This window comes from Mesoplodon mirus (genome assembly GCF_964341445.2).
Source record: "Mesoplodon mirus genome assembly, chromosome: 18".
NCBI classification, from domain to species: Eukaryota; Metazoa; Chordata; class Mammalia; order Artiodactyla; family Ziphiidae; genus Mesoplodon; species Mesoplodon mirus.
Genome location: NC_138994.1, coordinates 41013643 through 41085731, shown reverse-complemented (window position 1 = coordinate 41085731; position 72089 = coordinate 41013643). Strand labels below are relative to the sequence as shown.

The following is a 72089-nucleotide window of genomic DNA, read 5'->3' as shown; positions in this document are numbered from 1 at the left end:
ATCTCCGCGTCTTACTCTTCCGCCATCTTCCTCCGGGTCTTATCACAATTTTTAAAAAATGTAATGCACAAAGAGAAAATCTGAAGAGACCAGTTTCATATTGGACTTTTGGCTGTTCAAAACCAGTCACTCCACTCCTCAGACCCAGCCATAAACTCCTTCCTTGGTTTCATTTTTCTTGTTTTTTGTCTTTGGCTGCATATCTTCATTATATACTGTTTTTAATTCTAATGGGAGTTAGCATTATATTTGGCAAAATTATGTTTAACCTCTTTTACTTCAACTACAAATTCAAGAATGAAATGGTGTTTTTGAGCCTTTCCTATTTCAGATAAGCACTTTTTAATAAATTTAGCCCTTTAAAAAATATTCTACACCTCTTTATTGCCCAGTTCCTCTTACTTGCTATATTGAGTTGGTAAAGTTCTAGAATTTTAGGCCCATATTATTATAATTAAATATTGTTTTTCTCTTAAATATCTTCTCCTTTAAGAATAATTTTTGATTAAAATTTTTATTTTGTTTGGAAACCAGATTAAGCAACATATTCAAACTTTAATTCACCTTAACTTGATATAAAAGTTGTTCACCACTCATTCTTTTCCATCAAGATTTTATACAATCTCAAGACTTCTTCCTGTTTCTTCTCTCAGATGGCTGCAGTATATTATAAATATTCTTCTTAAGAAAGATACATATTATTGATGTCTCTTGCACAGAATGTCTTGTTATTCCCTTCATGTGAAAAAAAAAAAAGAATAAAATTCTTGAATCACAATAAGGAAGGAAAAAGCAGAAGATAAGATCAGAGAAATAATGCTGGAAAGGGGATGGGTCCTGATTTCCTAAGGGCCTCTAGAGCCTTTGGAAAGATTTGGGCTTTTACTGTGAATACCCAGGGGAGTGATGGTAGGGTTCTGAGCTGAGAAATGGAAGGTTCTAACTTCCATTATTAAATGACCATTCTGGCTACTGTGATTAAAATGGGCCAGAGACTATTATAATGATCCAGGCAAGGGAAGAAGATGCTGGCACCAGGGTGGTACCAGTAAAGTTCCAGATCTACTTTGATGGTAGAGGCAACAGAGTTTCCTAATGGATTTGATGTCACAGATGAGAGAGGAGATGAGATTCGGGGCCTGAGTCTGAGATTTGGGTCCTGAACAACTGAAAGATGGACCTTCCATCAACCGAGATGAGGAAGATGACAAGTAGGGATGATTTTAGGGAAGGGGGGCATTAGGAGTTGGGTTTAGACATGATAAGTTTGAGATGTCTATTAGGTATTTAAGTGGAGACACTGAGTAGGCGGTTAGATATATAAGCCTTTCTCCCTGGAGTTTGGGAGAAAGACCTGTATTGGAGATACACACTGGGAGTCATCAACATCTAGATAGTATTTAAGACCATAAGCCTAGGTAGACTCCAACAGTGTTTTTATAATAATACAAATTATAAAATGTTGAACTCTTATTTTCTTCTAATGTATATTTGAATAAGAACAGATTTCTTTTTTTACAAGACACTGGCTGTATAAGGGAGGAGTGGCCTAGTTCAGAGTTCGTTGACCTCTTTCTCTGATCCACCGCTGGAGGGCCAGGTACCCACACAGCTCCGAGCCCAATCTAGCAGGCACTCAACTCTCATAGTTCTAATTACCAAGATGGGAATTTGTCTCTCACACCCCCTGCCGGGGACTCTGATATTTCCACGTAACCAAGAGCTTAGCATCCACAATCCAGCATGCACTGCTGGGGGCCCTTCCTTTCACTTCACTTGGAAGATTGTCGCCTACCATGGCCAAGTCCTCCCAGCCTCCTTCTGCCCTGCTTGCTTCTGGAAGTTATTTCTTCAAGAATTGCCAAAGACTAAGCCTACAGAGTAAACGGATTCCTCCCCAGGCTCGGAGTGTGGGGTGAAATATGAAATACATCCCTATCTCGGCTTCAATGGGAATATTATTCATGAAGAGGTTAAGTCTGAGCAAGCCAGGTGGGAGAACCCAGATGCTTTTCCTCCCTCAGGCCCTGTCTACCTTGCTCTATCTTCTGGCCTCGGGTTGTTCATCAGGCTGATTTTCAATCCCGCTCTCTCTTCAAAACTACTTGGGAGGGAAGCTGAAAGAAATTCATGAACAGCTGCTAGTCAAGATGCTGAAAGAAATTCATAAAGAGCTGCTGGGAGGGAAGGGAAGGGAAGCTGAAAGAAATTCATAAAGAGCTGCTAGTCAAGATGCCATCTTAAGGGCTTCCCTGGTGGCTCAGTGGTTGAGAGTCCGCCTGCCGATGCAGGGGACGCGGGTTCGTGCCCCGGTCCGGGAAGATCCCACATGCCGCAGAGCGGCTGGACCCATGAGCCATGGCCGCTGAGCCTGCGCGTCAGAGCCTGTGCTCCACAACGGGAGAGGCCACAACAGTGAGAGGCCCGCGTACTGCAAAAAAAAAAAAAAAAAAGCCATCTTAAGCCATTTCAACTACAGAATAAGGTCACTTGACAAATAGATCATGTTAACATTCAGAAACGTAAATTTCTAAACTCTCATCACCGAGGCCAATGTGCTAAAGTCAACAGAGAAAGGCCAAACAGTGGATACTAAGTTTCCTCTCTCAGATCCCTGAACATTATATAAACTATCTCATTATCTCTCCAACTACAAAAAAAACACCCAACGTTTTTTCCAGTCTCTTGCCATAGTCCTGGCATGGAGTAGGTACTGAATATTTGTTGAACGAAAACATGTTAGAGTTTGCAGGGATTCTATAGAACATGTAGTCACATTCTGTTATCAAGGGGGGAGCTGGAACCCAGAGATGTTAGGCAAATGGTCCAAGAATTCAAAGGAAGTTAACGAGAAACGATCATTCTACCATTAGCTTTTTAAGTGGTAGGTCCTGTCTAAGGGTTTCACAAGTGTAACAGGAGTGACTCTCAGTGTATAAGCGCTGATATGCAAAAAATACCCATTTCGCTGTTTTAAGTCCAATAAAATCTAAGTTGGAGCCCTGAGACTACTAGGCTGGTGGAAAATTCAGTCATGTGGGGATCCCTCTTCCAAGAATTGCAACAGCACCAGGAAGGTCTATGAAATATTGCAATGGTAGGAAGGGCTTCTGGTTCATCATAACCCTGCTGAAACACTCACTCACTGTCTGAGTCTGTAGTGATTTATTAAGACTTGGAGGGCTTTCTGCTCTGTGCCACCCGTGAGTGAAGCTTAGGAATCGGTGCCTGGGCTGGATGAAGCCTCCCTAAGCATCCTGAGAAAATTGCCCTTTGCCCCCCACTGTGTCTTGACACTTTAGGAGGAAGCCTGTGACTTTGTGCTCTTACCCAATCCTGGTTTCTGACACTCTCCTTTTATTGTAGAAACAAACCGATAATCTCTCCCCCTCCCACTCCCTCTATCTCCTGAGATCCCTCAAAGGAGATTCTTTGAATGGATTGCATCATTGCATCATTGCGTTCAGGATTTAGTAAAACAGAAGCAGGGAAGGGAAAAGGCTGCCAGGCAACTCTGCTCTCATTGAAATCCTTTTCCAAAGCAGAGAAGCATGAAAGATCTGTTCCCTTTGGTGGAATGGATGTGGGGGGGGGAAACACCTGTATTTCTCAAAAAATATACTGCCAGACTCAGACTATTTCATTAAACCTCACAACAGACTAGTGACGATGACTGTCATCTCTGATTTTCAGATGCAAAAATGGAAAACTAAGAAGCCTTGAATAACTTCCCCGAGTTAAGGCAACTGGTAGGTGGCCAAGAAAAGAATCTGCCCAACCTCAAGCCTATGCGCTTTCTTCTGTGCTGGCTTTGGAGAAGTGAAGAGAATGCGGTGAAGAGGTGTGGGACCTTCAGGACCCGGTGGCAGGAGCCCGTGGGCCCGTCGTGAGATTGAACGGACAAGTTTTCTCACCTGGAGTCAAGCGTCTACAATGGAATTGCCCCGGTGCAGAGAAAAAGGATGGTAGAAAGAAGTTTGTCTGAGGAGCAGAAACAACAAATCTGAATTATCAAGTGGGGACACTTAGAAAAGAAGGTGCCTTGGACCTGGTGCTCTGGGTCTTGGGCTTTCCATCCTGAGCCATTCAATGTGCTCCAAAAGGCGAGACATATTTGGCAGCATTATTTTGAGCTGGGATTTTTTTAATGGATTCCAAATGAGAACCCTGTCCTCTTCGTGGGACAATCTCTTGTTTTAATGCCAAAGCTTGACTGTTTGATGGAGGAAATGTTGTCAAAGTATGGTTCCCATTGCTCAGTCATCAGAAAACACATGGGAGGTATATATAGACTTCCTGGACACACACAAACACACACATACACACACACACGAGTAACTTTCTTAAATAATTTGATGATGACATTTGGAATTGATCTCATACATATTAAACCCTCTGCAAAGTCCTTGTCTATGAAGAGAGGCTTTAAATATTAAGCTTCCTTGCCTACAAAGATCAAATACACCCTCTTGTGGATAAATGGCATATTTTATTTCCAGATGATTTCTGTAACAGAGCTCATGAGATGAGAGTTTGAAGAATAATGAGTATTTGAGAAGAAACAATGAAACTTATCATGCACTTTTAAAATATCAATGAGGGCTTCCCTAGTGGCACAGTGGTTAAGAATCTGTCTGCCAATGCAGGGGACATGGGTTTGAGCCCTGGTCCGGGAAGATCCCACATGCCACGGAGCAACTAAGCCCGTGCGCCACTGAGCCTGTGCTCTAGAGCCGGCGAGCCACAGCTACTGAGCCCATGCGCCACAACTACTGAAGTCCGTGCACCCAGAGACCCTGCTCTGCAACAGGAGAAGTCACTGCAATGAGAAGCCAGTGCACCGCAATGAAGAGTAGCCCCCGCTCGCTGCAGCTAGAGAAAGCCCACACACAGCAACGAAGACCCAGCGCAGCCTAAATAAATAAATAAATTTATTTATTTTAAAAAATATTTTTAAAAAAAGAAACTTGGAAGCATTTTAAACTAGACAATAGTATGATCTGATTTGTATATTTTTTTAAGATGCCTTTAGATGCTGAGTAGGAAGGGGATTCTGAGGGAAGAAGAGCAGAAGCTGAGAGAACAGTTAGGGGGCCCTTGTTGGGGCCAGGAAAGAGATGACCGTAGGTAAGAGAAACAGTAGAGCGGAATTTTAGAAAGTTACATTTGGGAGCTGTGATTGACAGGACTTCCTGATGGACTTAAATTCTCTGGTATGTATCATAGCTCAAAATTGAGATGTCTATCTTAATGAAAATGAATGTAACGCATCTGCAGTAAATATGTTTATAGGAAGAGAGAGATGAGCCACTGAAACCTCAGCAGGAGTGAGAACAGGGGTCAGTGACTGGGGAACTGCACTCAGAGTTAAGGAGACCCTGTCGTCAGAACTCTCCTGGTGGACGTGTTGGAAGGAAGGACACTGCCCGCCAGCCTCGCGTTTCCAAAGCAGAGGTTGAGGAAAGCTGGTCGACAGGAAGAAAGTCCCCATGGTTGGCAGCCTCTTTTTCTAGCCCAGGGGGACCCCAGGGTCTGAACTGGCCAAGGAAATTTAAAACATAAATCCTCCCTTCCCTCTGCTCTGCTCCTGAGAAATTTCAAAAAGAACCACACTAATTCTCGCAGAATCTATGCAAAAATTTCAGTAATGACATACACCTACTATAGGGGGTGAATGGTTCAAAAGGAGACCAATATCAGGAATCAAAGCAAATTACTTCATTCAAAACAGACTCCGTCCGCCTGCTGATGCAGGGGACACGGGTTCGTGCCCCGGTCTGGGAAGATCCCACGTACCGCGGAGCAGCTGGGCCCGTGAGCCATGGCCGCTGAGCCTGCGCGTCCGGAGCCTGTGCTCCGCAATGGGAGAGGCCACAACAGTGAGAGGCCTGCGTACCGCAAAAAAAAAAAAAAAAAAAAAAAAACAGACTCCGTGCAATTAGCAGAAGAAAACTTTTCCAAGAACTTTACATTCTCAAGGACATTTAATTTTTTTAAACATATTTATTGGAGTATAAGTGCTTTACAGTGGTGTGTTAGTTTCTGCTTTATAACAAAGTGAATCAGCTATATGTGTACATATACCCCCATATCTCTTCCCTCTTGTGTCTCCCTCCCTCCCACCCTCCCTGTCCCACCCCTCTAGGTGGTCACAAAGCACCTGTGTTATGCGGCTGCTTCCCACTAGCTACCTATTTTACATTTGGTAGTGTATATATGTCCATGCTACTTCGTCCCAGCTTGCCCTTCCCCCTCCCCGTGTCCTCAAGTCCATCCTCTACGTCTGCGTCTTTATTCCTGGATGTGACTCCATTAAAACAAACAAACAAAAAAAAAAAACAGGTCATCGTAAAATAAAACAAGCATCCACTCGTGCCCTTCATTACATAAAGTGTTATATATACATATAAACTTTGAACATTACACACACACATAAAAGATGAGTTTTCTATCTTTTCTACCGTCTGGAATCATTCAGATTAATATAAGCATTATCGGTTCCGCTATATTGATCACGGCTGCAAGATCGTTTGAACGTCGTTTCTTTTCAATGGTAACTCTGTAATCACCATTTCTGTCTATTCTGTGATGGTTCCAGTTTTCTAACGCTTCTTGGGTCCATTTCAGAACTTTATATTTTAACAGGAAACTTTCTGTGTTCTCAAGATTTTATAAATAAATTGCCATTGCTGTACATAATCATTTCTAATATTTTTAATCTCTTCCACATTTGTATCTCTTTTCTTGTTACTAACATGGTATGATGTGGCCTTCTTTCTTTTCTTTGAATCAGAATCAGCAGGGAAACATCTATTCTATCAGTCTTTTCTGATACCAACTTTTGGTTTCATTTATCTTTTCAACTCTTTCTCTGTTTTCTAGTGAATCCACATAGGCTTTTATCTTAATACCCACCTCCCGCTTTCATTTGGTTTACTTTGTTTTTCTTTTTCTCATGTCTGAGTTATATACTTTGTTCATATGGTTTTGGTCTTTTCTCAAGATTAACGATAACATCGTATACAGCTATACAATTTTCTAGAAACGTAAGTTGGATCTGGCAGGTTTTGGGACTGAAATATTTTCTTTGTTATTACATTTGAGAAAATTTGTTTGTTTGTTTTTTTAGTTATGATTTCTTATTTAGTTAAGGGGTTACTTATAAGTGTTCCTGACTTTATTAAAAAAATCATTTTGGGTCCACTTTTCATTGTTGATTCTTAGTTTTATTGGATTATGATGAAAGAATGTGATCTGATAACTTTCTACTTTTGGTAAATTACTAAACTTTCTTTTGGTCAAGTATATCATTATAAGTTTTCCACAGATATAAAAAAATCACATTTTCTCCTCAAAGACAGTCATGTTCTCCTTCTATCAATCTGTGTGTGTGTGTGTGTGTGTGTGTGTGTGTATGCATGCACAGGTATGTGTGTGTGTACCAAATAGCCAAATTTTGATTGTACGTTAATTTATAGATTGTGTTATTCAAATACCATGGATACCTGCTTATAGCTTGCTATTTGATTTGCCAAATTTTGAAATTTCCCACTATAATTACATTTTTTATAAATCTCTCCTTGTATCTTCAATTCTTCGGACATTATAATGTTTAGTAAGTGGTGCTAACATGATCTGATCTCCACCTAGACAAAAACAAAGCCAGACTCATCGCAAATGTAGTCATTCACTGCACATAAATTAAACATTTAAATGTAAAAATTAAAAACCACTAGAAGAAAAGTCAGGAGAATATATAGCTCTAGAGAATATAGCTTTCCAAAGAAGGCTAAGAAGTCCAGAACCCATAAAGACTTTTTTGGCTACATAAAATGTCTAAACTTTTACATTAAAAACAAAACAAAACAACAACAAAAAACACTATACACAAAGGGAAAAGGCAGATGAAGACTAATGTAATGGCAAAGGTTCCCAGGAAACTCCCCTTGGGCCCTGGGCCCATCCTGCAGAGCTCACACCACAGTATGGCTTTCCCTCTTTGGTTACTGAATTGTCTCAAATTAGTTGAAGCCTATAGGCCTTCAACTATAGAACAGCCTTGTGCATCTTGATTAGCAAGAGTTTAAATTTATGTATCCACACCGTGTTTGAAATTAAAGCAGGGGTTGACCTATACCAGAGTAATTTCAAGGAACTGGTGGGTTACCTGTGCCTGGGTGGTCCAGCCTCTGAACACCCAGTGGTCTCAACATAATCACATACCACTTACCCCACAGAGGTGAGGGTCCTGGAGCCCATTGTCAAGAACAGGCATAGACAATCCCATACACACTGAGTTCCCACTTATGACTTTTGTACCAGCTGAGAACTGCTGGAAGAACCCCTGAGGGAAAAAAACCCATTGCTTGGGATATGCAAAAATCCGAGTCTTCTCCTCTGTTGGCATGGTGAGAAGTCGGAAACTTTACTCCTGTTGAGTTAGGGATCTTCTGCTTTCTGCCCCAGTGGGATGGGAAGAAATAAGACATCATTGAAACCTGCTACTTTTGCGCTCATACTTCTGAGTCTAGTTTCTCTGTGTAAGGGTCACAGGAAAAATAGGATCTGCTTTTAGACATTGGAACTAGACAGTGCATCTCCAATCAAACTAACAAGCTAGTAAAACATGTTGACAACTCAAGTGACAGACCAAGTGTTAATATCCCCAAGATCAAAAGAGCACCTATAAATCGAAAAGGAGGAGATAATCAAGTATATAGAAAGATGTGCAAAGACTATGACAAGCAAGCCACAGGGGAGGAAATACAAATGGCCAGGAAGTATATAAAAGATGCTCAACTATTATATATAGAATGGGTAAACAACAAGTTCCTGCTGTACAGCACAGAAAACTATATTTGATATCTAGTAATAAACCATAATGAAAAAGAATATATATATGTGTATATATGTATGTATGTATAACTGAATCACTTTTCTGTACAGCAGAAATTAACACAGCATTATAAATCAACAATACTTCAATAAAATAAATTTTTAAAAAAATAAAAGATGCTCAAGGTCGCTCATTATCAAGGAAATATAAACAAAGCAATGATCTGATACCATTTTCCCCCTCAAAATTGACAAAAACTAAATAAGCCATAGTATCCAGGGCTGGAGAAAATGTGAATAAATGGTGCTCTCATACACTGGTATGAGTGTAAGTGACTAGAATAGCTTTGCAAAATATTCTGGCAATACCTATGGAAAGTTAGGATACATAGACATTTGTCTCCACAAGATCACCTCAGGAAATGTAATTTATAAAAATAAAAGCACCAGTGAGATGAGAGGTACAATGTCATTTGTTGTAGCAGCATCTTCTATGAACATTCTGGAAACAACCTGTGTCATTAATTAGGGGAATGCTTAAATCAAACTTGATTCCATTGTATTGAGGAATATTATTCAGATATTGGAAAGAGGGAACCAGATCTGTATCCCACACAGTTTTCCAAGAATAGTTATTTAATAATACTAATTAAGGAAAAAAAGAAACTACTCAAATACAAAAGAGAAAGAAAAAACAAATCTATAACATTAAAAAAAAGAATATAAATATTGTTATATATTGCATATAACAATATACAAGAAGAAGAAATTTATGAGAATACTATATACACATATGTGTACACATACGTACAATAGTATATATACATACATACTCTTGGAAAAGCTGATTTCTACAAAAGCATAAATTACACAGATTCACTCTTTTCAGTGGAGGAAAACCTGAATAGACCATTATATATGCAAGTATCTTTTAAGAAGTTATTTGATACTATCCCCAAAGTGTGCTGGGTCAGATGGAATAGAGGCAGAATTTTCACAAACTTTGAAAAACAGACTATATCTCTGCTATGTAAATTGTCGTGAAGCAGAGGGGAGAAATCTCATTTGGGGAAGCTAGCATGACTGATACAAAAATCTGGCAAAAACACAAAATATGAAAACTAGGTAACCTGCCTGGAGGCCGATAAGGCAAAATTATAAAAGCCTCACGGCTACAAAATTTGGTTAAGTAACATAAAATCAAAATATGCATAAATCATAATTTCATGTATGAAGGTAATCCTGTAAATATTTTAATTCATAAATAACTTCATAAAGTTAATGTAATGCCAGTTTAAAAAATCCAAGAATGTGAGGGGGGGTTGTTTGTTTGTTTATTTGGTGGTGGTTGATGTGTGGTTGGTTTTTTCATAGGGAAGGGGGAGAGAGGGAGGGATTGTCACTAAAATTCTGAAGTTCATCAGAAGAATAAACATATAGAAGAGATACACATGAAAAAAAAATTAAAGAATAGTTGTGAAGGAGAATTACTTCACCAGAAAGCAAACTATATTTAAAATGATTGAGACCAATGTGGTATTGGTACAAAAATAGACAGACAGATAAAGAAGAAAATCCAGAATAGCACAAGATAAACAAATTAAATGACACATGTAAGTTTTCTGTTCAGAATAGAAAAAAATAAATTTTCAAAAATGCGATTTAAAAACTTGGTTAACGATTCTGAAAAAGATTTTGTTCAACCCAGACCTCGAAGTTAATTCACAGGTTAATCAAAGAGATATAAAGAAAAACAAGGTATTATACTTTCTTTGCCAGTCAGATGAGGAAGGATACAGATATTGTGGTCAAAAGGATTCTCCCTCTGTTGGTGGGATTAGAAATGGGCAAAACTTTCTGCTGTGCCCCTTCATCATACGTTTCAACGTTTAAAAACTGACACAGTAATCCCTCTTTGACGAACTTAGTAAGGAATAGATAAGTGTGTTCAACCTGTAACATCATGTAAAAACTAGAGAAAATAGATTTTCCCGCTGAAATAAAAACTTATGAAATGAACCCAAGGAGACTGAGAAAACCAGAAGAGACCCTGTACCAGAGAACAAATTGGACTGGCCACCGTGGAGTTACTACTGTAAGAAAGGAACTGGTTTCCGATCATTTACAGCTCAGTTCAATATATCCTTAAGGAACGGATAATGCCTGTGAATATTTGAACCATTCCAGACTAAAGAAAAGAGAGAAAGTCCGTCCATGAATCGTGTGGGTGTTACCAAACTCAGGTTCCTGTGCTAAACGCACAGTGAGGCCAAACAAACCAAGACATCTGAGTTTGGAGCAGAGGAAGGTTTATTGTAGGGGCCGCAAGGAGCACAGGTGGCTTCTCTTCAAAAACGCCAAACTCCCCAAAGGGTTTCAGCAAAGCATTTAATTAATTTATTATTTTATTTATTTATTTATTACTGTGCTGCACGGCTTGTGGGATCTTAGTTCCCCAACCAAGGACTGAACCCGGGCCCCCGGCCATGAAAGCCCAGAACCCTAACCACTGGACTGCCAGGGAATTCCTATCAGCAAAGCATTTTTAAAGGCCAGGTGAGGGCGGGGCATCCCAATGTATGTGATCAGCTCGTACACAGTTCTCTGACTGGTTGATGGTGATCAATCCTTAGGCACCAGAAGGTCTGGGGGCTACCTGCTCATGATCATCAAGTAGTCAATTTCTTCCATTTGGTGGAGGTTGTAGCATCTGAAAAACCCAGGAAATATGCATCAGATACTATTATCTGGGTACTTCAGAAAGGCCCTAAAGCAAAGGATATGAAGAGGGGTCTGTCCTGGGAAAGTCCAGAGGGTCCTGCTCGGTTACAGGGAGATGGGCAAGAGAATTCCCACAATGGCAGCCAACTTGGATCTCTCTCTTCACCCCAGAGTGGGAGGCTCCCTCTACATTTCAATGCCTCCACCCACCCCAGGGCAAGGGGCTTTGGGAACACTTTGTTGCCTGTGGTTAATAAGGCTTCAAAGGAACCTCCACGCTCTTGGAGTGAAGTAGAGGCCACAGACCAAGAATGAAATGCAAATTATCTTGCCTTATTATCCTGCCATATTATGTATGCATAAATTTCTAAAGAATTTTTCAACAAATATTTTCAGAAGTAATCTCTAGTTTCTTGTGTTTTTGTTTTGTTTCGTTTTTTACTAATTGTACTTTCTTCCTTATACTGTTCCATACTGTTTGAAGCTCTGAACAATAAACATGTTCTTTTATAATTAAAAAAAGAGATCTTTTCATGTCAAAAAATTATGGGAATTTATAGATAGGTCAATTGAGGGGGCAATTGACATCTTTACGGTATTAAGTCTTCTTGCATAGGATGATGGGTAGGAATTAACTCTGTTTATTTGAAGCTCTGCTTAGGGTATCTGAGGTAAGTTTTGTAGTTTTTTAGTGTATTGATAGGTATTTCATATATTTTATTGATTTGTTGTTGTTGTTCTTTTATTTTTTGGCTGTACATTGCAGCATGTGGGATCTTAAGTTACCTGACCAGGGATTGAACCTATGCCCCCTGCATTGGAAGCATGGGGGTCTTAACCACTGGACCATCAGGGAAGTCCCTGATTTTGTTAATTAGGTCTTTGTTTTCTATTTTAACTTCAAAGTAACTGGTGCCAGTATACAGGAAGGGATTGAGTTCAATGTATTTCCATAGACTGGCTGTCAGGAGGAAACTTGACTTCCTGGTTTTGTAATCAACATTGGTGCAAATAAATGCCTTTGGTGTCTTGCCCTGAGGGGTGTTTGTGGTTTATTTCAGAAAGCTGTTCTTTTTATTGGTTAGGAAGTATCCCATAGTTGCCTTTTTACAGAGTTTTTTTTTCAGGAATCTTTCAAAAATATTTTAGTATATATAAGGATTTTCTTATGGTGGTTCCTCCCAAACTATTAATACAGTCATTATTATTAATCTATTTCTAAAACTGAATCATCCCTGGGTTTTGGGAGGGGAACAAAACAACCCTACCCTTCAAGGAACAGTATTCTTTTATCATAGCAATTCTATTGCTAATATTTTTCTTTGTTTTCATATATATTTATAAATGACACGTGTGTAGCTCTGTTTTTATATGCTACATTTCTCAGGCTTTCTTAGCTACACTCTGCTAACTTCATAGAATGAACTGGAAAGTTTCCCACTGCTTTCTGTGCTTTTAAGTGCTTAAGTGGTATAGAAGCTGTTTCTAAAAGAGCTGATAGGGGTTAGGGATGAACAAGATTGGCCACGAGTTGGTAATTGTTGAAGCCAGATACTGCTCTGTCTACTTTTGTATACGTTTGAATTCCTCATAACAAACAGTTAAAATAACTTTTTTAAAAAAGAGCTGATAGACCTTGTGTCTCAATATTGTCCAAACATTTTACAATGAACATTGTAGATTATTTTTATAATCTAATAGAATGAATACTTTATTATACAAAATATGTTGAAGAGTACCTAGACAAGATGAAATGTAATGATAAATTAAATAAAAACTGGGTTGTAGAAATCGTCTGTGTGGAATAATCCCACATCACTATAAACACAGCCATTGAAATAAGCTGGAAAGAAATATCACAAGGTTAACAGAGGTTATTTCTGGATGACAATGACCAGTGATATTTCTTTTCTCCTTTGAGTTGTCCTGCATTTTGCCGCTCTTTCCACCATTCACATGTAACGTGTAACATGTCTGCAATTAGAAATAAATCAATGAGTGATTTGTTAAAGACGCTGTCCCCTTGAAAGTAAGAGCTGAGGACATAATCGTGTTCCTTGTCTCAGAAACCAGCCTCTACTGCAGGATGATCAAGGTCTGTCCAGGAAGGCTCAACCATGACTTTTCTCTCCGTCCATTAACAGTGTCCCACAGGAAACTGAAAAGCGGCGAGGAGAAAGGGGTGAAGGTATCACGAGCATTCTGGGCAGTCATGGGAAGAGAAGGGTCAGCCCAGTTCCCCTGAGGATGGTCACCAGCCAGGGAAAGGGTCCAGCATCTATGATGAACTCATTTTGCAGACATTTCTAAGAAAAAGTCAGCAATTTAAAAGATGGTGTCTCACTCTCGCACTGCAGCTGTACCATGATGCGCATTGTATGGTGGCGGTCCCTAGATACAGAAGTAAAATATGATTTTTCGAAGCATTGAGAGCCGATTTCCTCAGGTCGGGACTTATTCTGGTCCAGCTACCCTCACACACATCAGTTTCATGTCCAGTCCAGCCAAGAAGTCCCTCTGCCTTCTCTCTGTACAGAATCACGGGGCATCACAGCTCAGCTCCATGGTGGGAGGGATGCTTCCCATCCCTCCTACCGCGGCCGCCCCAGCAGAGACAGCAGCCCTCGGCTCCTGAGACAACACAGAGGAGAGGAACTGCCCATCCATCTCTTTCAGGTTGTTTCTCCCTGATCTCCAAACATCATTAACCCGGTGAAAAATTCCATAAAGCCAGCTGCGTGGCTTCATGTCAACACAAAAGTAAACTCATCGTCCTGAGAGCAGAGACGCCCTGGAGTGTTTGTCCATTACACACACCCTCCCACTTGGCCCACCTCTGCTTTCATGTAAATGGAACCATCTGGACCATGTGATGCCCAGGCGCTGAGCAATCTTAATGCAGGAACATGCAGATTAGACACACAGGTCTTCCCACAGCTGCCTGGCCACAGCAGCCTGCTGTGAGAGGAACAAATGTTCCTTTCCCATCATCTTTCTTTCTTTCTTTCTTTCTTTGTGGCAGTAGAGGTGTCTGACAAACTCCTAAACTCAGTTCAGGAGTCATTTCCTTTCCAAGGCTTCCCCTGATTCTGTCCCAGGTGTCCTACCCTTCTGTACCTATCTCCCCACTAGCAGTTTGTACCAAGAGCCAATCATCCGTTTGCCTCCCCAACTGATAGGAAGCTCTTGAAAGATTAATAATTACAACAAAGTGTAGCATTTGTTGCACTAACTACTGCACTAAGCACTTAATATTTATCACACTTATTACAATAGTTATATGAGTTATAACCTACATCATTTATATCATCACATACCTTGGACTTAATATATCATCATATATACATTATACTTAAAATATGCATATCATTTCTCGAAATAATCTGCAGGTCAATTCTATCACTGTTCCCATTATACAGATGCATAAACTGAGGTTTAAAGAAATGAATTAACTTGCCCAAGGTCCCTAGCTACTGGGTGGTGAGCTGTAGACTGCACAGCCCAAGCACTGCCTATGGCTGGATGCTGACAGTAGCTGATACACAGAGTTACTCACCTCTACATCCCCAGGACCTCGCAGCCTGCCTAAGATAGAGAAGATAACCAGGATACCAGGATACAGTCATTGACTGCATACTTGACACATTTAACAGCAGAGTCAACAAAGACCACCTGGATGAGGGAACAGAAAAGCTTCAGGAAACTACAGGGTCAACGTTAGGGTCAACGTTACTTCTCTGACCACCCTCTTTTTTTTTTTTTATCTGAAGTATAGTTGATTTACAATGTTGTGTTAATTTCTACTGTACAGCAAAGAGATTCGGGTATACATATATAAACATTCTTTTTTAAAATTTTTTAATTTAATTTTATTTATTTTCTATACAGGAGGTTCTTATTAGTTATCTATTTTATACATATTAGTGTATATATGTCAATCCCAATCTCCCAATTCATACCACCACCACCACCCGCCCCCTGCCACTTTCCCCCCTTGGTGTCCATACGTTTGTTCTCTACATCTGTGTCTCTATTTCTGCCCTGCAAGCCGGTTCATCTGTACCATTTTTCTAGGTTCCACATATATGTGTTAATATACGATATTTGTTTTTCTCTTTCTGACTTACTTCACTCTATGACAGTCTCTAGATCCATCCACGTCTCTACAAAAGACCCAGTTTCATTCCTTTTTATGGCTGAGTAATACCCCATTGTATATATGTACCATATCTTCATCCATTCATCTGTCCATGGGCACTTAGGTTGCTTCCATGACTAACTGTAAATAGTGCTGCAATGAACATTGGGGTGCATGTGTCTTTTTTTTTTTTTTGCGGTATGTGGGCCTCGCGCTGTTGTGGCCTCTCCCATTGCGGAGCACAGGCTCTGGACGCGCAGGCTCAACGGCCATGGCTCACGGGGCCCAGCCGCTCCGCGGCATGTGGGATCTTCCCGGACCGGGGTACGAACCCGTGTCCCCTGCATCGGCAGGCGGACCCTCAACCACTGCGCCACCAGGGAAGCCCGCATATGTCTTTTTGAATTATGTTTTTTTTCTGGGTATATGCCCAGTAGTGGGATTGCTGGGTCATATGGTAATTCTATTTTTAGTTTTTTAAGGAACCTCCATATTGTTCTCCATAGTGGCTGTATCAATTTACGTTCCCACCAACAATGCAAAAGGGTTCCCTTTTCTCCACACCCTCTCCAGCATTTGTTGTTTGTAGATTTTCTGATGATGCCTATTCTAACTGGTGTGAGGTGATACCTCATTGTAGTTTTGATTTGCATTTCTCTAATGATTAGTGATGTTGAGCAGCTTTTCATGTGCTTCTTGGCCATCTGTATGTCTTCTTTGGAGAAATGTCTATTCAGGTCTTCTGCCCATTTTTTTTATTGGGTTGTTTGTTTTTCTAATATTGAGCTGCATGAGCTGTTTATATATTTTGGAGATTAATCCTTTGTCCGTTGATTCCTTTCCAAATATTTTCTCCCATTCTGAGGGTTGTCTTTTCATCTTGTTTGTAGTTTCCTTTGCTTTGCAAAAGCTTTTAAGTTTCATTAGGTCCCATTTTTTATTATTGTTTTTATTTCCATTACTCTAGGAGGTGGATCAAAAAAAATCTTGCTGTGATTTATGTCAAAGAGTGTTCTTCCTATGTTTTCCTCTAAGAGTTTTATAGTGCCCAGTCTTACATTTAGGTCTCTAATCCACTTTTAGTTTATTTTTGTGTGTGGTGTTAGGGAGTGTTCTAATTTCATTCTTTTACATGTAGCTGTCCAGTTTTCCCAGCACCACTTATTGAAGAGACTGTCTTTTCTCCAATGTATATTCTTACTTCCTTTGTCATAGATTAGTTGACCAAAGGTGCGTGGATTTATCTCTGGGCTTTCTATCCTGTTCCATTGATCTATATTTCTGTTTTTGTGCCAGTACCATATTGTCTTGATTACTATAGCTTTGTACTATAGTCTGATGTCAGGGAGTCTGATTCCTCCAGCTCCGTTTTTTTCCCTCAAGACTGTTTTGGCTTTTGTGTCTCCATACAAATTTTAAGATTTTTTGTTCTAGTTCTGTAAAAAATGCCATTGGTAATTCGATAGGGATTGCATTGATTCTGTAGATTGCTTTGTGTAGTATAGTCATTTTCACAATATTGATTCTTCCAATCCAAGAACATGGTATATCTCTCCATCTGTTTGTGTCATCTTTGATTACAGCCCCCGAGCTGTAAAGTGACTTGCACGATACCAGAGCCTCATGCAGACCCTGGGGTCCCGGGCTCTCAGAGCCCTTCAGGGGTCTTTTATTCTCAGACTCACCCTCTCATCTCTTAAGACCACTTTACAGCTTGTCTCTTTTCGATGTTAAGAAGCAGAACTAGGCTCGTTCAAGAACAGAGGAAATTGCACATTTTTAAAACATCAGATTGATTGTGAACTGTGCTGAGCTAAACGCTTCCATTTCCTATAAATCTGTTTCCACTCAGTCCAGCCAGGCCGGGCCTCCCGGGCGCAGTCGGTGGCCGCGCGTACCACCCAGTGGACACAGCCTGGTACTACACCTGTGGGGGAAAGAGACCCTGGCCAACATCTGACTGCAATTTCCTTAAGGCTATTTTCACCGATGAATTTCGACCCACGTTCTTCTCTGTGTCAGTGAGCTGAGCAGATCAGCTAGACTTGAGCGGTATTGCCACTGGGATATGATGGAATTTCAGGAGAAAATAGGGAAATACTGCTAACACTCATGACTGTTCATTTCCCTTTAAAATATGGAGCAGGGGAGGGTCTTTAGAAAAGGCAATTGAGAATTTGCTCATTATTAACCAATGGTACTTAGAACCTACTATGTGGTGACGATCTGCTTACACCTACCTCTAAGTCCCAGACTCCTAGACCTTCATGCACTGTTCACCATTTCTCCTAGCCAGATTTTTGTAATACAACCAGCATTCCTGATTCTCAGTTGGATAAACAGAGAAAAAAGAGTTCAAGAAGCCCCTCAGTGACTCACAGAATCTCAGAGGTTCACAATAATATACACAGGCCTACTTGATGGTCTACAGTGGTTGTAGCACCTTCTAGAAATTCAAGAAATTTAATTTGTAGATGTTATGAAAATACAGAAAATGAAAATACACTTTAAATGACCATCCTCACCCTTTAAATGACCGTCCTCACCCTTCTCAAGCTGTGAGCTAATAATTATAAAAAAATGAACCGTAAGTCAGACACAGGACACCTATGCATAAATTTAAAAGTCTCCCCCAAATCGCACCAGTTAGCCTATATCTACCCATACCCTTCATTGTGGGGGTTATATCTACCCCACAACTACCGAGCCTGCACTCTAGTGCCCACGAGCCACAACTACTGAAGCTTGTGAGCCACAACTACTGAAGCCCACACACCTAGAGCCCGTGTTCCACAACAAGAGAAGCCACCGCAATGAGAAGCCCACGCACCACAACAAAGAGTAGCCCCCGATGGCCACAACTAGAGAAAGCCCGCAGGCAGCAGCGAAGACCCAACGCAGCCAAAAATAAATAAATAAATAAAATTCTTTTAAAAAATCGATCATGGCAGAGCAAATTATCTTTAAAAAAAAAAGTTTTTTGTGTTAGTCAGAAATGACCATTTGCTCACATAAGTGGCTGTAATAATCCATCAGTGAGGACACTTTCTTCCGAAAGTATGAAAAATGGCTGAAAAAAGATCATTTGTTATTTCCAACAACAGGACTTGAAGGCAAGACTTGTTCAAAGTAGGTTCAACATTGTCCTCAAAGACCAGGTCTTGTTATTTTTCTACCCCAGCTAGACTCATGGTCACAAAAAAGCACAGGCATCGCTTGTAGACACAAAATCCTACAGAAAGGGCGGGGCCTTTTTGCCTGCATCTCTTTTACTACATGAGACCCTCCTCCCAGCAGGCTTCTCCCTGGGCCCCACCAGCCAGTCTTAGCTGCAAGGGAGGTGGGAAAAGACTCAGCAAGCTTCATGCTCAGCTCTATTCTGGGAGGGGGTCCTGCCGGGAGGAATAGGGGGATGGGTGGTTAAATGACTATTTGGTTCTAGTTCTAGTTTTTTCTCTTTTCTTCTTTTATCCCCAAGTGCTCAGCATTACACCATGAGCCCCTTCCCCATAGCATACAAGGAGCATCTTACTCTCTATCCCACCCTAACCCCTCCCTCTCTACACAAACACAGACACACAGACACACACACACACACATAACACACACAGAGCTTCACTGCATTCATTCAGCCAGCAAACATATGCTGTGTCTATGATGGGCCAGACACTTAGCTAGTTGCTGGAGACACAGGTGAACAAGGTGGGCATGGTCTCTACCCTCTGGGAACGTCTGCTCGGGGCAGGGAGCTCCCCAGGCCGTAAGGGAAGGGACCGGCAGGTACGATGGACGCTGAGGGACCAGCAGGGTGGGGAGCAGAGGCTTAGGGCACCGAGAGGCTAGGTGGGCTGTGGGGCTCCCTGGGCCTCCCCCTCCACCGACCCTGGCCTGTGGCACCCCACCCTCACCCCCGGAGGCCGTGAGCTCTGTGGCTCTGAGCACCCGGGCAGCCAGCCTGCCCAGGGCAGTGCAGATGAGGGCCAGGAACCTGTGGGTGACCTTCAGGGGAGCGGGAGGGATGGCAGATCAACAGATAAACTTGGAGGGTGGAAGAGATGAGTGGGAAATGAGGGGTGGGGAGGATGGGAGGGAGTACAGAGGGACGAGACTTTCTAAGAAGAACAGTGTTTCCAATCAGTGTTTCTATCAGGTTAACTTTAGTTCTGTGTTGACACTGGGTTTGGGCCACAAGGAAGAGAGAAGAGCAGGAAGCAGCCCTGAGCTCTGATGGAGCGGCCTGCCCATCATCACCTGGACCCGAAGACAGAGGGCCTGGTCTTGGTCTCCCATCCCTGCAGCCAGAGCTCTTTTCCCTTGGGATTTGCAGGAAAGAGGACCCACTTGTTGCCATGATGCCCCCTCAATTACAGACACCATACAAGGAGCACGTGAGGTGTTCCAAGGACACCTGTGGCCCAGAAGGATGACTTTAGGAGCAATAAACAAGGAGGCCCTTGGCCCTAAGCACATCCTACCTCAACTTGCAGATGGAGTCACAGCGTTCATTACTTAACGAGAAGCAAGAACTAAAGATGCCAGAGTCTGAACAAGGTCCCATGGGAGAAGCTGGGGTGCTGGGCCTGGACAGCTGGCCGGGGGAAGTGCCTAGGGCAGGGGATGGGTAGTCCCCAAGGGTGAGCTTTCAGGTACAGAAAAGTACAAACCTCAGCCATCCGTCAAAGTAACGTTGTCCTCAGCCAGTAAGGCTTTGCAGAGAGAGAGGTTCAGGTCTGTTCCAGGACCATAGGGCTGGAACTGGGAACCAAGGGGAGGAAGGAGAGCTTGAGCCATATTTAAATCGGATGCTTGCAAGGCAGCGGAAATAGCCTTTTCCGCCTTTTTGGTTCTCGGCTGGGTCTCTGTAACAACAGACAGATTGACAAGAGAAAAGCATCCACATGCGTTTACTATGAGCTGTATGGGACACAGGAGCTTTCAGAAGTGAAGACCCCACGGAGTGGTACAGCCTGAGCATTTCTGTGCCAGTTCTGATGACAAGTAGAGGGTCCCGGGAAGACGTGATGGGACCAAGGGTATGAGCTACGAGGGATGAACTGGGGGGTGGGGGCGGGGTTAGCAAGGCTTGTCCTTCAGATTCCTCAGCTCCATCCATCTTCGCAGACGAGGATCCTCCTCTCCTCCGGGTTCCAGGAGGGCACCTCACGCACGCTTCAGGGGAAGGTCAGAAAGCCCTTCCTGTACCTGCCGTTTCTCAAATGCCTTTGGTCAAAAATATTCCACATGCCCAGGGGCCATGTTTTGGGGTCGCATGTCCTGAACCTCGTCATGTTTATCCACAGTGAACTATTAGAAACAGGTGCCAGGAACAATTCAGCACCCATTGCCCATTGTTGTCTTGGTTTCACTGAGGTTTTACCTTGGGTAAATTATTTCACTTCTCTGCAGCTCAGTTTTTCCTTCTTTAAAATGGGACTACACAGATAATCTATAAAGACCTACCGTAGAGCACAGGGAACTCTACTCAATATTCTGCAATAACCTATATCGGAAAAGAACCTGAAAAAGAATGGATATATGTATATGTGTAAGTGAATCACTTTGCTGTACACCTGACACTAACACAACGTTGTAAATCAACTGTACTCTAATATAAAATAAAAATTAAACTAAAAATAAATAAATAAAATAAAATAAAACGGGGCTATGGATATTCACCTCGTGAGGTCATGTACGAGCCTTTGCCTGGGTTACACGTGGTGTGTGCTTTGAAGGAACCCTTGCAGGTGTCAACTTTTAAAAAAATGCACAACGTGAGAGTTGTGAGGTAAGTTTTATTGGGGGCAAAATGAGGACTGCAGCTCGGGAGACAGCATTTCAGATAGCTCTGAGAAACTGCTCCAAAGACGCATCAGGGAAGGTCAGGATATATGTGATTTCGGCAAAGGGGGGAGTACATGCAATCGAGCACATATTATTTTGCAGCAGGTTTCTGCTAGTCACGAGGAGCAGTCATCACCATGAAGGATTTTGGTGCTTTACTAGATAAGAGGAAATACAAGAACTGGGCTCATAAAATCGGCTCCTGAAAATATTTAACTCTCTGAAGACCTGTTCTTCCAGTTCTCCCCAGAGCACAGAGACCTCATTCCTGATCTCCACCCTGAGCTCCTTTCGGGGGGTGTTGAAAGTCAGCAGCTGCAGAGCACATGATTTAACCCTTGTAGAGGTAGATGGCAAGTGCCAGTGGCAAGTGTCAGTTTGTAGCTGACACAGGTATGGAGGTTGGGGGGCAGTGGGATGTGGTCACTGATGCTCTGAGAGATGTTGGACTTTCTAGCCTGAATACCCCCTTTTTTTGCTTTTGTCTTCAGCTCTGGACCTTTCACAGATTTCTCCTTGGTTTGAAATCTCTCAGCTGGTTCTTTGCTAAGGATGACCCCAAGTGATTCTTTATGATTCCTTGTCATTACTGGCCGCCCGCAGGTCAGCGTTCTCCACACCTCACTGAGCAGTTTCTCCTGTCTCTTCCTTAAGGAAGAAATAAGGTTTTCATATTCACCTGAACATGTAAAGGGAAGATCGGACCTCTAGGGAATCCCCTGATTGGCAGCTCAGCCCAGGTCCCTCCCCTGTCACTCCCAGGGGACTGCAGCCCACCTGCCCCTGCATCTTCCAGAAGCTGCTTCAGCAGCTGAGTTGGCTTCCGCACGCCCTGTACTGCTCTGAATGTACCTGTAGACAGAATGTCTATCTCAAAACAGAGATCATCAATGTTCCCCTCTGTGAGGGGCCTCCCAAACTTTCCTGATGAATGAGTTCTATTGTGTGTGCATCTATATACTATACATGAACATAGAGGGCTCCCTAGTGTTTGAAGAATGAATAATGCATTACATTATAGCTTTATAAAATTGCATAATACACAAGTATATAATAGAAATGGTTGACAATGAACTATAGGTCTCCCCATAAGTTTGAGAGTTCCTTCAGGATAAAGGGTGTCTTTTCCATGTCTCTGTGCCTTATACCTAAGACTAAATAAATGCTAATTACAGGAATGAATCTATTACAAACTTGCTGTGAAAATAGACACCTATTGTTACAAAGTTTTTAAATTTAAAAACATTTTTATAAAGTAATAAAGCCACTTGTTGCCTCTAATTAAGTCTTGGTTGGGTGACATGGGATTTAACATAAGTGACTCCATTTTGGGCCTGTTGTCTTGTTTTTAACAGAATAGACAAAAATACAATCACTTATATAGGAAGAGGTGAAATATATAAATAATGTACAGTTAAAATTTGCTTTGAAATGTAAAATTCATTGGTATGGAGGATCTCACTATGCAAATGACTGATGTAACTTTGCATTTGGGGACCAAAACATTGAGGCACTGGATCAACTTGGCTGTCGAGAGAGAGCTTTCAGCGATCGTGTATTTCGTACGGGTCCTTGGAGCTCCTTTCTATCTGCCAGGTTGAATGGTGCCTGATTCGTGAACTGTTGAATAAAGTCAATGAGATCTTCAAAACTAACTCAGTTGAATTTTGTTTTTTAACATTTTCCTCCTCCTGGGTTTGAGGTGGTCATAAGAAGGAAGATGGGGAAAGGGGTGAAGGACCTGACAACCAGAGTGGACTTTTATAGTGATCCTTCCTTTGCGCCATTTTCTGGTTGAAGCTGAATTGTGTGTCTAATGTTAATAGAAGTGAAACAGGAAAGAAAATGCACTGGAACCATTATTATTATTAGTGTTATTGTTGGTTTTTTGTGTTTTTTTTTTTGCGGTACGCGGGCCCCTCACTGTTGTGGCCTCTCCCGTTGTGGAGCACAGGCTCTGGACGCGCAGGCTCAGTGGCCACGGCCCACGGGCCCAGCCGCTCCGCGGCATGTGGGATCTTCCCGGACCGGGGCACGAACGCGCGTCTCCTGCATCAGCAGGCGGGCTCTCAACCACGGCGCAACCAGGGAAGCCCTGTTGTTATTATTATTATTATTATTACAATCTGATTTCTACTATCCTTCCAATAAGCAGGTATTTGTAATCCCACTCGTGCTACCTACAATGGCCATCCTTTTACGGACGTTACTGCTCACAAAATCTTCAGAGAGTGAAATAGCAGGATGCCCAGCTCCTTCTGTGTGAGCATGATGTACTGAATCAATATTTGAATTCTAAAAGTTGGCCGTTTTCAGGGCTCCATGTTCAAGGCATCTGATGAGGATGACTGTAAAATACACAAAAAGTCTATGACAATTTCCTCAAGTCTGATCTCAGCACCCAGACGAAATGCTCATGACAGATCCACATTATTTGGTAAAACGCTTGAAAACCAAGAGCTTATCGAGAACGATCCTTCAACCAGCAGTAGTCCTCTCGAGTTGTGAGCGTATCCACATTTGGGTCTTTGAAGGAGAAAAGACAGTAAGAAATGAGGTCAAGCTGGGAATTTCAAGCTACGTTAGCAGCTCAAAATGAAGGCGTATGAATCTCTGCCTTTCTGTTGTGTGGAAAATCTGCCAGGGGCTAAACTTTGTTGTTAGATGGGCCTCAATAAGCAAGACAGGTTAGCTGGGGAGGGGAGGGAGGAAAAATGTGGCTTCCTGCAGTTTTCTGAGGGTCACATCAGTCTTAGGAATTAGGGATACTGGGGGCAGCTAAACATATGCAAATAAAATGCAACTTTTCGGAGGGAATTTATTGAGTTCCTTCATTAGCACTGAGGCCAAGGGCGGTCCAGAGCTAATGCAAAGTAGATCTGAGGGTTTCCTTTTGTTTGGTTCAAGGTCCTCCTGGCGGTGGAAGTAATGGGGTGAAAAGGCGGACAGCGCTGTCCTTGAAAGGGAGCAGGACCTGTGAGCAATCTCAAGTCCTTTTGGCTTGAATACCAGCCTTTGTCTCCAAAGGACCATGGCTGGGCTCCCCGAGAGTCCCAGTAATGAAGCAGTTGATTAAGACCTCATTAAAAGTTCATTGACATTCATCACGACCCGAGCCATCACTGCAGCCCAGTGAGATGGAGCAAGCGAGGACTGGGACCAGCCAGAAGCTTAAACCCTGGGTCTGAACGCCCTCTCTGCCACCCCATGGCTCTGTGTTCTTGGGTAAACATTTCAAACTTCTGGGATGCCACTTTTCTCAGCTCTAAGTGACTCCAATTCAACACTGCTGTGAGCAAGTACTTTGAAAGCTTTAGTCGTTTTGTGCATCTGCACTCTTACCATCACCCCTTTCCTGTCTTCATCTGGTCGTGGGAGCCCCTTTAGGAACAGCCAAGATATTTATTTCTTGCATCACAGCACTGTGAAGCTTCCTGAGGCAGGAAGACCTCTGAGAAATACAGTCAGGTTATCAGAAAACAGCAGTCTCTGGTCTCTGGCAGGTGCTGACACAATCCACTCGGTCCCCAGGAAGGAGAAAGTGCAGGCAGCTTAAAGCTTCTCTGCCCAAAGGTGTCAGGTGTGCTCTTCTGCCCAAATTCAAGCTCCTGGCCTCAGATCCAGAAACTAAGCACAACGGCAAATCGCAAAGTGTGTTCTAGAGACCACTTGTTCTAACAGATGTCTGGCCTTCCACCAGGGGGCTGGGGCAGGGAATTCTGCCTGCTTTCCCCAAAAGAGCCCAGGAATCTGCAAGGCCACCTTCTTTTTTTTTATTTTTAGTGAAATATAGTTGATTTACAATGTTGTGTTAGTTTCAGGTGAACAGCAAAGTGATTCACTTATACATATATATATATATATATAAATATACATATATTCTTTTTTCACATTCTCTTCCACTATAGCTTATTACAAGATATTGGGTATAGTTCCCTGTTCTGTACAGTATGTCCTTGTTGGTTATCTATTTTATATATAGTAGTGTGTATCTGTTAATCCCAAACTTTTAATCTATCCCTCTCCCTACCCCAAGGCCACCTCCTAGACCGTATGGCTCCATGTCAACTTCAACCACTGGACTCAATACGGTCATGTTTTGTTGTGTTTTGTTTGGACTTAGACCTGTTAAAAAATAAAATTTGAGTAAATTTTAAAGATCTTATTGGCTTTACTCAATGATTCATAAATTGGTCATCATCCAGTCTAGCAGAGAGAAAGGAGCTCTGAGGAACTGTACAAAGTCAAAGACTTTTACAGGCAGAAGGAGCAGGAACAGGAAGTTATACTCGGCAAAAAGCAGGTTGGTTACTGCAAGGTCACTTCCCTTTAGGGGATGCAGGGGTCCACCAGGCAGGTGACCTCACTGGTGCTGATCTGGGGATTCCCGATTCCCTGGTTTAAGATTCCATTTCTGGGAGAGGCTGAAACTGTAATTAAGTCTTGGTTTCATGACATGGGGCTCAGCATCAGTGACTCCACTTTGGGCCGGAAATGGCCTCTTCTGCTCTGGGACCCTCCTTCAGCCCCTCTGTAAAAATTTCCATCCCTGACCATCACTTCCAACCTCGAGTACCCTCTCACTCTTCCTTTCTTACAGATGGTTGAGATCTCTCCTTGTCCTGGCAGGGGAGAGAGTCTTACTTCAGCTCCAACACTTCTCGTGCTCCGAGAGATGATATATACTTCACGTCTGATTCTTCCGCTTAGAGCCAAGTTTCTGAAAAATCAAAGCTTTACTCTCTCTACTCACAGAAGAGCGGTGGCTTTTAATTCTGTATTTGGGCTACAGATTTCTAAAGGTCTGCTTCAGAGCTCAAAAGGCAATGATTTTTTTTTGTTCCTCTCTCTGATTCTTCCCTGCCCAGAGGGCGATTTATAGAGTCCCACTGGCTATATGACTGCTTGGTGGTGATGACAGAGCAGTGTCTACAGAAAGAAGGATTAGAGGTAAATGGCGTTGGCATTTTTTTTACTTTTTTAAAACTTTTTTAACTGAGATATAATCGACACATAGTATTGTGTAAGTTTGATGCATTTATATTTTGTAACATGAACACTACAGCAACATTAGCTAACACCCTTATCATGTCATATAACTACCATTTCTTTTTTGTGTTGAGAACAGTTCAGATCTAGTCTCTTAGCAACTTTGAAGTTTATAATGCAGTATTTTTTACTATCATTGCTATGTTGTGCATTATATCTCCAAAACTTATTTATCTACCAGTTGCAATTTGTACCCTTAAATAACATCTCCCAAAATCCTCCACCCCCAGCCCCTGGGAACCAGCAATCTAGTCTCTTGTTACAAGTTCAGTTTTTTTTTTTTAAGTTTCCACATATAAGTGAGAACATATAGTATTTGTTTAAAGACTTATCTCACTGAGCATAATGCCTTCGAGGTCCATCCATGTTGTTGCAAATGTCAGGATTTCCTTCTTTCTCATGGCTGAATACTATTCCATTTCGTATATACAGACCACATCTTATATATGCATTCATCAGCTGACAGACACTTACGTTGTTTCCATGTCTTCACTGTTTTGACTGATGCTGCAATGAACATGGGTCTGCAGATATCTCTTCAAGACAATGCTTTCATTTCCTTCAGATATACACTCAGAAGTGGGAATGCTGGATCATATGGTAGTTCAATTTTTAATTTTTTAAGGAACCTCCATACTGTTTTCTATCATGGCTGCATGAACTTCCATTCCCATCAACAGTGTAGGAAGGTTCCCTTTTCTCCACATCCTTGATGTTAGCACTTTTTAAAGGCCACTAAATTAACACTGTTCATTCTCCTCCAAAGTGCAGAATGAATAAAAAGATAGAGGAATCAGATGGAAATAAATGTTATCTTGATTACTGATAAAAACTGGATTGGATGACACGGTCTAGATGCACAGCTAAATGGTCTTGCTAATTTTTTGCCTTTGAATTCAGTAAATTTCCCCCCAGTCACTGGCCCAGCTTAAAGCCCAGAGGTCTTCCCTGTAATGCTACTCCATGGAGAAGCAGAGGAGGCTTACATTCCATGGAGAAGCTCATTCCAAAAAGAGACTCATCAGGCCCAGTGCCCTCTTCAACACTCATCAATTAAGTAAGTCATTTCTCCTCCCTTGGGAAGGAGAGAATGAGGAAGGAAAGAGTGGGGATTTTCCTTGAAACATGAAGAAGCAGAAACAAAGTGTTCTAAAAATATACATATATGAAATTAGAATAACAGGCAACCCAACTCTAAAGCATTATTTGCTAATAGTATCATTATAAAGTTCTGAATTCAATTTGCTCATATTTCATTTCAATATTTTTGCATCTCTATTTACAGGCTAGGTTGTTCTCCACTTGTGTTCTTTGTGAAATGCTTTTCAGGTTGCCCTCAAGGTATTGAAGTACGATGGTGTGTGACAGGACTTCCATTGGCCCCTCTAGGGCCACCTCCACCTTCCTCCACCTGCTCTCTGCCCTAGGAGGCTGACCCACAGGGACCACATCAATGGACTCCACTGACCTATGGCTTCCAGTTGGGCTTGGCCAATGAGGAACCAGGAAGGAAATTGGAGGGTTGGGAGAAGGGGGTGAGGGCATCTATTCTCCCAGGCCTTCCCTGCAAGTTCACGGGAAGCTGACTGGGTCCAAGGAGCAAAGATCACAACTGCTGCCAGGCCCTCCTAGGAGGTTCTGATAAGACCCTCTCCCCGCCCCTTCAAGCCAAGGGTGGTGAACAGGACTGCACTACCATCTGGCACTTCCGCATCCTTCCCACACCTTAACTGAGCTCTCTTCAAATTAGTCAATGTGAGTGTGATATCTGTTTCCTGCTGGAAAGCTGATTGATACGTGTGGTTAGGCTAACTTAGTAAAACTAACTGGAAAACCTTCTATTTTTATCTATGCTCTGGAACACATTAAATAGTGCAAGAATTTTCTAGTCTTTGAAGGTCAAAAAGCTGCTTTTTAGTGCCCTCTTGGCCTCGTATTTTTGGGATGGGATAGTCCTTTAACAAATGTTTAAAAATTTTCTCACGGTGATTGCTTTATTTAGGTTTCTTCCTTGCGTCAAGTTTTGAAATTCCTAGAAAAGCATCCATTTCCGTAACAATTTGAAATGTATTCACATGGAACTGTTTCCAGAATCATCTTTTTATTGTTTTAATCCACTTGGAATCTATGGTCACCTTCCCCGTCTCACTTCTACTGTTGTGTATTTGTTTTCCCTTATTTCAGTTAAGTTTATCTGGTTGTGTGTGTGTGTGTGATTTGCCCCAGGTCACACTGGGCATCAAAAGCAGAATCCATGTTTTCTGATATCAAGCCAAAATATTTTGCCTGCAAATGACAGTTTTTCCTGAGCCTCTGCCTGCCAGTCCTCCAGGCAAAGAATCAAAAGGAGCCTCAGATCAACCGGGGTCAATCCCAAAGTGAAAATTTCAGGAATCGAATGGAGAAGCAAGTGAGTTCTTTCACAGCTCTGCGTCCTTAAAGCCAATTCATACCTTGATAGAGCCTGTGACGTAGGTGATGACTCTCAGCCAGATCACCAGGCAGATAAGAGGGAGGGCAGGAGAACTCCCCGCTCTGATCTTCTGGGTGATAATACTTTTAATTTTCATCAGCACAAGACACTGTCTCAAACCAGAAGGGGTTTGCCTAATTCATCATGGTCCCTGGCCACACAATGGGACCCCTGACAAGCAGAACATTGGAGAGTGAGAGAAATGGACATCATGAACGCTCATGAATTGCAAATGTTTCTTCATTAAAGGATGCTCTCCTCCTTGGGACCATCTGCTTGATGTAATGGGGCCCAGGTCCTCAGGCTAGAAACATCTGCCACTTTAATCATTTTACCTCTTAATTAAAGTGCAACCAAAAGGAGGCCAAACATCGCTATGACCCTGAACATGTCAGACCTTAGCCATACAGAGTGGAGAACACATCTGCCTGGATAAAGCATGAATGAGAGCACATAGGTGTGCGGTTCACCCAATGTATGGGCTCCCCACTGAGATAAAACAAATTTGGGCAAATGAATCCCCTTTCCCCATTAACTTTGTGTATCATTTCAAAGACACTTTGTCTTCAAATTTAATTGACCTTCTACCGGTAGGGCCACCTGACCAGTTGTCTGTGAGCTGCTCTGCCCTGCGGCATCTCTGTCAAGTAGTTAATGATCTATAAATAAACACGTTAATACACAGGGGAGATGCTATTTAAAGGAACCCTATGCTAATACTTTTGCACCACAAAGAATTCTTTTATAATGCAAATAGTCACCCTTTAATTGATCTATCTTGTAAGTTCAGATTTTCATATGCATTTTCCATGTGTCATCAAAGAAGCAATGCGTGGAAACGCTCCAGTTCACGCCCAGTAAAGCACTTAATAAGTGGTAGGTGACACCATTATTTCTCACTTTGGGATGTTCCCATATTGTTTTGAGCTTAGGTCAAATTGTAAGCACGCCACCAAGATTCTGGGTATACATCTGTCTAACCCGCTTCATTAGTCTGTAGTCTCTCTAAGATTCTAGACGTTTATATTTCTTTTGTTTTGTTTCTCATATAGCTGTCTTGTGCTGAGTTCTGTACCCCAACTAGTGAAATGTCAATATCAGTTGATACCAGTAAAAAAGTCATATATGCATCTTTTAATACTAAAAATCCTTTCAAAATGCTAAAAAAAACCACCCTATATATATAGTTTTTGGGTATATACTCAAAAACACTGGAAACAACCTAAGTGTCCATCATCGGGTGAATGGATATAGAAGATGTGGCACATATATACAATGGAATATTACTCAGCCATAAAAATAAACGAAATTGAGTTATTTGTAGTGAGGTGGATGGACCTAGAGTCTGTCATACGGAGTGAAGTAAGTCAGAAAGAGAAAGACGAATACCGTATGCTAACACATATATATGGAATCTAAGAAAAAAAAGTAATGTCATGAAGAACCTAGGGGTAAGACGGGAATAAAGACACAGACCTACTAGAGAATGGACTTGAGCATATGGGGAGGGGGAAGGGTAAGCTGGGACAAAGTGAGAGAGTGGCATGGACATATATATACTACCAAACGTAAAATAGATAGCTAGTGGGAAGCAGCCGCATAGCACAGGGAGATCAGCTCAGTGCTTTGTGACCACCTAGAGGGGTGAGATAGGGAGGGTGGGAGGGAGGGAGACACAAGAGGGAAGAGATATGGCAACATATGTATATGTATAGCTGATTCACTTTGTTATAAAGCAGAAACTAACACACCATTGTAAAGCAATTATACTCCAATAAAGATGTTAAAAAAAAAAAAGGGACATGTACCAAAATGTTCATTGCAGCACTATTTACAATAGCCAGGACATGGAAGCAACCTAAGTGTCCATCGACAGATGAATGGGTAAAGAAGATGTGGCACATATATGCAATGGAATATTACTCAGCCATAATAGAAACGGTCCTTTGGTTCATTTCTGCCAAAAAAATTCTTGTGCTTAGTACACAAATAGAGCTGGAGTGGTGTGCAGGTATAGCTCAGTGGTAGAGCATTTGACTGCAAATAGAGCTCGAGGTGGAAAAATTATGCAAATTAATTCTATTCAAAATCTTTAGTTTGTTAGTTTTAACGGAGGTAAAAGGAACATTCTATTACCCAAGCAGGGGCTCCCTCTGTGAAAATCTACTTTGAAACCCATAGATTGTAACTGACTCCTTGAATTACCTACTTGGGAGTGGCATGAGAAAAGCACCCATAATTTAAACTTTCAAGACTGACATCCCCTGTCTACGTGGGTAATGAAAGCCTTTCCAGTACTTTTGAAGCTGAGTCACTGATTTAGTAAAGTAAAAGAATATTCATCTCCTTTAGGATGAATACTGCGAATATAGGGAAGGGCTCTTAGAGGATAGTTTTCTTGCTGTTCTTCTTAATTTGGCAAAGCAATAAAATTTTCCTGGGAAATACCTAATGGAAACCAAAGGAGCACAAAGAGTTAAGGGAATGCTTTTTCACTCAATTAGGAAATGTTTCTTGTCTGCAATCCTTCAGAGATGTGGACTCACCGTATATTTCTCAGAGATTTAGGTCCTGATAAACAGTGTAGGAGCCTCAAGGTGGCCCCATGCCTCTCCAAATCTTAAAGCTCCATGTCTGCCCCATATGGATCAGCCTATTGGAGATTTTATATTCTAAATCCGAGTGCAGTAATAAAGCTTGGGCATTTTAAAATCTTATGTTTCCCTTCTTCTTGGCTCCATCTGGAATTCCAAAAAGAAAAGGATCAATATCAATCCCAGAGACGATCCACTGGAAATTCTCAACGTGTAGAGTTAAGTTTTAGAGTCCACTGATTAGACTGTGAATGTTAGAGTCTAAACATCATGATCAATTGTGTCAAATCAATAGGTCAATCGGTTGTGAATTGTCTTACAATTCTCAGCAGTCATTGCACAGAAGTGCACATGACTTGAAAACTGCCAAATGTATAGAAAATGAGTGTCCCCATACAGTCCCCCAACAAAACAAGCTGATGTTTTCTCTGTACTAATACGGATGGAGTTCATTCCACACTTCCATCTTCAACACACACACACATCCCTCAAAATCAATCTCATTTACAAATATAAACACTAAAAATGCCTTAATAAAATACTAGCAAGAATAACCCAACCGTATGTCAAAAGAATGCTGCTTTCCAAAAAGTGGACCTTATTCCATTAACAAAATCAATGAGTCAATATCAAGAAAACTATTGATAGGATTCACCTTTCTTTTTTAAAGGTATAAAAAAATAAAGTCTTTTTGATAAAGACTGAAAAAAATTGGTAACATTTAATATAAATTCTTGGTTAAAATTCTTATTAAGTTGGAAATCAGAATTATGTACTTACTGAAATAAATTATTGTTAAATAATTATAAGCACTAGCATTCCTATTAAATTCAGAAAAAAAATGGAATGATGTCTACTCTCACAGCTATTATTTGGCATGTTCTAGAAGTTTTAGAAAATTAATAAAATTTTAAGAACTAAGAACTGTAAATACGGAAAAGGAAGAAAAGGCACATTATCCCTCTTTTTTTCTGTTCTTGCTATGCTGTGATTATCTATGTGAAAAGCCAAGATAACCAACTAGAGAAATATTGAAAATAATGAGGCAATTCAGTAAAAGAAACAAGTATAAAACTTGAGAAAAATCGGGACTTCCGGGTAAGATGGCGGAAGAGTAAGACGCGGAGATCACCTTCCTCCCCACGGATACACCAGAAATACAGCTACACGTGGAACAACTCCTACAGAACACCTACTGAACGCTGGCAGAAGACCCCAGACCTCCCAAAAGGCAAGAAACTCCCCACATACCTGGGTAGGGCAAAGCGGAGAGATCCGCACACAGAGGATCGGTGCCGAGCGGCACTCACCAGCCCGAGAGGCTTGTCTGCTCGCCCGCCGGGGCACGCAGCGCTGGAAGCTGAGGCTCGGGCTTCGGTCAGAGCGCAGGGAGAGGACTGGGGCTGGTGGCGAGAACTCAGCCTGAAGGGGGCTAATGTGCCACAGCTAGCCGGGAGGGAGTCCGGGAAAACTCTGGAGCTGCCGAAGAGGCAAGAGACTTTTTCTTCCCTCTTGGTTTCCTGGTGCGCGAGGAGAGGGGATTAAGAGCGCTGCTTAAAGGGGCTCCACGGACGGGCGCGAGTCGCGACTGAAAGCGCGGAGCCCAGTGACAGGCGTGGGACGCTGGGGCTGCTGCTGCCGCCGCCAAGAAGCCTGTGTGCGAGCGCAGGTCACTGCCCACACCGCCCTTCCGGGAGCCTGTGCAGCCCGCCACTGCCGGGGTCCCGGGATCCAGGGGCGGCTTCCCTGGGAGAACGCACGGTGCGCCTCGGGCTGGTGCAACGTCACGCCGACCTCTGCCGCTGCAGGCTCGCCCCGCACTCCGTGCCCCTCCCTCCCTCCCGGCCTGAGTGAGCCAGAGTCCCCGAAGAGGCTGCTCCTTTAACCCTGTCCTATCTGAGCGAAGAACAGACGCCCTCCGGCGACCTACACGCAGAGGCGGGGCCAAATCCAAAGCTGAGACCTAGGAGCTGTGAGAACAAAGAAGAGAAAGGGAAACCTCTCCCAGCAGCCTCAGAAGCAGCGGATTAAAGCTCCACAATCAACTTGATGTACCCTGCATCTGTGGAATACATGAATAGACAACACATCATCCCAAATTGAGGAGCCCGGAGTCAGTGCTGTGCCTCTGAGGTGGGAGAGCCAACTTCAGGACACTGGTCCACAAGAGACCTCCCAGCTCCACATAATATCAAACGGCGAAAATCTTCCAGAGATCTCCATCTCAACACCAGCACCCAGCTTCACTCAACGACCAGCAGGCTACAGTGCTGGACACCCTAAGCCAAACAACTAGCAAGACAGGAACACAACACCACCCATTAGCAGAGAGGTGGCCTAAAATCATAAAAAGTCCACAGACACCCCAAAACACACCACCAGACGTGGACCTGCCCACCAGAAAGACAAGATCCAGCCTCATCCACCAGAACACAGGCACTAGTCCCCTCCACCAGGAAGCCTACACAACCCACTAAACCAACCTTAGCCACTGGGGACAGACACCAAAAACAACAGGAACTACGAACCTGCAGCCTGCAAAAAGGAGACCCCAAACACAGTAACATAAGCAAAATGAGAAGACAGAAAAACACACAGCAGGAGAAGGAGCAAGATAAAAACCCACCAGACCTAACAAATGAAGAGGTAATAGGCAGTCTACCTGAAAAAGAATTCAGAATAATGATGGTAAAGATGATCCAAGATTCTATTTCCCAGATCCAAAATCTTGGAAATAGAATAGACAAAATGCAAGAAACAGTTAACAAGGACCTAGAAGAACTAAAGATGAATCAAACATCGATTAAAAACACAATACATGAAATAAAAAATACTCTAGATGGGATCAATAGCAGAATAACTGAGGCAGAAGAACGGATAAGTGAGGTGGAAGATAAAATAGTGGAAATAACTGCTGCAGAGCAAAATAAAGAAAAAAGAATGAAAAGAACAGAGGACAGTCTCAGAGACCTCTGGGACAACATTAAACGCACCAACATTCGAATTATAGGGGTTCCAGAAGAAGAAGAGAAAAAGAAAGGGACTGAGAAAATATTTGAAGAGATTATAGTTGAAAACTTCCCTAATATGGGAAAGGAAATAGTTAATCAAGTCCAGGAGGCACAGAGAGTCCCATACAGAATAAATCCAAAGAGAAATACGCCAAGACACATATTAATCAAACTGTCAAAAATTAAACACAAAGAAATCATATTAAAAGCAGCAAGGGAAAAACAACAAATAACACACAAGGGAATCCCCATCAGGATAACAGCTGATCTCTCAGCAGAAACTCTACAAGCCAGAAGGGAGTGGCAGGACATACTTAAAGTGATGAAGGAGAAAAACCTGCAACCAAGATTACTCTACCCAGCAAGGATCTCATTCAGATTTGATGGAGAAATTAAAACGTTTACAGACAAGCAAAAGCTGAGAGAGTTCAGCACCACCAAACCAGCTTTACAACAAATGCTAAAGGAACTTCTCTAGGCAAGAAACACAACAGAAGTAAAAGACCTACAATAATGAACCCAAAACAATTAAGAAAATGGGAATAGGAACATACATATCGATAATTACCTTAAATGTAAATGGACTAAATGCTCCCACCAAAAGACACAGAGTGGCTGAATGGATACAAAAACAAGACCCATCTATATGCTGTCTACAAGAGACCCACTTCAGACCTAGAGACACATACAGACTGAAAGTAAGGGGATGGAAAAAGATATTCCATGCAAATGGAAACCAAAAGAAAGCTGGAGTAGCAATTCTCATATCAGACAAAATAGACTTTAAAATAAGGACTACTAGAAGAGACAAAGAAGGACACTACATAATGATCAAGGGATCGATCCAAGAAGAAGATATAACAATTGTAAATATTTATGCACCCAACATAGGAGCACCTCAATACATAAGGCAAATACTAACAGCCATAAAAGGAGAAATCGACAGTAACACACTCATAGTAGGGGACTTTAACACCCCACTTTCACCAATGGACAGATCATCCAAAATGAAAATAAATAAGGAAACACAAGCTTTAAATGATACATTAAACAAGATGGACTTAATTGATATTTATAGGACATTCCATCCAAAAACAACAGAATACACATTTTTCTCAAGTGCTCATGGAACATTCTCCAGGATAGATCATATCTTGGGTCACAAATCAAGCCTTGGTAAATTTAAGAAAATTGAAATTGTATCAAGTATCTTTTCCGACCACAATGCTATGAGACTAGATATCAATTACAGGAAAAGAGCTGTAAAAAATACAAACACATGGAGGCTAAACAATACACTACTTAATAACGAAGTGATCACTGAAGAAATCAAAGAGGAAATTAAAAAATACCTAGAAACAAATGACAATGGAGACACAACGACCCAAAACCTATGGGATGCAGCAAAAGCAGTTCTAAGAGGGAAGTTTATAGCAATACAATCCCACCTTAAGAAACAGGAAACATCTCGAATAAACAACCTAACCTTGCACCTAAAGCAATTAGAGAAAGAAGAACAAAAACATCCCAAAGTTAGCAGAAGGAAAGAAATCGTAAAAATCAGATCAGAAATAAATGAAAAAGAAATGAAGGAAACGATAGCAAAGATCAATAAAACTAAAAGCTGGTTCTTTGAGAAGATAAACAAAATTGATAAACCATTAGCCAGACTCATCAAGAAAAAAAGGGAGAAGACTCAAATCAATAGAATTAGAAATGAAAAAGGAGAAGTAACAACTGACACTACAGAAATACAAAAGATCATGAGAGATTACTATAAGCAACTCTATGCCAATAAAATGGACAACCTGGAAGAAATGGACAAATTCTTAGAAATGCACAACCTGCCAAGACTGAATCAGGAAGAAATAGAAAATATGAACAGACCAATCACAAGCACTGAAATTGAAACTGTGATAAAAAATCTTCCAACAAACAAAAGCCCAGGACCAGATGGCTTCACAGGCGAATTCTATCAAGCATTTAGAGAAGAGCTAACACCCATCCTTCTGAAACTCTTCCAAAATATAGCAGAGGGAGGAACACTCCCAAACTCATTCTACGAGGCCACCATCACCTTGATACCAAAACCAGGCAAGGATGTCACAAAGAAAGAAAACTACAGGCCAATATCACTGATGAACATAGATGCAAAAATCCTCAACAAAATACTAGCAAACAGAATCCAACAGCACATTAAAAGGATCATACACCATGATCAAGTGGGGTTTATTCCAGGAATGCAAGGATTCTTCAATATACGCAAATCAATCAACGTGATACACCATATTAACAAATTGAAGGAGAAAAACCATATGATCATCTCAATAGATGCAGAGAAAGCTTTCGACAAAATTCAACACCCATTTATGATAAAAACCCTGCAGAAAGTAGGCATAGAGGGAACTTTCCTCAACATAATAAAGGCCATATATGACAAACCCACAGCCAGCATCGTCCTCAATGGTGAAAAACTGAAACCATTTCCACTAAGATCAGGAACTAGACAAGGTTGCCCACTTTCACCACTCTTATTCAACCTAGTTTTGGAAGTTTTAGCCACAGCAATCAGAGAAGAAAAGGAAATAAAAGGAATCCAAATTGGAAAAGAAGAAGTAAAGCTGTCACTGTTTGCAGATGACATGATACTATACATAGAGAATCCTAAAGATGCTACCAGAAAACTACTAGAGTTAATCAATGAATTTGGTAAAGTTGCAGGATACAAAATTAATGCACAGAAATCTCTGGCATTCCTACATACTGATGATGAAAAATCTGAAAGTGAAATCAAGGAAACACTCCCATTTACCATTGCAACAAAAAGAATAAAATATCTAGGAATAAACCTACCTAAGGAGACAAAAGACCTGTATGCAGAAAATTATAAGACACTGATGAAAGAAATTAAAGATGATACAAATAGATGGAGAGATGTACCATGTTCTTGGATTGGAAGAATCAACATTGTGAAAATGACTCTACTACCCAAAGCAATCTACAGGTTCAATGCAATCCCTATCAAACTACCACTGGCATTTTTCACAGAACTAGAACAAAAAATTTCACAATTTGTATGGAAACACAAAAGACCCCGAATAGCCAAAGCAATCTTGAGAACGAAAAATGGAGCTGGAGGAATCAGGCTCCCTGACTTCAGACTATACTACAAAGCTACAGTAATCAAGACAGTATGGTACTGGCACAAAAACAGAAAGATAGATCAATGGAACAGGATAGAAAGCCCAGAGTTAAACCCACGGACATATGGTCACCTTATCTTTGATAAAGGAGGCAGGAATGTACAGTGGAGAAAGGACAGTCTCTTCAATAAGTGGTGCTGGGAAAACTGGATAGGGACATGTAAAAGTATGAGATTAGATCATTCCCTAACACCATACACAAAAATAAGCTCAAAATGGATTAAAGACCTAAATATAAGGCCAGACACTATCAAACTCTTAGAGGAAAACATAGGCAGAACACTCTATGACATAAATCACAGCAAGATCCTTTTTGACCCACCTCCTAGAGAAATGGAAATAAAGACAAAAATAAACACATGGGACCTAATGAAACTTAAAAGCTTTTGCACAGCAAAGGAAACCATAAACAAGACCAAAAGACAACCCTCAGAATGGGAGAAAATATTTGCAAATGAAGCAACTGACAAAGGATTAATCTCCAAAATTTATAAGCAGCTCATGCAGCTCAATAACAAAAAAACAAACAACCCAATCCAAAAATGGGCAGAAGACCTAAATAGACATTTCTCCACAGAAGATATACAGACTGCCAACAAACACATGAAAGGATGCTCAACATCTTTACTCATTAGAGAAATGCAAATCAAAACTACAATGAGATATCATCTCACACCAGTCAGAATGGCCATCATCAAAAAATCTAGAAACAATAAATGCTGGAGAGGGTGTGGAAAAAAGGGAACACTCTTGCACTGCTGGTGGGAATGTGAATTGGTACAGCCGCTATGGAGAACGGTATGGAGGTTCCTTAAAAAACTACAAATAGAACTACCATATGACCCAGCAATCCCACTACTGGGCATATACCCTGAGAAAACCATAATTCAAAAAGAGACATGTACCAAAATGTTCATAGCAGCCCTATTTACAATAGCCCGGAGATGGAAACAACCTAAGTGTCCATCATCGGATGAATCGATAAAGAAGATGTGGCACATATATACAATGGAATATTACTCAGCCATAAAAAGAAATGAAATTGAGCTATTTGTAATGAGGTGGATAGACCTAGAGTCTGTCATACAGAGTGAAGTAAGTCAGAAAGAGAAAGACAAATACTGTATGCTAACACATATATATGGAATTTAAGAAAAAAAAATGTCATGAAGAACATAGGGGTAAGACAGGAATAAAGACACAGACCTACTAGAGAATGGACTTGAGGATATGGGGAGGGGGAAGGGTAAGCTGTGACAAAGTGAAAGAGCGGCATGGACATATATACACTACCAAACGTGAGGTAGATAGCTAGTGGGAAGCAGCCGCATAGCACAGGGAGATCAGCTCGGTACTTTGTGACCGCCTGGAGGGGTGGGATAGGGAGGGTGGGAGGGAGACGCAAAAGGGAGGGGATATGGAAACATATGTATATGTATAACTGATTAAATTTGTTATAAAGCAACAACAAAATAAAAAAATTAAAAAAAAAAAAAAAAAAAAAAAAACTTGAGAAAAATCAATGTTTCCAACATGCCCACAATAACTAGCAATAAAACACCATACAATAAAAGAAATTCACAAAAGCCATAAAGCATGTAAATGCCTAGAAACAGAGTTAATGTAAAAGTATAGGACCTACATAATGAAAACAAAAAATGTTACTAAAGTGTAAACAAAGAGTGGACTCATTAGTGTTTATCCAGATTGTGTGCCTGCCCAGGAAGTTATCAATCTTCCCCCCAATTGACATTTATACATTTAAATGAACTCTTTCAAAATAAATACTGAATTTTTGTTTTCAAAATAAAAGGGTCTTCTTGTAGAATAGCTCATAGCAGCTTATAGAATAGATAACTTCTTCTGGCCAAGAACTACTAGAAAATCTGGATTCTATTTTTTTTCATCTGTTTGACAGCATCAAGAGATACCAAGACCTTCAGGACTCAGGCAACAGATGTGGGAAGAAAACCCCAATGTCCTTTCCTAAATTTCTGCTTTAAAATTTGCCAATTAATAAGCAACAGACCAAGAGATTGAAAAGCTGTCCTGAAAGCAGTTGCAAAGGGCAGGAAGGCTAATAGCGTTCTTAGCACCTCGAAAAGTTGGGGAGACAAAATTGAAGTTCAGAGTCGCTAAGACATAAAGGGTTCAAGGTCCTGGAGAGAAGATAATTGCAAAGAAGCCAGCCTGATACCTCTCTGCATTTGCCATTTCATAAACGGTACCCTCCTGAGTGCAAAGCACAAGGCAGCTGCTACGAGGGTAGTTTCAAACCAAAACTCCATTGCTACAAATTCCTAAGATTGCAGTATTTCTCAGAAGAGCTCAAGGATGGAAAATAAATGTCATCAAAACAATCCTCTGGGAAAACCCAAGATTCTGTGAGTGAAGAGCTATGTTAACTGTTCATCTCTAATATCCTGTTTTGTTTTATATCGCTCAGAAGGAATAAGAATCTCATCCCTTTAAAATATACATCCGAAAGCACAAAAAATAAAAGGTGATTACTTTCCAAACAGAAAGAACAGACCTAATAAGAAAATTAGGAAAGGCTAGAGCAAACAGCTGTCCCTTTTCTTTTCTTTTTTAGGAGCTTTATTGAGATATAATTCTCCTACTATACAATTGACCCATTTAAAATGTACAATTCATTGGTTTTTAGTATATTCGCATCTGTGAAAAGAGGTGCAACCATCACCACAGTCAATGTTAGAGCATCTCATCACTCAAAAGGAAACATACTTTTTAGCTATTACAGCCCTACATCCTCATCCGCCCTTTCCCAGCTCTAAACAAATCTGTCTCTATCCATTTCCCAGTTCTGGATTTTCATAGAAATTCAATCGTGTAATATGCAGTCTTTTATGACTGGATTCTTTCATTTAGCGTAAGATTTCCTAGGTTCATCCATGTTGTAGCATGTAGCAGTACCTCATTACTTTTTATGGAGAAAGCATGTGGATAGACTACATTTTGTTAATTCATTCATCAGCTGATGAACTTTGGGATTGTTTCCATCTTTTGACTGTTATAAATCATGTTGCCATAAACATCCACATACAAGTTCCTGCTCAGACACATTTGTTCATGCCTCTGCATAAATACCTAGAAGAGGAATTGCTGGGTCATAGGGTCATAGGGTTACTATGCTTAACCCTTTGAGGAACTGACAATATTCTCCAAAGCTGTTGCACCATTTCCATTCCCACCAGCAGTGTATCTGGGTTCCAATTTCTCCACCTCCTCATCAACATGTGTTATTATCAGACTTTTTGATTTGAGCTTACCTAGTTGCTATGAACAAGTATCTCACTGTGGTTTGTGTTTGCATTTCCCTGATGACCAAAGATGTTGAACATTTTTTTCAGTTGCTTACTGGCCATTTGCATATATACCTTGGACAAAAATCTATTCACGTCCTTTGCCCACATCTTAATTGGATTATTTGTCTTTTTAATATTGAGTGTAGGAGTTCTTTATGTATATTCTGAATACAAGTCCTTTTTCAGATATATAATCTGCAAGTATTTTCACACAGAATAAACTATGGCAGACGGGTTCCCAGATCAGAAAGACTGGCCCGTGGATAGGAGATCCATCACAGCCACGTGCAAAGGAACTGGTAGCAAGTACCTGTTTCTACTCAAGATTTTTTAGTTTAACATGCCTCTGTTTTGGGCAGCCCCCATGAGTTATGTGTAGAAAAAGAGCACCCTGTCAGAGTTGGTCCAATTTTTCTGGAGACAAAGTTGGCCATACCTATTATACTTTTTAAAAATATGCATGCCCTTTGTCTTGGTAATATCCTTACCAGGAATTTAGCACTTGGATGTACTCTTAAAATGCACCGATATTCATGTGTAAGAATGTTCACTGAAACATTTTGGGTAAGAATAAAAACCAGGACAAAAAGTGTTTATCATTGAGGGACTGGTAAATAAATGTGCAGCTACACAGTGAAATACTATGCAGATTTGGAAAGATTGAAACAGAGCTCACTAAAAATAGAATAAGGTATATGTTCCTATAGAAAGATCTCCAATTTATATCCTTAAGTGAGAAGAACAGCATGGTGTAGAATAATGTGAGTACTTTTCTCCATTTTGTGTAAATTTTACAAATACTTGAATGGATGTATCTGTGTGGGCATTGCATTTTTTCCTGGCAGAAATCATAAACTATGTCTTCTGTTTACCATTGGCGAGAGACTATGGAAAAGAGGAGGAAAAGAGGCTTTCGCATGTCATGATCCTGGATGTATATTACTTTTTTAATGCCAAAAGTGTTACCTAAATGGTGAGATTTGGGCCATTTCTGTTCTTCTTTGTTCTTAATTATTAATTTTTAGTTAAATGTTATAAAAGAAACCTTATGAAATAAACATGTGTATTTTCAAAGCTCAAGCACGTAAAGTGAAATTCCCAGTTTTTTCTGTCACCTTGTGGCCATCTGTGCCACTTTACCCAATCTATCCGAGTCAAAACAGAGAAAGCGGGTCTCTGCTGGAAACCCTGGAAGGGAGGAGCCCTTCCATCACGGATGTCCAAAGACGCCAGAGCATGAGGTGCCTGTGGACTCATTCTAGATCCTTGCACCTCAGAGTGTGATTGGGGCCGGCAGCACCGGCATCGCTCAAGCTCTAAGTTGGAAATGCAGACCCTCAGCCCCTACCCAGACCTACTGCACCAGAATCTGCATTTCACAAGACTCCCAGTCAATTCATTAGCGAGTTAAACTCTGAGAAGCACTGGACAAGCTCAGAGGTTGTCACCCTCAGCTAAACGCTGTCATCACTGGCAGGGTTCTTGAAACCTATCAAGGCAGGATGGGTCCCACCACAGACACAAGGAATCTGCATCTCTGGGTGAGCCCTGCACGGGAGATTCTAATGTACAGGTAGTGAGATTCCCCAGAACAGCCAATATCTCCTTGTAATACACCTCTATCACGACATCTGGGATAAACACTCATTTATAGAGTGCCTTCTACCTGCCAGTCCCTATGCTAAACATTTACACATATAGATCACCATGAAGGTCTGGCCTCAGTTCACCATCATGCAGACGGTCCATCACATCACACCTGTCCCCCAAAGGTTAGGGACCCGCGCTGCTCATGCCAACATCCCATATATTAAGTGAGTGTATGCCATGCTCTGGACCCCATGTGGGTCATCAGAGACCAGAACACGAGAAAGAGGGTTCAGCTAAATAACACTCAGGCTCCTCCGGCCCACTTTCAGGGTCTGTTTCAGCTGCAACACCCAGCCTCTCCAGTTAGCAGACGTTTGCACAGGCTTCTGGAAGGCATAAGATGCCCCCAGAGTCGGGACCAAGGTGATGATTTTGGTCCCTTAGCACCAAACTGCAACCCAGATCATCTGCCCAACAGTGGCTCCGTGACCCTCATCCCTCTGCTCCGACACGCACCTCGCACCCTCACCCACAAAAACCCACAAGAGCTCAGTGAGTTACTCTGATGTTTATTTTAATGCATCTTAGTCCACACAGTTGGTATAAAATCAGAAAAAGCTAAGCAAAAAATATATATTAAAAAAAAAAAGGTCTGGAGTCTTAGCATCAGAAGGGCCCCGTATATACATCTACAGTTGGTGGCCAGTACGAGTCATTGCCAGACAGTCCTTGGAGTCAGAGGACAGTCTAGACCCTGCTGCATTCCAGGAACCCACTGTCCCAGGGGGTCTAGAAGCTTGTCCTGATGCTCCGACCATAAGGAAAACATGGGAGTGATAAGGCGGTGGTTTGTTATTTATGATAGTAATAACAGCAGCCTAGCTAGGTACAAATGTGGTTATAAACCATTTATCTTACAGAGAATTATTCAGGTCTCCATTCGACTTCATGCTGTAAAATTGTTAATTGAATTTCCAGTGAGGCGTTTAGATGATTAGTGATCATAAGGAATGGTAAATACATAGCACCACTTCGTAGGTTTGTTGTCACCAATTTCTCACCTAGATGTGTGACCGGGACACCCCCTTCAAGGGCAAGTATTCCAAAGCCACAAGCCGTGATCCTCCGAGGGCTCCAGTTTGGGGGGTTCTGTCCGAGTGCAGGTAAGGCTGCACGCAGAGGCGTGGGCAGTGCATGTCTGTGTGTGACGCACTGGGTCACCCACAGTAAAAGGGCTTTGGGCCATTTGGGGTTTCTATCCACACTTTGGTTTTCTAAATGAGGTGGAGTGGGAGGGAGGTATCTTCTTTCAGACGAAAGGGAAGGGGCAAGATGGACTTATTTTACTTCTGGGCAAAACAAACAAAAACAAACAAACAAAAAAACTGAGCTTGGTTATACGGTTAGGATGTCAAGTTCCTTAGCTACTTTAAGGTTCAACCCAAGGCTGATGGTCAACACATAAAGCAAACAATACTATGTACATATATGTAAAAAGTGTTATAAATAGGTTTTATAAACCGTCGATATTATATACATCTTCAATCAACACTAACCACCCCCCCGCACCTGCTTTCTGTTTGGTTTGGTTTGAGTTTGGGTTTTTTGGCTAGCTCCTTTTTTTTTCCTGGCTTCTGGTTTACTTCCTCCCTCCCTGCGTGCGCTCAGACCCTCGGACGTCCTGTCCCGGTGCCTCATTCACGTTTCCGCAAGATCACATAGATGACACCGCTGAGGAGGGCCAGTGGGAAGGCCACCCAAGCCAGGATGTAGGCAAAGCCGTAGGAGTTCTCCGAGTTGAGATGCCATTCCGGGTGCCTGACCGTGTAGATGGATGCTGCGCTCATCACACACAGACCTGGGAAGGAGAGGGACCAGCTGGGGGCAAGAGAGGTCATGGAGCGGGGACCCTGCACCACCCTGAAACCAGACTCCATGGGACCCAGAGCACCTGCCCCACCCACCCTGCTCTCCTCCCAGACTCGACCCCACCTCACACAAACACACACACACACACACACACACACACCAGGGCACCCTTCTCTCTTTCTTAGGGAGAAGGATATGGGCTGCAGGAAGAGAGGGCACATCCATCTCAGGCAGGAATCTGCCACCAGATCCAGAACTGACAGGAGGGGCTTGAAGGTACAGGAACCCAGGAAACGATCTACTCTCTGTGTCCAATCTATGTGACCCAGACCATGGCTTCCAAGGTCTCCCCTCCTTTCCTCTTCACTTCCTTTAACCGTCACCCATTGCCAGTTGACACGAGGGGCCCAGCGAGAATTCGGGTGGCAAGAGAAGCCCACCTATGTCTTTGCAAGGATGGGTGGGTGTGGGAGCCCCTGGAAGCCTGTAAACCACTCCACAGATGGGTGGTGGCATTCTCTGAAATCAGGGAAAGTGATGCCTCACCATTATCTGAGCGGCACTCACGCTGAAAACAGGGGCAGAACGCCATGCTGACCTCCTTAGCAGGATCGCTACATCAGAGACCAAGCACGCAACGCCCATGGGCACCACTAGGCAGACAGAAGAACACGTGGAGAGGAAAGGGGGGAGGACACAGGGAGGAAGGACACTGCAGAGAGAGGAGGTGGTCACAGGCAAGCTGCATGGTGCCTGGTCCCTTTCAACTCTTTTTGGTCCCCCAAGGTTGGTCTAAAGCCCAAACAAAGGTGAAAGGGTATCAGATCCGCAGGCAGGTCAGGCAACCCCTTCCTTGTCTACCACACAGCCTTGGTGGAGGGACAAGAAAATCCTCCACCTGAGGCCTCACAAAGCAGGCAAGTTCAAGCGTGACGGTCCATGCCCACGGTGACAGTCAGCATCCCTGCAGGGAGGAGTCCAGTGACATGAGCACCCCAGCCCAGAGCAGCACAAAGCCTGCTCTGTCCCCTCCTGAACACAGGGGCTTTGACAGGCTCTGACTGACTCTATTATAAGTCCAGAAAGCATGTGGGATGCCTGTGGGTCCAGAGCCCCCGAAGGCCCGGACCACCTACATCTAACCTCACTGCTATTTGGGTTATTTAACTGGACACTGTGACTCTGTTTAAACAAAGTGCAGAAGTGGGACTGTGTAACATTCACTGCCCCGATAAGATTGTCCTTCTGCAAGTCAGAGAGAGAAAACACCCACTCCATTGGCCCCCGTTGAGAGAGCCACACAACAGTCTTGGGACCACAGGGGCATCAGCTCCAGGACCTGCCACCTACGGATAGCCCAGGAGACGGGAAGACATCTGTTTCCACGGGGAAGTCATAGCTGGCCAATGGTCACAGGAGGGAAACTGCAGTTTCGATCTGCTGGACCTCAAGGTCTATTGCTCACCTCTCCAAAGTGCTAATTCTTGCCTGTCTCTTAGGCTATATCTGACCTACCTAATGAAGGCAGAGCCTCAAAGGCGAGGCAAGAGCAAGGGAGAGAGTGAGATGTAAACAGAGCATATGAAGGGCAAGACAGTGCCCATCATCTTCCAAATGGGGCGTGTGTCTAGCCAGCATCAGCATGAGAAATGTAGTGATAGCTGTGTGGACCAGCTGTGTCCAGATTTCCCCAGCAAAGAGAAAATAGCAAAGAAAAAACACTTTGTCTATGACCTGGAGGGAGCGAGAGAGACAGGACACACAAGTGCAGTGACTAACTCAATGGCTTAATTATATGACATTCGCCCTGGGAGAATCTCAGAAGTAAAGGAATGTATGCTTCGCTTCAAGAAGCCATACGCTTGTACACTTGTAAAGTCAACAAGAGGATACACACTTTATAATTATTGTTGTCGGGAAACTGATGTTTTAGGGAATATATCATTACAAGGCTGTCTGTATGCAAAGCAACAGACGTGCCCCGGAATACAGAGCAGGTAGTTCCATACAAGAGTCCCGAAAAGTCAAACACTTCTTGCAATAAAGGGACCGTGACTCGCATTCTTGGCCACCAGTAGGTGGAGATGCACTTTTGAAGGTCTCCATGGAGAAGGTAAGTGAGGCCACCAAGTACACACAGGTGTGCTGCCCTCCCCAGAGATGAACAGGGAGGGGCCTGCATCTGGGAGCAAAGGTCAGCTGTACGTGGAAAGGCACTGACCCTGTCCAGACAACACAGAAATGCTGGCCACTCAAGATTTCCCAAGAGTTCCCCTCTGCCTCAGCATGGCTGGGTCTGCATCACTAGAAATGCTCCCCGAAGACCAGGCCTCGAGCCCCCTTTAATGGTGACAGCGACCACAGGTGAACAATCAAAGCCCAGCATCTTTAGAAGGGAGTAACCAAGAGTCCAAAGGCAGAGAAAGGAAGGGAGGGAGTTCTCTAGGCTTCCTCATCTCCATTCTGTTCGGTTCAGTCAACATGGAATGAGCAGGTGCCATTCTGGATGCTGAGTGCACCGAGATCCACAAGACGTGGTCCCCACCTTCAAGGTGAGTGTCATCCACAAACAGACACGTCAGTAGAGACTTCCAATAGAGTAGGATGTGATTCCAAGGATAGGAGAGAGAAACACACCGGATACCCTGAGAGCACAGATTGATCAGGGCCTGGGGAATCCTGAAAGGGGACACGGGGCTTGACTGGGGTCTAAAGGATGTGGAAGAGGTGGCCAGGTGCAGAAAGGTGTGAAGGAAATCCCAGATAGAAGGGAGACCATGAGCGCAGCAAGGAGGACGGAGGGCCCCGTGGACACCACCAGCGGGTCCCACTCAGAGTCTCCGTGATGGAGGCTGGAAGAGAGGCCACCAGGGCACTTGATGAGGTTGTGGAAGGAAGCACAGCTTTTGTGGAGGAGAAACAGGATCAGAGGTGTGTCCAGAAAGACCGCCCCAGATTTAGAAGTGGGGACAAGATCGGGGACAGGAAGGTGCATGAGTTGGCCTTTGCCCAGCAATGGTGTTTGCAAGTAAAAGAAAAAATGAGCACAATATCTAGGTGTGATGCCACACAACAGAGGAGCCAGTGGTGGACTGGGGTGGGGGTGGGCGGCTCTGGCATGACTGCCTGGTGGGTTAACTTAGGGAACTGGGGGAAATGGTCTTGGAAGCTGAGGAAGTACAGTTTCAAGGAGAGAGATGGCAACAGTATCGAAAGCAGGGGAGGGAGTCAGCAAATGGACATCAGTGTACATCCGTGACCTCTGCCAAAGCAGCTCAGTTAGAGCTTGGAGTGAGGCCAGGAGCCTGGGTGGGGTTGGCTTGGGAGTGAGCATTGGGGGATACCACCGAGATGGGCAGTGGAAATGCCTCCCTGGAGCTGGTTTCATGAGTGAGCCCCCTGTCTCTCCCCACCTCACCCTTCAGGCAACAAGGTAGAGAAGGAAGAGGCTGGAAGGTCCGTTACGCAGAAAGCACAGGGCTCTCTGTCCCACCCACACCGAGCCTCCTCTGTGCCGCCAGCCCCCTTTCCATTCTCAGCCTCCATGTGATTTCTGCAGGCTTGAAAATCACCCACAGCATTATTAGATGCCCATCTGGGCCCAGCCAGGGCAACATCTGGGATGATTCGCCCAGAACTGGTGTTTCTTAACGTGGTCTCTGACTTAAGCTGTCTTTGAACCACTCAGAACAGGGAGGGCACTGGGCTTTTATTCCTCCCCCAGATTTTCATTCTAAATGCTCTCTACCCACCTCAGTGTGTATGAAAGAGAAGGAACAAAACAAACAGAAAAAGTAAAAGTCACTTTTAAAAGGAGTCTCCTCCTACCATCCTTGCTGTTCCTCGTAATCACAATAAACACAAATCGCAAAAACTACACAGGTGGCCTGAGTTTAATTCTGCCAAGGGAACACATTACCCAATCATCCAACAAGTGGGACATTCAGGGCGTTCTAGGAGGTGTGCGTGGAGCTCGCCGCTGGGTGTGACTCGTGAAATAAATCAAAACATAGTCTGTCCGTGAATTTCTTGATGCTTTCCCATCCAGTGCCACTCAACCCAACAGAGCCAGGACCAGGGTAAGCACTGTATGGGAACGGATGGCCGCAGGTCCTGAAAATAAGAATGACTCCAAAATCCAGATATAGGATCAGGACGGCCCTTCTCTAAGAAGAGGGTTTAGAAGAATCGATGGCTCGTGGATAGGATGAGCTCGGTAAATCATCCTAGAAGAACTTACAGTGGGATTAGGGCAGGTTAATGGCTGCAACAGTGGTGACCAACTCTGGATGGACATCAGAGTCACCAGGGAGCAGCCCTGCCCAAGAACTCTTAAATGAGACTCTCTGGGGATGAAGCCTGAGCACTAGCATTTTTTAAAAGCATCCCCTTTTCCACAAAAGGTGATTCTGGTCTGCAGCTGAGATTGAGGAGCACCCAACTAGATGATGGAGCCTCTCAAAACGTCTTCAAGAAGCAGCCAACCTGGGCTTCCCTGGTGGCGCGGTGGTTGAGAGTCTGCCTGCCGATGCAGGGGACACGGTTCGTGCCCCAGTTCGGGAAGATTCCACATGCCGCGGAGCAGCTGGGCCCGTGAACCATGGCCGCTGAGCCTGCGCGTCCGGAGCCTGTGCTCCACAATGGGAGAGGCCACAACAGTGAGAGGCCCGCATACCGCAAAAAAAAAAAAAGAAGCAGCCAACCTAAGAAGTATGTAATCAAGGAAAGACAGTTCTTAAAGGTGAGACTCACAGCTTATTATAAGTGGAGAAGAGATGATGCAGTGAGACAGGCAGCCCCACAGGTACATGTAAGTCAGTCATCTAGAGCCAGGCAGAGACGGCTCCCAAGTCTGCAGTCAGCCAAAGAGCCCCACACACCTTTCACCTGCCTTTCCTGCATGCTCACGCGTGTGTTTAAAAAGTCCACAGCTGGGCCCTCCAGGAGGAAGCTACGCAGAGACAATCCAGCCCTGACAGCCCCTGGGACACTGAGCATATTTTGGAGGCTTCCACACAATAGGCTTCAGTGTTTGAAGAAGCATCTGCCCCGTGTGGATCCCAGCTACGGTGGCCAACCCACCTGTAGACTGCACATCCCATGATGGTAGGGCTCCCTCCTTCCTTCCTTCCTTCCCTCCTTCCTTCCTACCTTCCTTCCTTCTTTCCTCCCTCCCTCCCTCCCTCCTTTCTACTCTTCTTTTTGTTTTCTGATTGTTTTTGCTTTTCTGACTTGTTCCTTGATATTAAGGGGTAATTTCTCATCCACAACAACCCTTCCCTAACTGTCTCTCTAGTTCCTGAATCCTTCATAGGCCATGAGATAGGAAACACCCATGAGCAGGGTTGTCAGACACTGAAGTCTGGAGATCTCTAAGGGAAGTCCCCACTCTCTTAAATCCCAAGTTTAGTGGGAAGACCCTACAGCACGTTCAAACACAACATTCTAGAGAGCTGAGGTTTCTAGAAGACTAGCTCTCTCAGGTCCTTTTGACCGGAGGGAACAAGCACAGAACATTCTTAGGACGTACAAAGTACAACCGCTATTCTGGATCAACACTTCAACCTCCAGACAACTTCCTATTCACAGATGGACCGCTAAACCGACAAACCGATAACCGAAAACTAGGTCTCATGAGAGATAAGAAGCTAGATTTGAAGGGGATAACGCAAGAACAAACCATGTGCTTCTATATTCGGAGGTTTTCATGGCAGAGTTCTAGAAGGTTTGGACTGAGTTTGGAGAAGAATCCAAACAGTGAAACGAGGAGGAATGAGAAAACAAACTCTGGAAGATTAGCAAAATCTCAGTACCTAAGAGTGTTTGGGTTGAACGAAGTACTTATCTCTGGACTTTGGTTTTTGACCGAAAATGACCTTGCTAAAAAGACAACGTTAGAGAATTTTAAGCTAAAATATCGCAGGTGGAAAAATGAAGATGAGGCACTCCCTGCCCTGAGATGTCCCTTCAAAAGTAAGTTTGCTCTGTCCAGTGTTTTCAGTCTGACTAGTTCTGATGGTGTAGACTCATTCATCACAGATGTTTGGGAACTTGAGAATCATAAATGGGGTAGATTTGAACTCATCTTCCACGGTCAATCAGGTTCAATGAAGGATCATATCAAAAGCAGAGTTTCTGCCTTGGATGTTGCGTTCCTTAAAAACTCGGGTGGATTCTGAATCTCTAAATATACTCAGTCCACGTGGGATGGGAAGAAATGGGGCACCCAGTGTCCTTGCCTGAGCTGCGTGTTCATTTAGCCTCTCCCAGTCTCAGTTTATTTATCAGTAAAATAACAAGTGTGTATAGATCAAATATAAGTATTTTATATCACTTTTTCTTGAGGATATAATCATTGATACCATGGAGAGGATCACCATTGATATCAAACTGCAAACAGGGAGCCTAAAAGGAAATCCCAGAATATATTCTAGTTTCCGGTGCTACTTCTGGAAATGGGGTGAATAATGATCACTGCTCCAAATGTACCCAGAAATGGTATCTCACTGAAGAATTAGTAATTTGGCCAAGCTGGCAACACTCCCAGAAGCTTGGCTGATATAATAAAACCTTGATAAACTCAAGTAGCAAAGCACTATTTGGTTTTGAAATTCCAAACTGTGCACATTGACATGTTGTATTTAGGAATTTGATGAGAAATGGTTCTCTAGTTTACTTACTTTTTCCAGTAAAGCATAAGTCTCTGGCTTCTAGAAAAGGGTCATCGACATTCAACAACAGGTTGTGTCTTGCCGTACAAACCTATGAAAGCCATGAGCTCTGCCTGTCCCTCCATCCACCCATCTATCCACCCATCTGTCCAGGACTTGTGCGCTGTTTTCAACCCTCCAATGACTGCTCATGAGTCATGGTGGTGATTCAGCAACTAAACAAGAGATGCTACACCTCTGCCCACTCAGGGGCCAGAACTGAGAACATTGCACAGTCCCCAGACGTACTCTGGCACATACAGATTTTCTGAGTTATTAGCCTGGACTGTCGAATCCACCACATCAGCTTCCTATGTCTCTCCAGTGCTCTGCTGACTCAGTCAACTGGCCGTCAATGGACAGAAGGATAAAAGGAAACAAAGTGAGGCAATGGCCAGAAGCCAGAGACAAGAGCTGGAAGGCGTCACGTCTAGGACTCTGCACATGGTGTGTGTCGATAACCTGGAACCGAGGGTGTGTTACACATGCCGAAAGGAAGACACCAGTAAGTCGGAGGCTGGTAGACTCCAGGGGCCAGAGTAAAGGAGAGTAAGAATTTGTCAGGTGGCTCCATCACTGCTTAGAGGTAGGCGGCAGGTACCTGAGAGCAACCTCGGCAGCAGATCGGGGCCATTTCCATGCTGAAGCAGGGATGGTCCCAGGGCATAATGTGAGCTACAGAAATCCACCCTCAAGACTGTCCTGTGCTCTACCGACATCCTCAGCATTTACCTCTGATGATACGTCCAAACTGTAGCTCCGTCCCAGGTTAGGGACCCTCCTTCCAGAACTCCTAGTCCTGTTTCCTATGCACCCCGTTCCATGGAGAAGTGGAGAGTTCCCAGATTCACACACACACACACACACACACACACACACCTGTGCTGTTGAAATCCATCCACGGGGAGGACTCCTGCACGCCAGTCATTCTGGAGCCACGCCCTTCTGACTGATCATCCTGCAGTCTGGGGGTGCCCAGCCCCCTCATGGACTCAGTCGTCTCCGACTTACCAGCGAGGATCTGGAAGACTCCGGTGATGTAAAACCGACCCCCCTTGGTGAGGGTGAAGAGCTGGCAGAAGAACAGGAACAGGGACAGAACGCTGAAGATGATGGACAGGATCATGGTGGCCTGGACAGACTGTAGCCATTCTGAGGGAGGAGACACTGGGTTAGGAAAAGCCAGGGCGCGGGGCGGCGGGGCTCTGCCGCGGGGGGCGGGGCCCGGGGCACCAGGACAGCTGAAAGCCACTCCCCACCCCACCCCCACCCCCAGCCCGGGCAGCAGCAGCAGCAGCATCCCTTCTGTGAACAGAAGTCAGACTATTCACGTTCCCACTCTTAAAAGTCATTCTTTATTTCCTGCTTTCTTTTGGAGGGAAAAAAAGGTATGAATACGTGTTTAATTGTAGACGTTTTAAGAAAAGGCTCTAAGACACTAGCTAGTCCCATCGCAAGGAGTTAAACTCCAGTTAAAATACATTGAATTCCCTGCCAGTCTTTTAGCCAAATGTGTTACTTACTTACACAGACGTGCGTGTGTTCAAGGGGCTCTGAGCCCCGCCCTCTGCCTCCTCTCTCCCTGCCCTCGGGGGTTCGAAGGGCTTCTTGGAGCCCCTGGATTCTGAGAAGAGTTCCAAACCACTGTTCAAAATATCAGCATCCCCCAAGGAGACAGAGAGAGCGTGGGGATGGCTGGGAAGAAGAAAACGCTATTGGAGCCAAGACTAATTCTGTAGAAAGTCGTAAGAAAATGCTGATGGGACGAGCATGCTTTATTTAGCTATGCACGCCTGTTCTCCCTCAGCCACGCTGTGTCTTTTCTTGGCTGATCTCAGAGCAGTGGGTGCTCAGTCCGACCATCAGATGGCACCACGGATGACACTTCCTCATCTTTGCTGAAGCCCCAGCCTTAGATAAAGTCTCCAGGCATCCAACTGAAATTCAGGCAAGGAAGGGAACTCTGTAGTTCACCATCTACTGCAAATGAAGGTCATTTCAGGAAGGAATGGACAAGAGGCAACAACCTGGGTCTAACACCAGAGAGGGGAACTTGCAGCGTGCCCCCAGGAGACCTCCAGGGGCCTTGCCACCCTGTCGCCTGCATCCTTCCTTCCAAGCACCTGAGAATCGCTGGGGTGGGCGCTGCTCTAAACAAGAAAGATCAATTAGAGAAGACGCAGGTTTGATCCTCTCCACTCGGTAATGGATTAATGGGCATTGGCTTAGAAAAACACACACCAGTGCTTAACACAGTAGAAAAAGCTGTGAAATCTGGATGGTTTATCATCAGTAACTCGCGAAGATGTTCCCTATTTTTTTTTCTTTTTGGCCACACCATGCAGCATGCGGGATCTTAGCTCCCCATTCAGGGATCGAACCCAGGCCCCTGCAGTGGAAGCACAGAGTCTTAACCACTGGGCTGCCAGGGAAGTCCAAGAACTCACAAAGGTGAACCTGGTTTGAGCTGCGAGTAGCTCAAGGCAGAATTTCAAGGGTACTGGTTAGGGTAACTGTGACTAGAGTTTCACACACACAGGCATTTTTCCAGACTGAGACTGAAAGCATTTTAGAGTTGGAAGAAGCATGAGGGATCAACTAACCCACCCCTTTGTACAGACCAAGATTTCCAGAGATGTCTGGATGAGCCCCATTGGCACAGCCAAAGCTGGGAGGCCCTTGATTCTAGTCTAGTGTTCTTTCCACCGTGACGGACTATATGCTTCTTTTATCTTTGCAGTTTCTTTGTCAATTAAGGTTAGAAAAGGATGTCTAATGCGTCGTGAGCCATCCCAACTTCATTTTTATATCTCTAATTGAACCACTATGCCCAGCGTAGCACTTCTTCTGGAGGAGTGGTCTGCAACAAAGCCATTGCTGCCATAATATCATTTTTTGTAATAAAGCAATTATCCAGCACTCTGGTAGGTGAAGCTGGAAACATAAAGAAATCTGAGCCCCAAATCTAGAACTAAAACAGTGATTCTATTTTGCTGCGGAGTGGCCTTCAAGGCACACCCTCAGAAGGGGCACAGCTGGTTCAGGTGACATCCTAGATTTCCTTCTCTGATTCTGAGATCTTTTCCTAAGTCTTTACCTATCATTAACAACAGGAACTTCTGCCAGACCTCATATTTAGAGAAAACTCAAAATCATACATGTTAAATCTACATCAGTAGGAGACGTCCCTTAGATTTAATAATGTAATGAAATTCTTCTCGAAACTCTTTCACCAGGAACTTGAATTTTAGTGCCAACCTCATTACAATTGAGTTAGCTTTCCGTAAGTTGTTCCTCAAGTCAGATCTCAATCAGGAAATCAAGGAAGTTTTTATTCAATGGGTCTTGGCTGAACACCTACTGTTTTGAGCCAAGCTCTCTGGTTTGTTCTGGGGATACAAAGTTGAAGAAGAAAGTTTTCAACCTTAAGCACAATAAGTAACACACATACACGATGAGAGCAAGTCCAACCATATCGATCACAGCATGTGTGAATGGGTTCAGGTCACTCATCATAAGATGCGGAATTCCATCTTGAATTACGTAATTTGTATCTAGAGTCTGATACAAGAGATATACCTAAAACCAACAACCGTTGAAAATCAAAAGATTTTTAAAAGAGACACCAGGCAAATATTAACCAAAACGTACAGGAATAATAGCATCAGGTGGACAGAATTCAAATTGAAAAAGATGAAAATGGCCAAAGAGGGATGTTTCATAGTGAGGAAAGATCCAGTTTACCGTGAAGAAATAAAAGTCATAAATTTCTATGCATATAATAGCATGGCCTGGAAAAAATATAAAGCAGAAAATAACTGAAATATGAGAAGAAACTGATAAAGCTAACAATCATAGTGGAAGATTTAAGCATAGCTCTCTCAGAAGAGATAAATCAAGTAGATCAAAATACGGTAAGATATAGATTATTTGTATTACAGCATTAACCAATTCAGTTTAATAGCTATGTAGAAAATTTATGTCCCTATAACAAAGACTACAAATTATTTTCAAACACACATGGGACAGTCTTGCAAACTATGCAGCAGGCAACAACCAAAAAAATCTCAATAAATCTCAAAAAAAAGCAGACATGATGTAAACACAACTAAAGGCAAACAGAAAGTAGAAATTCAAAACAAACCAGCCAAAATAAATTTGGACATTTTAAAATAGTATTCCAGATAATCCTTTGGATAAATAAATCAAGAGGAGAAGTAAAAATTTCTTCAGCGAGGAATGATATTGACAGTACGTGTGTTAAACCTACAGGCTGTGGTCCCAGCCGTGCTCAGGCCATGCACTCCATTAGAACAGGCCTGGGTACCCCCGGCTTAACTGGTTACTTGCATATTTTTGCCCCCGAATCCCTCTCCTGTAACAAGTGGGATTAACTATCTCAGAGGATTGTTCTAACGATCAAATAAAAGTGTTGATATAAAAGCTCTGTACAATACAAATAACCCCATGAAAAGGCTGAGCTGAGGGGCAGGGTAAATAAGCACCTACAGACTGTTCCAGGATGGTACCTGGGGCATCTCCATCTGGGCCGCACCAAGTAAATGTATAACGGGGACAACCATGTTCACATAAGCCATATTATTATAAGGTGCCAACAGGAACACCAAAAAGTATTTTAATACAACTCTGCTATCAATTCATACGGAATCTGCAGCACAGAGGTTGGCAAATTATCTGTGACAAGTCAGATTGTAAATAGTTTAGGCTTCGCAGGCCATATGGTCTCCGTGGCAACTACTCAAGTTTGCCACCTTAGCAGAAAACCAGCCTTAGTCAATATGTAAAGGAGTGGGTGTGGCCTGTTCACCTAATAAAATCTTATTTACAAAATCAGGCCATGGACCCGACTGGACCTGCGGGCTATCGTTTGCCAACCTCTGCTACAGACAAGCACATCCGAGGTACAGAAAACAATTGTTAGAGTGGAGAGACCTGGACGGAAGGGAAAGCCCTGTCCACTGCAGTCCCGTTTCATACAGATCAACCTTAACGTGAGGCCACCGTGCTGGGTGGTGAGTCTGAACTTCTACCCAAGACCCAAAGCAGTGATACTCTTTTCTCCCAAATCACAAGTTCAGGGTCATTAGCAGAGCCCATGATAGCACCCACTGTCATTCTCCAGGCCTTGCTCAGTGCCTGAGAACTATTCGTGGAATCCCCAGGGGCAGCGTTGTAACCTCCAACGTTGGTGACAAGCACGGGAATTAAAAGCCTTTCGCAGACCTGCTGTTCTGATGCACGTGCCAGGTAATAGGGCTGCTGACAGCTCTCTGACGTGGGCCAGGCCGTGGCTGCCAGCACACCCACTCCCCCCGCAGAAGGGAAAGCTGGAGATGCCCAATGACCAAAGGTCAGATTCCTGCCCCAGCGGCAGCGAAGCCATGAAGGAAATACATCCGCCCCCTCAGCTGTATTCTTAGCCCAGGGCCAACGACCTGGTGAGCTGAGGGCTCAGAAAGGATGCAACCCTCTTCAGTGCACCGGCCCCTCTGTGTCGTTCTTGTGCATCTTTCACTCCCAGCCTGGAGCCACGCCCCTGGCAGCCCCTCCCCACCTTGCATTCCACTCAGGCAGCTCATAAAAGCTCTCTGACTCCATAGAGAGAATAGGTTTTCCGGAAAGTGAACGGAAGGACGGTGGCAGTTGAGTCAGAGGATAAACTGGGGGGAGCCAAGCCAGGAGGAAAGAGGCCATGGGGGTGAGTCATCACTGCAGGAGTAAGTGCCACTCATTTGCATAACGCTGTGCTGCTTTCCAAAGCACGTGACCCACCAGGCCTCGATCCCCACCGATCCCCACCCTCAAACCTCGCTACCCACTGCCGTCCCACAAACCGCCACTTTACTTCCTCCTCGAGATGCATGTCATCCCAGAGACGGCTAACTTGCCGAGCGGCCTGCCTCCTATCCAGGTGGCCTTGGCTGTTAAGCTTCGCTCACCGGTGGGAGCCTATGCAGGGCCCCGCGTGGTCCTCGCCCAGGGCTCCAGCTTCTTCCCATCCAGTCCAGCTGGGAGCTTTGAAATCGGGCCCAGGGCTCAGGCTAACTTTGCCCGTGACCCACGCAGGATGCTTGCCAGAGGGGAAAGCTACACAGGGGCTTTCAGCTCCCTCTGGCCAGGAGCTCAGGCGGATAAGGAAGACCACGGGGGAGGCTCTTTCAACTCACAATCACGAGGGCATTTCAACTCCAGCAGAACCTCTGGCTGATGACTAGTGAATAGAAGAAGTTCAAGGCGCTCTGGCTGCACCTGACACCATCACTCAATTAACTGCCCTCCTAACCAAGAGGCTTCCTGATGGGCACAGGAACTAGTTTTCCAGAGTCTAATTTATATGTGTGGTTTGATACCACAAGTCTTATTCTCACTAGTCTTTAGACTTGAACAGGGAATATAATACAGCCATTGAGGTTCTGAGGTTACTGAAAAGATTCAGCTGTTCCAGGCTTCCTCTATTCCCTGGTTGGAAAACTCTAGTAACAAGAGGGTCAGGTTAGGCTGTGTTTCCCAAAGACTTGTTGCTGATTAAACAGAAAAACAGAGGGAGTGGCTTCCATGGTCAAGTATATTAACCTCCCTCCTCGGACACTGCAATGTACAACGACATACTCAAGGCTCTGAGAAGTCTTACCATGAAAAAAGTAGCCTGGGTAACTTTTAAATGGTGTTTTCCAAATTGACTTATTGGAGAACCTTTTTTGTTGGTGTTGTTAAGAGCAGGGCACCTGGTCACGCGGGGTTTGGCCACAGACAATGACAGTGGAAAGGAGAAAGGCATTTTAACTTTCCGATCACAAGCTGTGCTGATGGAAATGTACAGGGAAGGAGGGTATGCCTGGGGGGAGGGGGCTCACGATCTTTGGCTTTAAAAGGCATTCTCCATATAAAAATAATCAGAGGTCCCCTCTCCTTTTTAATCCTAAAATATAAAAAGGAAGCCAAGCATCATGGAAATTAAGAGCCCCCAGCCCACCAGTCATAGTAAAGCACCCACTCTTCTCTCCCCCTCATGCCTAGTGAAGTTCTACTCAATTTCCAAGGCCCAGCTCAAAGGTTCCCCTCCCCACACCCGCTGTCACAACTATATCCTGAACAGAAAGAGGCTCCAGGACACATGGGATGCGATGGGTGCCTACTCAAGGTCCCACCTCCACGCTCACCCTATTAGGCCACCAGGGCACCTGCCCCAGGTAACCAGCTTGTAAGAGGCAGACCCAGTGCAGAAAAGCAGGGACTCCTGGTACCCATCCCCTGGGGTGCTGAGAAGTTGAAAAGCACGTTTGAAATCTAACAAATGACAGAATCCTGCTGCGCTTCTTTAAGTTTGGCATCCACAGAACACAGGGAGGAAGGAGGTAGAATGGGACGGCAAAGGGAGAGAGTTCCCCCTTCTCTGCTCATCCACCTGCCAAGCCAAACCACGAGCCATCTGCAGAGAAGCAGCAAGAGGCCGATGCGTGCCATCCAGAGGCAACACGTTAGCCAGCTGGGACAGCCGAGGACTGTCACCAGCACCAGAAAAGCCACTGCAAGAAGAAAGCATAACAGAGAAAGGAAGACCCTGGGGAGATAAAACTGCAGGCTCCAAATATTTGAAGAGTCAGTCTGGGGACACGATGGGGGTTTAAACTCCTTGAGGACAAGCTTGCAACCTGTAAAACCCAGGTCCAGCCCCCCAGGCATGAATGAAGACAACGAGAAACGACTGGAAATGCAGGGGACAGTCGTGGCCTCGGCTATGTAATTTGTTAATGACAGCATCCCAGGGCATTTCCCCCGCATCACCGGCCCCTCCTCCCCGACCTCTCTGCCAACTCCTTCCTATACCCATCAGCTGCCGGGGTGTCACAAGACCCACTCTGGACCCCTCTGCCCCTCTGCCTCTCCTCTCATCAACTCCCCGGCACCAGGACGTCAAACACCCTCCGCAGACACGGATGACTCCAGATCTGAATTTCCAGCCCAGACCTCTGCCCTGAGCCACAGATTCCCAAATCCAAGTGCTTTGCTGACATTCTACATTCTCAGTGTAACGGCCAGAGTGAGCTTTCAAAACACCAATCAAGTCACGCCCCTCTTCTGCTCCAAACCCTTCAGTGTGGCTGGGCTGTCCTTCTCAGCATCATGGCCCGAGCCGTCGGCCCGTCCTCTCCTGCCTGTAGCACACTCAGACACGCCAGCCTGGCACTGGTGGACACACCAAACTCTTCCCACCTCAGGGTCCTGGCCCTTTCCATCACCTCCTGGAATTCTCTTCCTGCTGTTCTTCATACAGCTGGTCTCTCCCATCTTTTAAGCCTCCATCCACAGGACTCTGGCAGGAAGAGGCCTGCCCTGACCAGCTGCTTCCTCCCCAGTGGTGACTTGCTGTTCCATTGCTCTCTCTGTCTCCTGCAGAGCGCTGCCCACTGCCCACAATGACTCATTCATTGTCTATCCTCCGTCTCCCCTGCTTAACTGTGAGCTCCATCCACCAGGGCAGGGACTGGTCTTTCTTGTTGAGCTCTGTCTGCCCAGCACCTAGGATGCACTCCATATATTTGAGGAATGGATGAATGGACCACGCTGGCAGCTCTTTGAAAATGAAAGAGGTTCTCTTGAAAGGTAGTGAGTTCCCCATCACTGGTAGGATGTGCACATGGTGGGCACATTGCAGAGAGTCCGAAGCTAGTGGGATGGGAAGGGGGATGAATCTGATGACCTCCCAGGTCCCCGCCAACGTCAGAGTCTATGTGTGTGCTGATGACCACATACTCAGAAGGCTTCATCCCAGACTTCCTCTTCTCAGGCACCAAAGACCAACATCCACACCCTCAGGCCACCCCACGGCCAATCCCTGCTCCTGAACCACAAGGGATGCTTTCTCGACTCTGGTAAAATCCTGGGAATGCAATTTAAATTTTTTAAAAAGCAAAGCCTGAGCTTCAAGGGCCATATGGTACAGACACAGGTCTGAACAAGCCTTCTGAATTAACTCATGGATGCTGGCATCTGATGAGAGACTCCAAGGGTTGAAACACCATCATTATGACACCACATCCCACTCCCTGCACCTCCCTCGCCTGCCAGGACCTCCTCATCCCACGAGGGCCTGTAAAATCAGGAGCCATTACTGGTCAGAGCTTGCGGGTTGGCCCAGGGAGCCACAGAGATTTTAAATTGCAAAACACGAACCCATAAGTGCAGAGGGTCTCCTGTGTTTTCTAAATTCTGACCAAAAGCTGAGCCACAGATGAGGAAATGGTATGATGTCCTTGCAGAAATGACAATGCCACCAAATGGATAAATGAGATAAATCTGGGATCACAGAAGACACAGACACAGGAGACCACCAAGGGCTCAAGTCAGGGGCTCCTGAGACTGACAAGGCTTATTTTTTTCTAATTTTCAATCCGAAGCATTGGTCTAATGCTGCCCACAACCTAAGGGCCACGAGGTCGCTGCTGCTGGAAATAGATAGGTGCATTTCTACTTTGTAAGATTTCTGATGTATTCTGCCTTATAAACGCACAAGACTGTTACTCCATCTTGGAATAAAACAGCTGAGAAATGCATGTAAGACAGAGCAGGTCTAAACGAAATCATAAAAGTTAGAAACCCATCCATCTGCACCAAACTCCTTTCTGGGGTCTAGAAGGCCCTACCGGCTGGCCAGCTGCTCCACCTCCTGTGCTGTCTGTTCCTCAGCTCCGCCAGGATCCTTCCCGCCCCAGAGATCCTGTCCTCGGGAGGTCCCGCTGTCTAGAACCTGCCCCAGATGTTCCTGTGGCTGACTCCTTCCTGGTCGTCCTCAAGCGGTCATTTCTCCAAGAGGACACCCTTCCTCACCCCAGTCCCTCATTACACATCACCCTGCTTTATGCTCTTTGTCTTTCCTATCACTGCCCCTGATTATCCACGTTTATTGACTGTTCCGCCCAGTAAAACGGAAGCTCTTGTCCACTCCTGCAGCCTTGGTGTCTGTGGTGGAACCTTCTACGGGGCAGGTGTTCAGTGAATAGTCCTGCATGAAAGAACAGAGGGAGGGGGGAAAGGAGGGCAGGGGGAGTCCTGAGGTGGGAAGTTCAGGATCCAGGAAGTGAGAGAAGGCTGAAATTCCAAGATGAGGGGAGGAGAGATGGGAGGTGAGGCTTAATGGAAACCAGGAACAGCTCACTCAGGTATGGACCTTAGCAAAGATGCTCATCTGAAGATGCAGACCAGTAAAGGACCTCTGAGAGGTTTTAAACTGAGAGTAATAGGATGAGGTCTGTATTTTTAAACATCATCCTTGATTCAATATGCAAGACGAGTTACAAGGAAGGAAGAAAGGTCAGGAGTTAGGAGGCTGCAGCAATGGCCCTGACAGAAACCGCAGTCATGGTGACGGGCGTGGGGCTGAAGAGTGACCAGGGGGGCCTAGGATGATTCTGAGAAGGGAGAGAAGGAAACACATCCAGGCAGACTCTGAGCATGAAGCTCACTGGATGGCGAAGCAGCAGCCACTGAAACACTAGAGACCATCAAAGAGGGAGATTGGGTGGAGGGGGGCAAAGGCTGGCTGGTTTGGAGATACCTCTGGACATCCCAGCCAAACTGTCAGGTAGGTAGCTGTATATGCTCATCTGGAGGTCAGAAGAGAGGTCTGGACAGGAAGGAAACAAGGATTCAAGAGACATCATGAAACAGTAAGACTTGTTAATGACTTGGGAGGTGGAAAGAAAGAGAGGGAAGTCGAAGGAATATCCAGTTTCCAATATGGGTCACTGTCTTGCTGATGGGGCCCAGGACACAGCAGAGATGGGCTATTTGGAGAATCCTAAAGTAATTGGGCTCCGCTCTGAAACTGCATAGGACACAGCAGAGCTCTTGTAAAAGAGTATGATTGGTATGGAGGGGGCTAGTCTAAGCCCTGAAGGGAAGAGTTTCAAGCCAGGCTTACTGGGAGGTGCTTGCTATTAAATTTCTATGAATCGAGAAGCCATGCTTCCCATGAAGCCAAATGACTCCATTCTCAGCCTCCCTTGTCACTAGGTGTGGTTCTGTGATGAACTTCCAGAAAAAGATAAAAGCAGAAGTGTGTGGTCTATCCGGGGACACTTCATTAAAAGGGAGGGGGACACATTCTTCTCCTCCTCCTTTCTCTACCCTTGCTTGAAGGGTAGAGAAATGGCTGGTGCTCTAGCAGCCTTTTGGTCCATGAGGATGAGGACCAAATCTGAGAGATGGCAAAGAAATAAGCTAGAAAGTGCCTGGGGCTCTAACAATTTCATGGAACAACCACACCTATCTCAGGCTGCCTACTTCCACACTTCTTTTGAAAGAGAGAGAAATAAACTATCTTATTTAGGCCACTACCATTTAAAGATGTACTGTTTTATGCAGTCAATCTTAATCCCAATCGAAACGCTAGCCAACTGGTCTAATGTGTCCTTCCATTGCCTTCCCCTTGCTTTAGGTCATCATTGCCTCAATAGGGAATCGCCTCCTCCTTGCCTGTATTTATTTAAACCCTGCCCATCCTTTAGAGGATAGATCAAATCCCCCCTCCCACATGAGACCTGCCTTCCACTTCCTCCCCTGAACTCTGGCGCTGCCCGCCTGTCCCCACTCCTTGGGTATCTGGCCTATGCTGCCTGCACAGTGATTCATCCCCCTGCACAGAGCTCAGGACTGTCAAGGCCAACGTCCATATTCTCCAAGTCCTTATATTCCTCAGGCTGAAAGGCATTCAAAACAAGGTCATGATAAATATTCCCCCACTAAGCCTCCTCCACCTCTACCTGCAGACAGGATCAGGATGGGGCCAGAGGGTGTGTAAATACATTTAGAAAATGGAAAAGCAGACAGAGTTGAGGGCATTTAGTAAGGAATCTAAAACTACTCTAATATCAAGAAAGAGTTTGAGGGAAAAAAATCTAATCTGTTTCCTTCCAACCATATAACATAGACGTTTGACTGCCGTGCAGTTAATGTGGCAACAAGCACCATCCATATAAGAAAAAAAAGGGAATGATGCCCTGCCGAGGTGCACTGCCCCAGCCCCGCACATGCAAAAACAAGCCCCTTCAGCAAAACTAGCAAGTCATGTAAACCAACGCATTTTCACATAACATGCTTGCAACATATTCTTCACAAATTGGTATCTGTAATGAATTACTTTCAATTACTAAAATAAAAAGTATGTTTGAAACATTCTAAGAGCAAATACGAACCAAAGTGACTGGTTTACAACTAGCAGAGTTAATCTGTAAAGGCAGTCTAATTTTTTTAATTATGTATTTTTTTTCACCTCTTGTTTGGCACAGAAATGGTTAAACCCAATCGAAAAGGCAAAGGAGTCCCAGAGGCTTCACCCCCATCAGAGCTGAGGTTGTAACACAAGCTGACCCTTCAGAAGATGAGAACAGAGATACCGACCACTGGGGAAGCTTAAGTGGAAAGTTCTGACTTAGAATCAGCCCAAGTGCAAACAAACCCAGCTTGTCCAGAGTTCCTCAGAACGCCCTTACTGGGACAGCCGAGAAAGCAGATGTGGAGGAGAAGCACGATCTGGGACCCTCCCCAGGGAAGCAACCACGCGGATTTGGATAAAGACCCGCGATGCACACCCCGAAGTCACTGTCAACGAACCCAGGAAGGTGAGCTTGTACACAAAGAACCAGCTGAGCGATAGGAATAACGCTAGTGCCTCTTTGAGAGCTGCTGCGAGGGCGGCACAGCAGCCACTCCCGACCGCAGACGATGCAGAAGGCAGGTCAGCAGCAGGCAAACATCACTGTCCAGCGGGTAGGACAACTTAGATCACTGCGCCTCTGCCGACTCATCCCTCTTGAAACCCAGCCGGGTTGGAGTATGCCTGCCAAAACCGCCCCTTCCGGGACTAAGAGTCGAGAATCCCCTGCCAACCCCACGTGGCCAAATGCCAGTTGGGCAATGTCCAGGTGGACGCCTCGGGGGTCTCAGGGAAAGCCGGCCCTTGTGGGTGGAGTCACCACTCGTGGCCACCAGGTGTCAGTAGCGAGCAGGGAGCCTCCCATCCTGAGCTTCAGGGAACTCCAGCCAAACCCTGCCCCGGAGACCGGATGCTGTGGCTTTGAGGCCAAGCAGGGCTGTGGCCACATGCGCAGACACTCCTGAGTGTTTCAGTTATTTGATTGCCAGCTCACAATGCAACCTCTAGGGTGGCTTGAATTCAATATCCTTCACAGACTCAGAGAAAAGTTTAAGGACTGCTCCCTTCAAAAAAGGCTGGGGTCTTTCTTTTCTTCCCCCCAGGAAAGTGGAAACATAAAGCAGGGTCTTCTAGTCCTTGTCTATCCTCCCCATATAAACTACAGTAGTTCGAGCAGTTTCTCTTTATACTGAGGTTGGAGATATTTTGTTGGTGATGCTTCAGGGACAGCTTGAGTACTGTTGGGTGCAGAGCCCTGAGGAGAAAAGTCCCGCAAAGAAACTGGACTGTGCAAATCCAGAACGAAGGGCCACTGCCTTTCCTGCTTTGTTGAGCTGCTTCTGAACTGGTTTCTCTTACTGAGCGTAACATCTTCAACAGAAATACTTGATCTAGGGGCAGCTGCAGCCTCATCAAAACGTGTACTTTGCTGGTCTTTAAACCCAAGATGTCAGGAAAGCTCTGTCACATCTATAGGTACTTCCCTCTCCAGGATACAGACATGTCCTTTGGAACATGAGACCATGCAGAGCCTGGCCCACCGTGTCCTCAATGCCAGGCACTGTGGCCCCCACCAGGGCCCACGCTGCCACCAGACACCTCCCAGTCACCAAAAAGAATGCATCCTATTTATTTCTGCCTCTCCACATCCAAAGACACCATGTCCCCGCTGAGCCCTCCTTCCCTCTGGGTGCTGGAAGTATCTGGTGTGTGCTTCCATGGCCAATTAACCCCTTAACCTGAACCCAAGAAAGCCTGGTTTCCAATATCTCACAGAAAAGATGCTAAGGACAGAGCAGAAATACTCCCAGGCTCAGCTTGGGGTTGTGCAAATAGCGTCAATGCCCCCATCTCGCAACGAGGAATCGCTCAACAGCTATGATGTTGAATGGCACCCCTGAGGCCCAAGATGCAGAGAGGAAATCCTATAACTGGAGACCAAAAGCTGGCCCATCTACCCTTAGGACAGCCCCTCCATCACTGCACCAGGAAGACACAGGACATTCCTGGATATTCTACCACCAAACCAAAGACGCTAATTGGATTGAAACTCCCAGTGGGGTCTGCCTAAGGTTTGGCATCATCGCTGCTTATGTGTGTCCACATTTCTTGGTTCACAAGAAGCCTTACAGAAGTGATGGGAAGCACGGCATGTGGCGCTCTAGGGCTTCTCTGTAGGCAGAGAGAATGCACAAAGACTCCCCAGGATCTCAGTGTAGCCAGTTAAGCGACTGCCCCTCCCCTTTTGTCTTGGGACGTCTTGGCCATGTCCCACCCCACCCTGGCAACAACTCTCTAGCTTGTGTCTTCCAAGAACAAGTGCTTCCAGGTCTGGACAGAGAAACATGCTGCAGACAGATCAGGACGGACTTGTGGAGCAAAAAACCATTCTCACCGTTTGCTGATGATGTGAAACAGTGTTGGACGTTGCCCAGTGAAGAGGTGCTACAGTTCTGCCAGAGGTCGGTCGCATGTCCATTGCCCACCATCCATTGCTGGAAAGAACCAGACGTGGTAAATCAGGGGAGTCCGTGAGGAGTGACGGAAAGGGGGAGGGAGAAGACCAAGGGTAGGCAAAGAGCAACCTCATCAACCCGTCTACGGCGCCTGCCCCTGCCCTGCCCCAGGGCTGCCTAGCCAGAGCCCAGGGTCGTGCTTGAGAAAAGGGAGAGGTGGTGGTCTGGCCCAGACATCCAGAGGGGAGGGCCGGGGCTTTGCTAGTGAAAAGCACTCTGTAAGTGGAAAAGTACACACACACATAAGTTGCTCTGTGCCGAGGTGTGTGCTGTAGTAGAAAGAGCCGTGGACTCAACCCAGGACACCTGCATCCAAGCTCCCCCCACCCCCCATCTCCCGGGTATCATTCCCAAAGCCGCAGCCATTCTGAGCCCATTTCCTTACTTACAATTCCTATCAACCTGACAAGATCGCCATAAGGCACACTTAAGATGTTGGCAAGATGCTGGTAAATGATGGACCAACTCACCAATCCCCAACATAATTACTTCTCAACCTTTGAACCAGGCCAGAATATCACGCCTGGGACTTGCTGTATATACAGAAGTTAAGGCCACGGTCGCATAACTGCCCGAGTCTGGGCTCAGCTTCAAGAAAATAAGTTTAAAAGCTAATGAGCTTGATGTCTGATGGTTTTGCAACACAAGTTATCCCAGTGACCTGTTTGTACTGGAGGAGGCTTTTCTAAGAAGGTGCCATGTCCACAGCGCAAAGCAGACCTGGGGCTGTGAACTCTTAGGGAAAAGCCAATTTGAACTTTCCAATTTCAAGTCCTCAAGGCTGTTTTATGAACTAAACTGCCCATCTGATGGATGCCATTTGGAGAAAAAACAAACCTTCCTAAATACTCCAGCTCCTTCCTCAACGACCCTGCATTAAGGAAAATGCTACACAAGCTTATCAGATGAAGGGCGGGGGGGACCCCTGGATCTGTACCTAAATTCTCTGGCTTAAAGAGAGGCCTGCGCGGCTTAACCTAGCCCCACGCTCGCTTCCTTCCTCCCCCTGAATCTGCTCTGGTTTTCGCAAAACTACTTTTGGAAAGGCGCGGGTTGCCAGAAACTGCAAAAGGCCCTGGGATGTCTGAGACGCTTTGTCTGCAAACTGGAGGGGGCCCAGTTGGAACCGCCATCCGGAGGCCGAGCTCGGGGTGAGCCCCGGGCGCCCCTCCCGCCCGCTGCCCGCCCGCTGCCCGCCGGAGACTCACGCTGACGATCGTGGAGACGAAGAGCAGCACGAGCACCGCGACGTGGAGGACGATGATCCCCAGCAGCAGGAGAAGCATTCTGGCGGCGAGTTCTGCTCAGCGGCGTCTCTGCCTGGCCGGAGAGAGGGCCGAACTGGACGTGAGGCCGAGCGAACTGGCCTGAGCGAGCGAGCGAGGGAGGAAAGGAAGGAGGGAGGAAAGAAGAGAGGGAGGGACGCGGAGGGAGGGTCCTGCGCTCTGAAGGCCCGGGCCTGGCGCCGCGCCCGCCCGCCCACCCCGCCCGGAGACCGCCGAGAGAGGGCAGCAGCCGACCGCGGCATCTCCGCCCCACAGTCCGTCGAGCCCGCCTGCGACCGAACTTCTTTTGCGTTTGGAACAAAACAAGTGGTACGCACGACGCACGTCGAAGTCACCCCGGGAGGCGAGGTTTTTCCAGAGTGCCAAGCAGAGGCCGCAGCGCGCCTCCACCCACCTGGGGGCTCCGGGGGCAGCCCAACGAGGAGAAGGGGGGCGGAGGGCGAGAGCTCGCGTTCCCCCGTGGGGTGGAGCTGGGGGTGAGCGGAAGGGACCCAGATTTCTGCGAGAGGCCCGGGGACACCGGCGGCGAGCTGGGAGGGAGAGCGCGCGGCGGGAAGCCGGGTTCCCAGACCCCAGGGCGCTCCGCATTCCGTTAGGCTCCCAAGTTTCCACCCAGTTCCTCCCGCGCAGGGGAGCCGTCCCGGCCCCAGCACAGCTTGGCATCGACACCAGCGGCTCCGGAGAGAAGGCGCAGAGCGGGGTAGAGCGGAGAGGAAAGAACGGCCGGAGAGAACTGCTGGGGCCGGCGCCTCCTGCCCACCGCGCGCGCGTCCCCAGGCAGCCCTGCGGGCCGGGACAGGGACAGGGGCCCAGGAGCCTGGATGGAGGGGAGCCAGTGTCCGGTGGGCAGGAGAGGTGGAGGAATGGGTTGGGTCCCAGGAGAAGCGCAGCCGGACGGAGCCGGCAGGACATCTTCTCTCCGCCACGGTGTGGTCCTAGCCACACATTTTGCAGACCTTAGGGACTGAGACCCGCCGACCTGTGGGAGGATTTGCACGTCTGCGAAGATGAGCTGCGTTTGGGGGGCTACTTCAGGACAGAATCTTGGTCCAGAGACATCGTTTCAATAACTCGGTTTTTAAAATACCCAATCGCAAACCTCTCCGTTCCTCCCCTTAAGCAACACGTTCAGTGAAACTCTGGAATGTGCAGGAGGAAATAAGCACGATTTTCTGATGTCTCCCAGAAGGTTTAAATTAAATCCAGTGACTCCTAATGCCGAGGGCAGGGGGTGGGGTGCGGGGGGGCACGGGGTCCTGTACCCCGGAGATGTCCACCGCAGGGACTGCTTTGCCAGTGAGTCCAGCGAGGCGAAAAGTGCTCCGCCCCTGCCCCATACCCGGACACCAGCACCCGCGTCCCCGGCGGTTTATAGACCACCAGGCACTCCGCAATGGGTCCGTACAAGCCCTGTAGGAAGGACGCGAGACAGGCGGTGGTCTACCCGTGATCGGGGACCGTGCCAGCCCGCGCGTTCTGTCACCGTCTACGGAAGATGCCCACGTTCCTCCTCCATCTCCTCCACTTTCCCTGCCAAAAGCACTTACAGCCCAAAGGGATAGCTGTCCCCGATCCTCGGAGATCCTCAGAGTGGCCTCGGGCACAAACCGCGTGCGTCCGCTCGGCGGCTGGCGTCCGGAAAGACAGCTGCTCTGCGGGGCTGCGTGCGCCGAGCGAGGGGCTGGAGGGAGGCTCCCGGCGTTCCCCTTTAACGGGAACAACGCCCTGTCTGCGTCGCTGCAGTAGGGTGTGTCCCCGGGTCAGCGTGTGCAGGGGGGCGGGACTCGGGGAGGGGAGAGGGCAGTGAGGAGGGAGGCAGGGCAGGAGCCAGTTCCTCGGCCTTCACTGCGCCCCAGGAGAAAGTCGATGACTGCAAAACAGCGGTGACTTGTCCTCGAAACTAGAAGGCAGCGAGCTTTCTCACCTCCGCTTCCCTGGCTCCGCGGAGTTCACGGAGACCAAGAGTTGACCGATATACTGGCCCCTCTGCCCACGTGGGAAAGCCCGCCAGAGGTCGCCTCCGTGGGTGACCAGCGCGGGGCTCTGGGGCGCACGCAGTCGGACCGCGCCCGCGCGGAGAGCCAGCCTGGATGCCCCTGCCACGGGTAGGGGGAGATGGCACTTAAGCGCTGGCAGACCTCCCTCCTCTCGGGTCCTGGCGTCCCTGGCCTGCACTACAGTCCTAGCGGGGCGCACCCACGCCAAGCCCGCCTGCGCGATCAGGTCTGCGCCCAGGCCGTGCGCCGGGTGCCTCGGATTCCCGGGACCGATCTAGCGGGCCTGCTCGGGTGAGGGTTGGGGGAGGAGGGATAGGCCTGCCCACTGCAGGACAGCGCGCCCTGGGGTCGCTGGGGAAATCCAGACCACAACCCGGAACGCTCCAGGCGAGTTTGCCTGGCTTGGCGCCCGGCCTCGGCTCGCGTCCCCAGACACAGGGTGGGGAGTTGGCCATTTGAGGTGGGGGAAGAGCAGCCAGGGAAATCAGCTGATTCATAGCCGCCTGAACGGGGTCCGCCCAGCGTCACGGGGAGAGAGGATAGCCCTTCCGGGCGCACGATAGGCGCGCCCCAGTAAGACGCTCTGGGGGTCCAGCCTTGAGGCAGGAACCCGGAGCCGGAAGGTGGGTATTAAACGTCTGCCGGCTAATGCAGCAGGTCCTACACAGGACACCTCCACCTGCCAGCGTTTGTGTCACAAAACATCATCGCTCTGAACGAGTCAAATACTCCCATGCTACTTATTTTACTGTATGAAAGTAGCTGCTATTGTAGCTAATTGTACATTCTTCAAGTAAAAATAATTTGAAAAAAATCTTCCAACAATGGGCTTTCAAAAATCCTTAGATCAAAAAGAAGACTTCTTGTAAAATTTTCGCTCAGTGCCCATGACACCTCTGTGAGAGGTGGTGTGGTCCAATGGTTAGGCACGTTGACACTGGGCTTAGACGAACCCGATTACCCTGCTTACTCAGGGTTGTGGATTTGGGCAGTTAGCTGAAGTTTGGGGTGCTTCGGTTTTCTCATCTGGAAACAGGACTGAGAATGGCCATTTTAAAGGGTTATGGTGTTGATTAAAAGAGTGTGTGAAGCACTTAGCATAGCGTCTGGAAAAAAATAAAGGATCAGTACCCAGTAAATTGTCACTATTATTATTATTATTTCACATTTAATCCTCACAACAACCTTTTAAGGAAAGCCTGACCCCCTAAACTAAAATTGCTTATCAATCCCATAGACTGAAAGCACATATGTAGGTAAAAGGACTACCTTCTACCTACCAATGGGAGTGACCTCTCGCCTCCTGGGTCATGGTCTAGGCCGGGTTTGCCCTGGGAATTATTGCCCCCCTTCATATGCCATTCAGACATTTTTATTTATCTAACCAATGTTCACATGATCACCATGTACCCGGGACTATTCTAAGCACTTTATAAATATTAGCATATTTAACTCAGGAGTTTCTTTCCCTTCCTTTCTTTTTTTCCAACTAAACTTTTAAATGAAGTATATACATCTAGAAAAGTGCACACGTGGTCAGATATAGCTCATTTCTTCCTTTCTTTTGAACCCAGTGTTTTAATCAATAACCAGGTCACACCACACTGCGGGACACCTGAACCCACCTGTCCCTGGCGGTCACCTCACTGCCCCTCGCCTGCGTCCTGCCTACTCAGCCCCGAGGGGTGGAAGACAGGATACCACCCAGTGTGGCTGGTGTCACCAGCTCGGCCACACCCAGAGCCCAGCCAGGGCTCCGCTACAGGTGGAGCAGGGGTTAGGTTTCTCCCTAACCTGCTTACCAATCCAAGGCCACCTGCCAGCTGTGTGTGCAGAGCTGTTTCCCATCAGGGAAGGAGCATCTGGTCCCCTTTCTCTCTTCCACTCTGGGTACACTGAGGTTTCTAGATGCTCCCAGAGGGTCCTTCTCGCCTCCCCAGCCAGGGTATATATCCAGCTCTTAACCAAGGATTTTAGAAATCCTCTGACTCTCCGGTGAATTCCAACACACACGTGCCATCTCCCCTGCAACCCTTTCCATTTGTGGTTGGCAGGGCGTGGGGCTGGGCAGCTCTCTGTAAAGCATACGCACACACCATCCAGAGGCATAGTTTGCCAAGACAACTCACCAGGCCAAACAGTGTAACCCCTTCCTCCCTGCAGCTTTCTTTGCAGTCAAACGTGACGGAAGCCCAGGCAAGGCCCCCCCGGAACAGGGCAGTGGAGAGACCGGCAGCTGGCAGATCTAGCCCCGCTGCTTCCAGCCAGGCTCCTCGAGATGTGCCCTGGTGGTGCTCCCTGTAACTGAAGCCAGACCAGGCGTCCATCCAGTTTATTCAGGGGCTGGTCCAATGCTGGGATATGTCACGGTGGCCTGAGAGCCTCTCAGCCTCTACTATTTAAAGAGACAGCGCCCAGCTTTGCGTATTTGAGAGTAAACACAATGATCCCAAGAGGCCCTGGGGGGTGTGGAGAGCCTGCACTCTGCCAGGAGAGGAGCTTTGGGTGTGCCCATTCTCACCTCAAGTGGCAGCCTGTGTGAGAACAAAGAGGTCCCCCAGTCCTCAGTCCCATCCCCCTCCCCTCCCAGTGGAGTCTGCAAAGATGAAATACACTGTGTGCATAACAATGTGTGTGCAGGTAGGTTTCATCCCTTATCAACATCATTTTAAGGGGCTCAGACATTGCACAGGTCATCTCTTCACAGCATCTCTGCAGAGAACCAAATCATGTCCACAGTCCCAGCCCCCAACGG

General features: G+C 45.3%; 1 protein-coding gene across 1 annotated transcript; it reads right to left on the bottom strand.

The window, feature by feature from the left end:
* Positions 1–43334: 43334 nt before the first annotated feature.
* PMP22 (peripheral myelin protein 22) lies at positions 43335–67371 on the bottom strand. The gene is made up of 4 exons (XM_082603330.1): positions 67260–67371; positions 65931–66030; positions 52372–52512; positions 43335–44639 (listed from the first exon to the last, which is right to left on the bottom strand). The coding sequence occupies exons 1-4, from the start codon at positions 67335–67337 to the stop codon at positions 44476–44478; spliced, it is 483 nt and encodes a 160-aa protein (XP_082459456.1). The 5' UTR covers positions 67338–67371; the 3' UTR covers positions 43335–44475.
* Between the last annotated feature and the right edge of the window lie 4718 nt (positions 67372–72089).

Bases quoted from the DNA above. Each gene is read 5' to 3' on its own strand.
- PMP22 (XM_082603330.1), bottom strand. From the start codon at position 67,337: ATGCTTCTCCTGCTGCTGGGGATCATCGTCCTCCACGTCGCGGTGCTC. The intron at 66,031-67,259 runs GTGAGTCTCCGG...GGTTCTTTCCAG, and splicing joins TCGTCTCCACGATCGTCAGC to CAATGGATGGTGGGCAATGG. The intron at 52,513-65,930 runs GTGAGAATGGTT...CTCCTCCCTCAG, and splicing joins TTTCACATCATCAGCAAACG to AATGGCTACAGTCTGTCCAG.